Source organism: Papaver somniferum, chromosome 3 (genome assembly GCF_003573695.1).
Source record: "Papaver somniferum cultivar HN1 chromosome 3, ASM357369v1, whole genome shotgun sequence".
Classification (NCBI taxonomy): Eukaryota; Viridiplantae; Streptophyta; class Magnoliopsida; order Ranunculales; family Papaveraceae; genus Papaver; species Papaver somniferum.
The window spans coordinates 124,905,672-124,977,760 of record NC_039360.1 but is presented as its reverse complement, the minus strand read 5'-3'; the positions used below and the strand labels follow the sequence as shown (position 1 = coordinate 124,977,760).

Below are 72,089 nucleotides of genomic sequence, written 5' to 3'. Positions count from 1 at the left end.
ATATGAAAGTAGTGGTAACATGGATAATGTGAACAAATTAATAATTTGATTATATTCAAGTCAGCAACTGCTGAGAAATTTAACGATATATATTGAGATAGATAGAAATTATTAGGTGGAAAGGATATTCTTAATACACGAATATTATGAATATGAACATGATTATCAAAGAATAGAGTTGAAGAGTAGCTTGAATATTTATTTAAACAGATGATTATCTGGATATATATATATATATATATATATATATAATAAAAACAACGTGCAAGTAACATTCATGCTAGCTATAGTTGATACGGATATCTTTTTGAGCCTTAAATTATAGACTGACGAAGCCAACGTTTTTCTTATCTAGTTGAAGAAAATAATTGATCACTGGGCATATGGGTGGTGGTCGGTTGATGTAAATGTATGAGTTATTATGACTATATAAATATGTATACTACATATATATATATTGATAAATCAAGAGGCAACAACTAATAATGGCTTCACAATAACTTGGTATAAGGCTTGCATGATAATGTCTAAATTTGCCTTTCACCTGGCTGGTACAAATGCGCACACACAAAACAGATGTTAATTTTGGAAGTGATTGGGTATAAGGAACTTGATTGCTTGAATCAACTATAATACTATTTTTACACGTTTGTTGTATGTACGTAGCAATGTGCAACACCATTTTCAACCCTTTTTCGTATCATTTATTTTTTCTCGGCCATCTGCTGTCCTGCTTAACTTTAGTAAGTAAGACTTTTTGTTGTACCCTTTGGGATTTATGTTGGTGGTGGTGGATGTTAGGTAAGGAAATTTTTATCAGTTTTGAACCATGTTTTTCTATCGGGGTTTTAAGAAAGTATATAAACCTTTTCTCGTGGAATCATCAGTTAAGGTTTTGATTGCTGCCCAAAACTGAGCTTCCTGATTGTAGTAGGAACTAACGGGGTAATGGCTCCACGGCTAATAATTTTTCGTTTTTTTATTTTTTGTTTCTATTTCTATGGATGGCCAAGGCATGTGTATGGATGGCCAAAACTGAGCTTCCTGATTGGGAAAATGGCCAAGACATGTGTATGGATGTCACATGCGTCTCTCCTTTTACTGACGATGGAGTTCGTGCTTTTATTACAGGCCATGCCATTTCGAAGGAATTTTTACGTAAACGTACGAAATACTTAGACGAATATGTCTCACACGGTTATGGTCTGGGTGTTTTGGCTTTCACTACTTTAGGGGAGCTTAGTGAAGATACTATTTGTTTTTTTCAAGCGTTTGAAGAATTGTTTAGTTAGTAATGATGCTGGTGAAAAAGTGGGGGTATAACAACCACACCCAATATTTCGCTTAGCAATATGTATGGACAAACTCCAATATACTTTCTAGAGAATCAACTAGACAGTCAGGCTTAATCTAGACAAAAAGTATATCAAAGAGTTTATATCTCAATCTCTCGATTTGATATATACTCAAGCAAATAGAAATCTGCGAGTCTTTATCAAATACTAGAGAGATAACTTGGATGGTACCAAAGACCAATATCCAAGTGTCAATCAATTTAAACCAACAACCAAAGGTCGGATATTCTAATTGATTGAACAACACACAACTTGTGATATTTCAATTGTATAACAAAATATAATGCGGAAAAGAAATAACACAGACACCAGAACTTTTTTAACGAGGAAACAACAATTGCAGAAAAACCCCGGGACCTAGTCCAGATTGAACACACACTGTATTAAGCTGCTACAGACACTAGCCTACTCCAAATTAACTTCGGTCTGGACTATAGTTGAACCCCAATTAATCTCACACTGATCCAAGGTACAGTTATGCTCCTACGTCTCTGATCCCAGCAGGATGCTACATACTTGATTCCCTTAGCTGATCTCACCCAAAACTAAGAGTTGCTATGACCCAAAGTCGAAGACTTTAATAAACAAATCTGTATCATACAGAAAAGTCTACAGTAATAGATAAATCCGTCTCCCACGAATATAACTACGATTTTTGTTCCCTCTTTTGATAAATCAAGGTGAACAGGAACCAATTGATAAACCAGACTTATATTCCCGAAGAACAACCTAGTATTATCAATCACCTCACAATAATCTTAATCGACGCAGCGAAAAAAGATATTGCGGAATCACAAACGATGAGACGAACTGTTTGTGATTTCTTTTATATCTTGCATATCGGAGATATCAATCTCAAGCCAATTATTACAATTGTACTCGTACGATAGAAACATCAAGATCAGATCACACAACTACTAGAAAGTAGTATCGGTCTGGCTTCACAATCCCAATGAAGTCTTTAACCTAGTTTAGAAGAAGAATCCAAAGGTTAAAGGAGAATCGACTCTAGCTTAGCACAACTAGTATCACACAGAAGGTGTGGGGATTATATTTCCCAGTTGCTAGAGTTCTCCCTTATATAATCTTTCAAATCAGGGTTTGCAATCAATGTTAGCTTGGTAACAAAGCATTCAACATTCACTGTTAGATGAAAACCTAATTAGATTCAAGCTAATATCTTTCAACCGTTAGATCGAAAACTAGCTTGTTATACACAAATGAAATGCACGTTACTAGGCTTGTGTAGCCGTACCCAAACTTGTATATTTGTTGGTTCAACAATAGTCAACCAAATGGTTAGCCATATGATCACTTTCATATCAACCATATTCTTCTTCACCATAACTAGTTCAAGTGACTCAAATAAACTATTTAGAGAGTTTTTCAATTGCAAGGAAATCTTATGTAACTACATAAGACACAATTGAAGCAAAAACGATTTGATTCACTCGAATCGGTTCATGAACTATATAGCCACGATTTGCAATTTGCATTCCTTAGTTTATATAAAAATAATTTCACAAACATCGTTTTTAGATATAACCTATTCAAGTTCGCGGACTTAAGTTCCCGAACGGAGTTCAAAAACTCCAGCAGAATTTCTCGGGACGAGAACTTCTGCCAGTTCGCGGACTTGGCTCATGCCACTATTCCGGTTCTCTTGATCAACAAAGTTCGCAAACTTCGGTTCAAGGAATAAGGACTTATACATATATGTGTTTCCACAACAATGCTTATATCCTCCAATTGTTATATAATCTAACCTCTCATTTCAATCATTGAAACATTCTTAGAGAACGTTGATATTCTATAGTTGTTATTCACAAACTATTTTTCGTCATAGTAAGCAATTTTCAAAGTGATTGAAACTTGTCATGACTTTCGTCACTAGGTAAAGATGAACTTGGCTAAAACGAAAGCTTACCAACACATATTTCGAGAAATAGATAGGCGAGATAAACTCGACTCGAAATAGCAAATGTGTATAATCTAAGTCTATATAGCAAAAAGACTTTTGTCTCAAGATAGGAGATAAATAGACTATTGAGTGATAGATAAGTTCAAGTCTCCACATACCTTTTAGTCGATGAAGATCCACCGGTTCCTTGAGTAGTCCTTCGTCTTGTATGATGATTTCCATGGAGTTCTTGAGCTCAACTACACTTTCTATCCTAGTCCGAGACCTTAACTATAGTAGACCAGAAATCAAGACTTATAGTTTTGGTCACTAACATTGACAAACATGCTTGAGATAGCAATGCATGCGAGTTCGACCGAGCAATGCTCTAACAATCTCCCCCTTTGTCAATTTTAGTGACAAAACTATCAATACATATGGAATACAAAAATAAATAAATTAACTTTTGTAGCTCCTATTCCACATGTCTAATCTTCAACATTACTTGAAATCTTCGTCACTTCCAAGTACTCCAATGATCCCATAGGTTGTAAGTTCAACATCATCGTTGTTAAAAATCCGTAGCTATAATAACGAGAAAACAAGAGTTATCAATCATTGTTATACAATGTCATAGTATCATTACACGGCGTCAAAGTTCAATTGTATCATAACTTCAACAATAATACTATGGTGATATGTATCACCCCCCCTTAGTCAATACTCCATCTCACATGGAAACCACTCCTCCTTACATAATGATCCGAAAACCATATGTATTTGTAGTGCGGACTACATATTAATTCTCCCTCTTTTTGTCAATAAAATTGGCAAAGGTACAAGAACAGGATCCTAATGAAATTTTCTAAAGAGACATTTCATGACCAAAAGAAAGAAACACATATCATCTTATTTAGATGCAATCATATAGCCGAGGCTAAATGCATTCATCAAGGAGTTTATAAAGATATAAGATAACCCCACAAAGATTTGGCAATTAAGCATAAGTTCAATTAAGAACTCTCCCCCATAAAATGTCATTCCCGAAATAACAACAAGAGCGACCTTAATTTCGAAAGAAAAGAAGGATTTCTTTGGACATAACATATCACATACAAGTATGAATTTGAATCCAAAATACTCAATTAAATTAACCACAAGAGAATCCATGATTAATTTAATCGAAAATGCTCAACATAAGTGAACTTATGGAAACTCAAAAAATATACAATTATATTAATCACAAGAGAACCCATAATTAATCTAATCGAAATACACAACCAAACTAATCACAAAAGTAATCAATTTAATTGGTCATACTCATCATAAGAAAACTTACGAAGCAACAACTAAATAACCAAACAAGATGATTAATTTAGTTGAATATGCTCGACATAAAGTATCTCGCGGAACAACAACTAAGCTAATCATAAAAATAATCAACTTGGTCGTTTAGTGCTCAACATAAGACACTTTACGGAGCCTCACAGTAATACATAAAATATGGATCAGGGAAGATCAATACTGCGGAATACACAAGGATTCATTCTATTTTCCATCACTATTCGCATAACGACATTCAATAGATATAATCCTTGAAAACAAAAGATTTTAACCTATATTTCATCAATAATTGACATAATAGGCTTAATTTTTGTATTTTTCAAAAGTCTATTCATTATTTTATCAATACATGCATATCCATATACGAAAGACTTTACTTTTGACAAGGTATGGGACAATCATAGTTCGCGGGAGCAAACACACATATCCCATAAAAATTTTGCAATATATAAAACCATAAAGATTAATACTGCAAAAATCATCTTCCACACAAATTTAGAATTTAAACCAATAAATCTAAAAACATGAAGATGAAAACGTTGGACATAGCTATGTGTAATCACAATAACGGCTATTCCAAACTCTAGTTATTCTTCTAACAAAAACAAGAAAATAGAAGATTTACTAGGCAATAAGACCTTTGAAGAATTCTTTATCGTCCCCGAACTCCTTGTCGTCAACAACCATTGGGACATAAGGTTCATTAAGGTAGGAGTTTATATCAATAAGCCTTCTTGGATGATGATGTCGAACCAGGCTTTCTGTATCTCATGAGTCTTATACACAAAAGCCTTTATTTGTTGAATCTCCTTTCGCATATCCTTCAACTCTTCAAGAACATCAGAAAACTTCTGAGAGTTTGAAGGAACTGCTCTTGGCTTCCTCACATTCCTTCTCTTTCTTTTCAAGATAGGAGATAACGGAGATTTCTCATTTTCCTTCATGATTGATGGATTAAAAATCATATTAACATATTTTCCATCAGAAGACATCACGCTTGGAGTATCCATATGTATGGGTTTGTGAGAGGAAATCACAAATTGAACTCAACAAGTAGTCTTCAGATAAAAGAGGTTTTGAGGACGGAAAAAGGAATGTAGGTTTTCGAAACCTTTAAAAAGGTTTGTACACGTCCAACTCACAACCCTATAAAGAGTATAATTGTCGATAATAACCCTCCTTTGTTGATAGATAGGGAATAATAAAACTAAGAAAAGAAAAGAAAAAACTTTTCCTAAAGCCTGAGAGGTACAAAATCATTGTCTCTTTTGATCAGGCACATGAGACAAGATTTCCAAAACAACATAATCAAGTTGCATTGTGGTGAACAACAATTTGTCCACCATTTTCCTCTTGAGAGGAATTCATAGACCTCTGTCTATCAAAACGACTCGACCATACTTTCTTATCTAATGGTCTTGGTTTATCCTTGGAAACTAACTTCTTAGACGAAGATAAAATCCTACATATCTCAGCGGTCTTCTGAGCAAGTTTAAGCTTATTTGCTAATTGATTTTCTCTTCGTTGAAGTTTGTTGAGGTGCCTCAATTGGTGTTTGTACTTGTAACACCTTGAAAGTTCATTACCCTTTAGAGAACAATATGAGCACGTCAAATTGAGATAAAAGTCAGGCTTCTGAGATCTGCACGCAGCTAGACACATGGTGGAACCTGAAAAATTACAAACAGAGTTTCCAAGAAATGAATCAATCTTTTCTTCCAGATTAGTTGGGTTTTCTTCTGAAAGAATATCGAGAATGATGTATGTATTGCTACAGTTATCAAAATCAATATTTTCACCAAGAAGTGCAACACTTGATTTCTCGTCTTCATTAGAATCATAATTGTCAGACATTTCATCAAGAGTTGCAGCAAGACCTTTGTTCCCGATGTATTTTCTACGATTTGGGCACTCGTTTGCAAAATGACCAAATCATTTACACTTAAAGCACTGAGGCATATCCTCATCATCAGTTTCATCTGTTTCCCTGTTTTTAGGAGGAATACGATTATGAGATTTAACTGATGTTTTAGGCTTATCTCTGGAAAACCGTTTACTTCTCTTCAACAGAAGATCCCTAAACTGTCTTGTGATCATCGAGACTGACTTGTCAAGATCTTCATCGGATGAATATGTCTCATAGTGATCATCTTCAGAGATATACACTTTTAACTCTTATCAAGTAATTTAGTGTCCCTTTGTGCTTTGAACGCAACATCCTTATTTTTGGATGAATGTTCGTGATCAAAGATCTTAAGCTTCCCAACCAGCGTATTTCCGGAGAGATTATCTAGGATATTTTCCTCAACGATGGCATGCTTCTTAGAGTCGTATCTAGATGGCAGCGATCTGAGAATTTTCATCACAATGTCATTTTTAGGAATAGTCTTACCCAATGCAAAAGATGCATTAACAATTTCAGACACACTATGATTAAACTCATCAAATGTATCTTCATCTGCCATACGAAGGTTTTCCTAATAGGAATTAAGGTTTTGAAGCCTAGCTTCCTTTTCACTGGAGTTACCTTCGAATACGATTTCTAAGATATCCCAGCATCTTTAGACCTCGTGCAGCTTGACACATGGTGCTGAGGATTTGGGGTAATGGCATGTATAATGACATTCAAACCGTCGTAATTTTACTTTGCAGCATTTATCTCGGCAGGGGTGTATTCACCAATATCCTTGGAAACGTATACATCTCCAACTGCCACGACGGGAGTATTATAGCCATTAACAACATATACCCATGATTGAAAATCACGTGCTTGAAGAAAAGCTCACATAACAATTTTCCACCATAAGTAATTAGAGCCATCGAAGACTGGTGGTACGTTAATTGAGATAGCACCTCTGTCCATAGAGTCAGACCGCTACAAACACAGACTTGTAAGGTCTTAAACGTGTTTGCCTGCTCTGATACCAATTGAAAAAGTGGGTGTACAACAACCACACCCAATATTTCGCTTAGCAATCTGTATGGACAAACTCCAATATACTTTCTAGAGAGTCAACTAGATAGTCAGACTCAATCTAGACAAAAAGTATATCAAAGAGTTTATATCTCAATATCTCGATTTGATATATACTCAAGCAAATAGAAATCTGCGAGTTTTTATCAAATACTAGAGAAATAACTTGGATGGTACCAAAGACCAATATCCAAGTGTCAATCAATTTAAATCAACAACCAAAAGGTCGGATATTCTAATTGATTGAACGACGCAAAACCTGTGATATTTCAATTATATAACAAAATATAATGCAGAAAAGAAATAACACAGACATCAGAATTTTGTTAACAAGGAAACCGCAAATGCAGAAAAACCTCGGGACCTAGTCTAGATTGAACACACACTGTATTAAGCAGCTACAGACACTAGCCTACTCCAAATTAACTTTGGTATGGACTGTAGTTGAACCCCAATCAATCTCACACTGATCCAAGGTACAGTTATGCTCCTACGTCTCTGATCCCAGCAGGATGCTACGTACTTGATTCCCTTAGCTGATCTCACCCACAACTAAGAGTTGCTACGACCCAAAGTCGAAGACTTTAATAAAAAAATTTGTATCACATAGAAAAGTCTATGGTAATAGATAAATCCGTCTCCCACGAATATACCTACGATTTTTGTTCCATCTTTTGATAAATCAAGGTGAACAGGAACCAATTGATAAACCGTACTTATATTCCCAAAGAAAAGCCTAGTATTATCAATCACCTCACAATAATCTTAATCGACGCAGCGAAAAAAGATATTGTGGAATCACAAACGATGAGACGAAGTGTTTGTGATTTCTTTACATATTTCCTATCAGAGATATCAATCTCAATCCAATTATTACAATTGTACTCGTACGATAGAAACAACAAGATTAGATCACACAACTACAAGAAAGTAGTATCGGTCTGGCTTCACAATCCCAATGAAGTCCTTAAGTCGTTAACCTGATTTAGAAGAAGAAACCAAAGGTTAAAGGATAATCGACTCTATCTTAGCACAACTAGTATCACACAAAAGGTGTGGGGATTAGATTTACCAGTTTCTAGAGTTCTCCCTTATATAGTCTTTCAAATCAGGGTTTGCAATCAATGTTAGCTTGGTAACAAAGCATTCAATATTCACCGTTATATGAAAACCTGATTAGATTCAAGCTAATATCTTTCAACCGTTAGATCGAAAACTAGCTTGTTACACACAAATGGAATGCATGTTCCTAGGCTTGTGTAACCGTACCCAAACTTGTACATTTGTTGGTTCAACAATAGTCAACCAAATGGTTAGCCATATGATCACTTTCATATCAGCCATATTCTTCTTCACCATAACTAGTTCAAGTGACTCAAATGAACTAGTTAGAGAGTTGTTCAATTGCAAGGAAATCTTATGTAACTACACAAGACCCAATTGAAGCAAAAATGATTTGATTCACTCGAATCGGTTCGCGAACTATATAGCCACGGTTTGCGATTTGCATTCCTTAGTTTATATAAAAATAAGTTCACAAACATCATTTTTAGATATAACCTACTCAAGTTCGCGGACTGGGTTCGCGGACTTAAGTTCCCGGACGGAGTTCACAAACACCAGCAGAATTTCTCGGGACGAGAACTTCCGCCAGTTCGCGGACTTGGCTCATGCCATTATTCCGGTTCTCTTGATCAACAAAGTTCGCAAACTTCGGCCCAAGGAATAAGGCCTTATACATATATGTGTTTCCACAACAATGCTTATATCCTCCAATGGTTATATAATCTAAACTCTCATTTCAATCATTAAAACATTCTTAGAGGACGTTGATATTCTAAAGTTGTTATTCACAAACTATTTTTCGTCAAAGTAAGCAATTTTCAAAGTGATTGAAACTTGTCATGACTTTCATCACTAGGTAAAGATGAACTTGGCTAAAGCGAAATCTTACCAACACATATTTCGAGAAATAGATAGGCGAGATAAACTCGGCTCGAAATAGCAAATGTGTATAATCTAAGTCTATATAGAAAAACGACTTTTGTCTCAAGATATGAGATAAATAGACTTTTGAGTGATAGATAAGTTCAAGTCTCCACATACCTTTTAGTCGATGAAGATCCACCGGTTCCTTGAGTAGTCCTTCGTCTTGTATGATGATTGCCATGGAGTTCTTGAGCTCAACTACACTTTCTATCCTAGTCCGAGACCTTAGCTATAGTAGACTTGAAATCAAGACTTATAGCTTTGATCACTAACATTGACAAACATGCTTGAGATAGCAACGCATGCGAGTTCGGTCGAACAATGCTCTAACAGCTGGTAGCGGTCCAGGTAGTTTTATTTTTCATAGATTGGGTGTTGTTATTCAAAAAGGGGTTGGTGCCCAGCTTGTAGCTCGGTTGCCATCTAAAAGTGTAAAACTTTAATTTCAATTTAACGGTTGGGGTTTCTATTTGATTTTGATTTTTTTTCTTCATATGAAAAAAAAATATATATTAAAAGAGAGATTTTAAAGCGATTCCAAGAAAAAAAATTCTTCATTTTCTTGGTATATAAAAACAAGGAAAACAAACTACTAACTAATAACAACATTCAAGAGAGTAGCAATGTTAGGAGGGATACCAGAGCTGCCATTTAGCTTGAACTTCGTAAGAGAGTGCATAAGTTGCCAGAGATTGTGTCGCGTTGTTAGCCAACATTTGCACAAACTTAAAAGTAAAACTGTTTCGGTTATGTCGGTTCTTATCTTCTAGATTCTCCAGAGGGAAGTTCTTAAGTTTCCGCTCAAGCAGTTGACTACTGCTTGAAAATCTCCTTCAATGATAACAATAGTAAGATTCAAACTGGCTGTTATTTCAATGGTAAGGTGAAATCCGTCTGCTTCAACGTAGGTCACTGTGTCAGAGATCCCAAGTCTGATATGTGCAATAATATTGGTTCCATGACTATCCCTAACAATTGCAGCGCATGTATATAAACCATCCTTCCATGAAACATTGGTATTTATCTTTATGTGACGATCCTGAGGTGGCGTCCATGTTTCAAGAACCATTGTATTGACGAGATTACTCAATTCAACATCATTATCACTCTTCGGATTAGGATTAAAGTAAAGATTAAACCGGTGAAAATCTAAGTTGAGAATACCCGACACATTATTTGTCTTCTTCTCAAACACCTTAGTGGTTCGAACTTTCCAGATGGCTCAACAAATGCCCATGCCTAGGGAGCAAGTATTCGTTATTACGTATTTGGTTTGTGTAATTTCATCTATAAAATCTTGTCTAAAACCTTTGCCAATATATGGAAACCATTTCCCGCTTAACTTTAGTAAGTAAGAATTTTTGTTACATCCTTCGAAATTGATGGATGTTAGGCAAAGAAATATTTATCAATTTTGAGCCATGCTTTTCTTTTGGGTATTAAGGGAAACTCAAGTAGGAGTGCTCTCAAATAATCATATTTGATATGATGGACAAAGTCCGTTTTGGGCAGTGGGGAAATGGTTTAGCGTATTAGAAAGAGCCGACCGTGTTAGCTTGGGACGGTCGTCTTAAACTGCTATGACAATTGACGTCGACAATGGGTGATCGGATATTGTTAAGACCTTGAATCAATTGATTTTATTAACTGCGTTTCTGTAGAATTATGATATTGAGTAGTACTGATTTAGTTCTTGTATGGATTACCCATCCATTAGATTCTGCTCAATTTTGATATGCAGTGATTTCTAACCTTATCGATATCCTGTAGAAATTTAATGAGGATCGGACATTCTTAGGTACCTCAATTGCTATTGAAATGTTGGCTTCCTCTACATATTTTTGCCCTAAGACAAACTTAAAGAAGGCCTGGTATCTCAAGACTCAACCGTTAGAATGCCCTGAATTTTTATATGTTTCACTCGAGGTCCTTGTGAGTTCCCTGTAATTTTTTTGAAACGAACAGGTAAGCGAAACGTCAATTGATGCTAGGTATAGTTAGACAGTACAGTTTGCTTTGCTTGTGTTGCTTTGCTTGTTTCGCTTTGTTATATTCATTCTTGGTATGTGTTGAGTGCTTGGATGTTTCCAGTATATTACGATGGCCGATATCATGGCTACATTCATAATATAATAGAATATGAGTCACATTGGGCAGAGGTTTGATTTTGTTATATGCCAAGATCAGCATTACATGATGTGAATCCAGTGGGCAGTGGTGACGTGTATGTTCTGTTATTTGTCGAGATCAGGGCTACATTATTGTGAGTCTGGTGGGCAGTGGTGACTTGTATGTTTTGTTATTTGTCGAGATCAGGGCCACAACTATATTGAAAATAGCATGTGTGTCGTGGTGGGTTGTGGTGTGATTTTGTTATTTTCCGTGATCAGGGGCCACACCTATGCATTGCAGATATCTTGTGTGTTGCAGTGGGCAGAGGTGACGTGTATGTTCTGTTATTTGTCGAGATCAGGGCTACATTATTTTGGGCAGTGGTGACTTGTATGTTTTGTTATTTGCCGAGATCAGGGCAACAACTATATTGAAAATAGCATATGTGTCGCGGTGGGTTGTGGTGTGATTTTGTTATTTTCCGAGATCAGTGGCCACACCTATGCATTGCAGATAGCTTGTGCATCGCGGTGGGCAGTGGTAGTATGTATGTTTAGCTTGATATTCTTCGAGGTCGGGGATACAATTATTCAATAAATAGCTTGGGTGTATCCGTCGGATGTTCTTATGTTATATGGTTTTAAGGAGTTACATGGTAAAGAATCAAGCTACTTAACTTGATCTTTGAGGAAGGTTACGAACTGGTGAACTTTATTAGCTTATACGATATTGTCTCATGGTAGTGTAATTATTCTTACTTGATACTATGACGCTTTTGTATTCAACGGTTGAACTGATGGATTAAGAGTGAACTTGCAATTTCCAAGATTCTGACCTTGTGTTGGTTTTCAGTTTCAGATAGCAGAGTAAGTAAGTGATTAATCTTGGAGTTTTCTCAAGTTTCCGCTACAGTATCTGGGAAGAAGTGGGACTCCTTCCTCGATGAAGTTTTCATCTGAATTTGTTTTCACTTATTTTAAACAAGATTATCACATTGTTAAATATTATTTTCTTAATAAGTTTCCTTATCAAAACTTTGTTAAAACCTAATTCTTTCATTAATGGAATGTGTTAGTCTATTTCATAACTTATCAAGGTAATAAAATTCTATCTTTTCTATTTTATTTTAAAAAAAATCTGAGCTAGCGTGAGCTATGTGAATCTACGTTCATGTAGTGAAAACCTTGAATTACTGATAATAGGGACGGTCAGGCTATTGTTATTGATTCAGGTTGTCACATAACATAAATTTCGAGTCAAGTTTATCTTGAATATCGTTCTCGAAATATGCTAAGTTTAAGAACATTTGTTCATACTTTATGAATTTGGTGAAGAACAATTTATTGTTCATGACCTAAATTATGATTCAAGATTTAATCATTTGAAAATAGCCTGGAAGAGTAATATGTGCCATTGATGTTATTCAGGAATATTTCGAATCGATTATTAGAGAGATATAAAACTACTGTAAATCTAGATATGGGACAATATGCATACCAGTTCACATACAGGGAGAACTGTTATAGGTCAGGAGCCGCAGTACATGTACCCAGTATACGTACTAGCGTAGCTATAGTTTGGAAGCGACTTTGTGGTACGCATACCCGATACCATACCACGAAAATTCTGTGAACTTGTGAACCAGGAAGGTTCGCATACCTAGTATGCAAACCGGAAAAATCTGTTGGTTTCAAAACCGGAAAGGTACATGATAGACACATTTTTGTGTCCGAAAATTCCTCAGTGTCTCTATTGTTAGTGCTTGATTTTGTACTTATTATAGTGTTTTTATGTTTGTGTAGGCGTTTTTGGAGAAATATACTTTTGTGGAAAAAGTTGCTCGAAAAGTGCTATTTGGACTCCCGGAGAAAAGTACTAAAGGCACCCTTACTTTGGATAAATGCACCCCAGCTGTTAAAGGCGCCCACGTTTTGGTTAAGAGGCACCTTCATCCCCTTCGTTTGAAACTGAATATTGGCGGGAAAATAGTCGCAGCTCCTGGCAGTTTTCTCGATCGGATTTTGGATGGGTTAGAGGTGGACTAAATCGCTGAAACTTCATGGGTGGACGTGATATAGCCTAAAAAGCTTGGTATGGGCCTTTGATTCGATCCAATTTGGCTGGATATTCCGCGAGAAGCAAAACAGGGCAGTACGTGCATGGGAGAGTTATTTCACGGGATTGCATGAGTCTGAACGATTTCTGAGCATGTTTGTTGACTCGAGCAACAGTTTGGAGCGTGTCAGAGATAAATAAGGAGAGTGTGCAACTGTAAGGCGCGTGAAGAGGTAAAAAAAAAGAAAAAAAAATATCATGTATCTTGCATGGAGAATAATCATAAATATTTTGCAATTACTCGAGAGATTTGGAGTTCCTGCGGGTATAAATATGTTTCTGGGGACTCAGAGAAGGGGGGTCGAGAGTCTGGGGGGCTGAGGAGAGTTGAAGAAGAAATTCGAGTTTTTTTTTCCCAAACTCGGTTTTTGCTGCTGCTACTGCTGATGAAAATGAAGAACATGAAGAACGGACCATCCAAGACCGTCGTTTTTCAACAGTAACAACGACTCACATCCGTGGGTCGTACATCAGAGGCAGACTTATTTGCCAGCGTTTGCGACACAGCGCCGTGGGTGTTAGAGCAACATTATCGGTGACACATACTGTGGGTCGTAGTTGTCTGGTTTGTAACAAATATAATTGTTACAAACCCGGTTTTGAATTATTTCTCCATTTTCATCATTTGTAGACACCCTTTGAGCAATAATAATGATTTTTGAGCGTGTTTCCAACATGATGAGCGGCTAACTCTCCCACAACCAAGGCAATGAAGAAGCTATTTACGCATGAATAATTGGTAACTATTTTATTTTCTCTAATATTTAATTATAATTCACTCAATCACTGGTTTTGCAGAGTTTTAAATTGTTTGCGTAATTTTCCTAATTAGTTGTGATTCAATTAGATAGGTTATGCTTTGTTTAGATAATCTATGCTTAAGGGATACAATTGATGTTTGAGAATTTGCTTGATTATTAGTGAGTTAAGATATAAAGGACTTAAAAGATATTTAGAGTTTTGGATTATTTACCATCATTAATTCATGTGTAATAGTGGAATCAGTGTCTTGGATTATTTTCTCATACCTCTCGCCCACTTTGTTAATATTTTTGTATATAATTTTATTAAATCTTTAAATTTAATCTTCACAAGTCCGAGAGTTTGAATCTCATTACTACAACATCATTGAAAATACCATCAATTTTTGGCGCCACCGACGCGGATTTGTGCTTAGGTAGAATTTTTAGTTTTTTAGTTTTTTTTATTTCATTTGTTCTTTTTACATTTCTTTGGGTGTGTCTTTGTATTACAGGTTTGAAGTTGGATACTAAAGACTTGGAATCAAAGCTTAAAGCCAAAAGAGAAGGAAAAAGACAAAGCAAAAAAAAAAAAAAAGTGAAAGAAAAATTTTAAAAAAAAAGAGAGATTTTTTTTTTAGAGACCTTCCATTTTTTTGTAATTATTTTTTTTATTTCTTTTCTTTTGCACTTTATTTGGACTTTAGACTTTAGACTTGGACAATTATTTTTTTTAAACCCTAAGGAATGGTACATTAAATATAAAACTGTTTGCAGGGAAGGACGACGATTACAATATCGTCTCGGCCCCTCGGGTTCGCACATGACATAGGAGTCGTGGCCCGAGTCGACTTCAGCGGTTCTGCGCCCGTCTGGTACGGGAGGTAAGCTTTTGAAACACCCGCGAATCCCCTGTCAGCGGGTTTATTGTATGCCTTAAGGTGAATATATGCTGAGGATTTGAATATGGTTGTTTTAATTTCCTAGTAAAGGGCAAGGCCTGGCCATGCAAGATAAGGGTTCGGATTTCATCACCGTTCTCTTCTTTCCTGCCTTAGGAAAACGAAACCAAACGCGAACCTAAGCCTAAAATTTTGACTAGAACGAGACCGATAGGTTAAAGAGATTAATAGGAAAGTCATTCGAGAAATATTGGTTACTCTTTTAAGCATACTTCGAAGTTCATGATGGTTTATGTGAGTTGAATGCGTGACTGCGCCGCCTTGTCATTCGAGAAATATTGCTTTGACTCGGATTGATTCCAGAGGTGTTTGCTTAAATTGTAACGAATTCCATTTCGAAGGATTAGAAGCTGGTCTAGAAACAATCTAAGAGGAGCCATCATGCTTTTTGTTTGCTAGATAAAATAGGTTTGTTGTGGTCGAGTCAGCCTTCTTTGTGCTTGTTTAGAATTCCCCTGCAGTTAGAATGTCGAACTGGTATTATAATAGCCAATACAATGAGTATCCGACTGATCAGCTTGGACATTATCCTTTTTATGACCATAGTGTGAATAGTGATTGGGAACGCGAAACTTTTGAAGGTTACGGGTCATACCATGGTGAGCCCAATTACTATCCACATGCGCACCGGTCATACGAGCAAGAAGACTGTAGCACTAGTTCCTCGTCTTTGGAGGGTGCAATGAAACTATTGAAAAGTAGTCCTTTTTATGATCCTTCTGATAATTCCTCTTTACTAGAGTCAACACGTAAATTAGCTGAGTCAACACGTAAGTTAGCAGAAATGAATAACTTCGTTTTTGACGAAAGAGAACTTTCTATAGAGGAATCCCTCAAGTTGATGGCTGAGACGAACGAAAGACTTGCTCGAAATAATCTTACTTTCCAATATAGTGTTTCCAATAATACCCTTAAAAATGAGGATAGTCATTTCCATAATCAAGATGACGAGGTTAGAATTGGTAACACTACTTGTTTTGATGAGGTTCGATCATTTTCATGTTATTATAATGATGATTATGATGAGGATAGTATCGATGAAGAACATAAAATATGTAGGCATAGTGATCAGGAATTTGTTACACTGGTTGAGCTTTATAATGATAGTACTGTTTCTAGTACAAATCCAAATAATTTTACTAATTATTCACCTATTCAAAAGGACGAGGATTTGACTAGAGATACCCCTGTTTTAGATGATGTAGTATTTCCTGTCTACGAAGCCGATGATAGTTTTGAGGAACGAGTTTATTCGGAGAATATTGTTTTAGAGTCTAGAAATTTAGAAACATTAGACTTAGAAAAAGAAAATGAACTCGTAGAAATGAGTGAGGATGAACCCGACTTAGAAGAATCAATTGACCATTTTCAGGAATCCGATGACCTAGAAATTAGGGAAGTTGTGACTAGTCTTTCTAGAGACACAGAAAACTCTAAGTTTGGGGGTGATTATCAGTCTCCGTGTGCTTTAACTCTTAGAAAGTTCCCTCGTGTAGGACTTGACATTTGTGCCTCAATCATTTTACAAGATTATCTTCGTACACTTTTTCCTGAACCTAATGATGTCCAGAGAGAAGCTCAGTTGTTAGAAACCCATCCTATGGTTGATGTGGTTAACCCAGGCTATGATACCAAGATTGACTTTGTTTTCCCACCAAATACCTTTCTTCTAATTGCGGGAACATTTGATTTTAAGATGTGTCGGTTATTAAGTTTTGAGACTAAACCTAATTACTTTAGGAGAATAGGGTCGACACATTTGCTTAAGGAAGACCAACTCTTTCATTGTGGTCAGTTTTGTGAGTCAAGTCTAATTGACTTTAAGGATCCGCAGTTGTTCATGTTATTGTTATGTGCTTCTAAGTTCCTACTTGAGTATTTCCAGACTCTACAACCTGATCTTAAGAATCCTTCTTTTGAGGAAGTCTTGCCTATGAAAACATTTTATTTAGACCCTTTTCTAGATCCTGAACTTGAGCCACAACTATAGATAGTTGTCTTAAGCAAAAAGTTAAATAATGGTATGTTCGGTATCTTCTTGGTCTGTTGCAGTTTCCTCTTCTTGTGGTTAGCACTTTTTGATCCAGATGGCCCAAAATTATTCCGGCTACTTCTATATGATTCTATAAGGTGACTAATTCCTTCCGATGTCTGGCTGAAGACTTTAAACTTAGCACTTCTTTGGAGGTAACCCAATCTCATGCAACACGGTAATATCTTTGCTTAACTCTTTTGCTTCAAATGGTAACAGTTTTTCCTTGTTCATATGCTTTTAATTTTATCTTTAGAACATTGAGGACAATGTTAGATTTAAGTTTGGGGGTATGGAAGAACTTTTTAGTTGCACTTTTGAAACTTCTAGCGTCACATGGTATCCGGTTAGCTAAGTTTACATACTGTTTCTCACCGAAAAGACAGAAATTGGAATGCTAGGGATAACAACCTTTTGAGACATTAGAGAAAAAGACATTGAGATCCTTGAAATTCAGGAGAGAACTTGTTCCTTTTAGAGGGTAACCGTGATGGACCTAACCATACATGATGGAAAGGCAAGTAGGTCAGGAAATGCCAGAAAGACAAAGCAACCTCACAATGTAGTCTTAGTTACTGGATTGCGACTCTCTCTCAGTAGAAACTTATCATCATCAACAAGCGGAGCGACATCAAAATCTATGAAGAAAGTTGAAGACGTTTTAGGTTTAGAAGCAACAATATAAAAGAATAATTCAAAAATCAAAGTTGAAGTTATAAGAGAAAATGATATAAGTTTTTAGAATCCATGATACCAAGACGTCACAAGTTGCGAAGATCCAAGTTTTGAAAGTCCTTCTCTCATGGCTATGTAAATTGTTGTCTTGTAATTTTTGTTTCCAACAAAAAAAAAATGAAAAAAATGAAAAAAAAAATCATACGTTACGTTTTGTTCAATAAGGCCAAAGGGAAGTAGAAATTTATAAGTCAAGGAAGAAATCGAAGAGAAGAGTTAATTGTCAAGGTTCTATGAGGTTCGATAGTTTATCATCAACAGTTGAAGACCGAAGAAGACGTTGTTTCTACTGAGCACTATGAGAGAGTCGAAGAAAGATACATTTGGTTGCTTTGTTAGTACTCTTTCAATCTGGCACAAGATCTTTCTAGCACTGGTTTAACTCATCACACGTAATTAGTCCAGCTGTGTAGCAGATGTCCCTCTCATCTTTATCTCTCTCCTAATCTTATCCAGCTATAAAGCAGCGAACGCATCTTACAATGTTTATCTGGCTGTGTAGCGGATATCTCTTTATCTAGCAGTGTTGCGGATGTGTCTCCCATTTTCTTCAGTCAGCTTTAGAGATGACACCTTTAATTTCTCTGGCATTCTAGTTACTTGGAGATAGGTTGAGAATATGTATGTCCTCATAGCTCTTTGGATACTTGTGACCAATTAGAAGTAATGGTTTTGTGGGTACACCTCTGGTAAGCCCTCCCGAGATTAACTCGGTTTTATTTTCTAGATTAATTTTGCTCGAGGACTAGCAAATAATAAGTTTGGGGGTATTTGATAGACACATTTTTGTGTCCGAATTGTCCTCAGTGTCTCTATTGTTAGTGCTTGATTTTGTACTTATTATGGTGTTTTTATGTTTGTGTAGGCGTTTTTGGAGAAACACACTTGTGTGGAAAAAGTTGCTCGAAAAGTGCTATTTGGACTCCCGGAGAAAAGTACTAAAGGCACCCTCACTTTGGATAAGGGCACCCCCAGAACCCCAGCTGTTAAAGGCGCCCACGTTTTGGTTAAGAGGCACCTTCATCCCCTTCGTTTGAAAAACTGAATATTGGCGGGAAAATAGTCGCAGCTCCTGGCAGTTTTCTCGATCGGATTTTGGATGGGTTAGAGGTGGACTAAATCGCTGAAACTTCATGGGTGGACGTGATATAGCCTAAAAAGCTTGGTATGGGCCTTTGGTTCGATCCAATTTGGTTGGATATTCCGCGAGAAGCAAAACAGGGCAGTACGTGCATGGGAGAGTTATTTCACGGGATTGCATGAGTCTGAACGATTTCTGAGCATGTTTGTTGACTCGAGCAACAGTTTGGAGCGTGTCAGAGATAAATAAGGAGAGTGTGCAACTGTAAGGCGCGTGAAGAGGTAAAAAAAAAGAAAAAAAATATCCCGTATCTTGCATGGAGAATAATCATAAATATTTTGCAATTACTCGAGATATTTGGAGTTCCTGCGGGTATAAATATGTTTCTGGGGACTCAGAGAAGGGGGGTCGAGAGTCTGGGGGGCTGAGGAGAGCCAGAGAAGAGGAAATTCGAGTTTTTTTCCCAAACTCGGTTTTTGCTGCTGCTACTGCTGATGAACATGAAGAACATGAAGAACGGACCGTCCAAGACCGTCGTTTTTCAACAGTAACAACGACTCACATCCGTGGGTCGTACATCAGAGGCAGACTTATTTGCCAGCGTTTGCGACACAGCGCCGTGGGTTTTAGAGCAACATTATCGGTGACACATACTGTGGGTCGTAGTTGTCTGGTTTGTAACAAATATAATTGTTACAAACCCGGTTTTGAATTATTTATCCATTTTCATCATTTGTAGACACCCTTTGAGCAATAATAATGATTTTTGAGCGTGTTTCCAACATGATGAGCGGCTAACTCTCCCACAACCAAGGCAATGAAGAAGCTATTTACGCATGAATAATTGGTAACTATTTTATTTTCTCTAATATTTAATTATAATTCACTCAATCACTGTTTTTGCAGAGTTTTAAAATTGTTTGCGTAATTTTCCTAATCAGTTGTGATTCAATTAGATAGGTTATGCTTTGTTTAGATAATCTATGCTTAAGGGATAAAATTGATGTTTGAGAATTTTCTTGATTATTAGTGAGTTAAGATATAAAGGACTTAAAAGATATTTAGAGTTTTGGATTATTTACCATCATTAATTCATGTGTAATAGTGGAATCAGTGTCTTGGTTATTTTCTCATACCTCTCACCCACTTTGTTAATATTTTTGTATATAATTTTATTGAATCTTTAAATTTAATCTTCACAAGTCTGAGAGTTTGAACCTCATTACTACAACATCATTCAAAAATATTAATCAGTACACATACCATAAAAGATATGTGAGTTCCTGAATTTTTTTTTGTCTTAAGGGTACACATACCCGGTACACGTACTATGAAAAAGATATTCAAGAACAGGTACGGTACACGTACTTACTCTGTCGAATATTTTCGGATGCATCAGAATTATTTCTATGAGATAATCAACACTTGAATAACTCTTTAAGAACATATATAAACATGATTGATCATATTTGTGAATCAAGGAAAGTCTTAAAGTATTATATGAAAATTGATACACTTATTGTTCATTTGGCTAGTTTCGGCTAACTTTTATGAACCAAGCATTATACACGGTTCAGTTACGGTTCATCCTAACCAGAGTTTATGTTTTGTCATGTCAATCTCAAGTCAAATTTTTCATCTAACGATGATTATTGATTGCTTGAATCCAAATATACCTTAGCTTAAATCCAAAGCAACCTTGATATTGAAAGTATGTGGAAGGAGAACCTCAAACAACTGGGATCTTTGAATCCATGACACTATCCTTGCATGTCCTAGTTGTAAACTACAGTCGTCCTCTCCTTCAAGTTCTTCTAGGGTTTAGCGACTAAAAAGACTTCACCTAGGGATTCGTGAAGCCAAGTCCAACTATCTTTATCTTGATATTTCGTGTATCCTGATCTTGTTTTGATTGTCGAGCCTTGCTCCAACAAACAAGTTAGATAGAAATCACAAAGTTTCTTCGTCTCAGACTTTGTGATTCCGCAAGTTTATACTTGTGAGGTGAATTATAATCTAGACTGCTCTTCGGGAGTCAAACGACTGGATTTTGAGGTTTGCTATACTTTGTCTATTACAATCGATTTCCTACCTCACCTTGATCTTTGATCAGAACAAAAATCACATATAGGATTATCTGTGGGAGACATATTGGTTTAAAGTCTTTAATTAAGTTGAAGTAGCTCTTAGGTTGTAAAGGATGTCAGCTAAGGGAATCAATTGTACGACTGGGATTTAAGAGGCGTAAGGAGCGCGACTGTAACTGAATTGTCGTGACTATTCAATTAGGTCTCAACTACATTCCAGTCCGAAGTTCTGATAGTAGGCTAGTGTCTATAGCGACATAATACATTTTGGTGTTCAAATCTGGCCTAGGTCCCGGGGTTTTTCTGCATTTGCGGTTTCCTCCTTAACAAAATTTCTGGTGTCTGCGTTATTTCTTTTTCGCATTATATTGTTTATCTTTATAATTAAAATATCACAGGTTGTACGTTAAAATCAATTCAAGTAGATAAGTTGATCGCAATTGTTGGATACGACTTGATTGATTCTTGGATATTGATCTTTGGAATCGTCCAAGTATTCTCATGGTATAATCAGGTTCACGGACTAGTCTCTGTGACATTCTGATGGTGAGAGAAAGAGATATAAGCTCTTTATATCTTTCCTGATTGACATCCATTAAGTTGAGCTCTCGGAATTATATTAGAGTTTAGTCCATACAGGTTGCCTAAGAAAAAGTTGGTGGTGTATTTTGGTACCCCCACATTTTCAGTTTCTAGTGGAGTCGTCTATCGGTAGAAGAAACTACCCTAATTAGGGGAAATATCTTACGACCGCTAGTTTAAAGACTTATGTGGGATCAAGAAGCACTACGAATACCGATGGTGCGAAACTAGATAATTGCATTGTTATTTTAGTTTTTGATTATTGATTTGATTGACTAACGCTTGTTGAAACTTTAATTGCACCTAGTTTGATTATTCTTGACAACCTTCTCTTCTGACATACGGGTTACTCAAACTAGTTCAAAGATGTGTCTAGACCATTAGAAAAAAGTTTTCGGTCTGAACAGTCTGGGAAACAGAGAACTAGGAATTCCATTTAAGAAAGGTATAGTGGAAAGATCATTGTTCACCCTAACACAACGTAATTGTGTTGGTTAAGTGTCTTGTCTCACGTGCCTAGTTCAAAAGAGAAAAGAGTTGGCACTTCACATGCTTTAAAAGAAAAAGAAAAAAAATTCTTTTGTTTTCGATTTGTTTTCACTGTTTTTGGATTCTTCCATCTTTTCTTATCTAATTGATTTTGAAAGGATTTTTCTTTGTTATATCAATAAAAGAGGGTTATTATAGACAATTCTGCCTTCTTTAGGGTATGAAGCATACGTGAATGCTTTTAGTGTATAAAGGTTTCATAACCCCACATCCTTTTTTCCTTCTAAGAAACTCTTTTATCACAAGTTTGCTTGTTGAGATTGTTCTGTGAATCCCCTTCACGAATCCATATTGTTATGGAGACTCCAAGCATCATGACTTCTGATGGAAAAGATGTTAATATGATTGTTAAGCCATCAATCATGAAGAAAAAGATAATTCTCCTTTTCGCTCAAATCTGAAAAGGAAAAGGAGGAATGTGAGAAAACCAAGGGTTGTCCCTTCAAATCTTCAGAAATTTTCTGGTGTTCTTGAAGAATTGAAGGAATTAAGAAAGTGAGTGCAGCAAATAAAAGCTTTTGTGTTTAGGACTCTTGAAATTCAGAAGGCCCTGGTTCGGCATCAGTCAAGAAGGTTAGTTGATATTAACTCCTATTTTCATGAACCTTATGTTCCAATGGCTGTTGACGATAAGGAGTTCGGGGATGATAAAGAATTTACCAAAGGTCTTAATGTCTAGTAAACTTCTTATGAGAATTTATTCTTGTGCTTTAAGAAGGATAACTAGGTTTTGGAATAGCAATTATTATGAGTACACATAGCGTACCCATTTGCATACTTATGTAGGTTACTTTCTAAAATCGTTTTGTTCATGAACTAAAACATTTATATAATAAGGAATGCAATCTTTTGCAAACCGTGGCTATGATGTTCATGAATTGATTCGAGTGAATCAAAAACGATTTTGCTTCAATTGTGTCTTGTATACTTCTATGAGATCTAAGCAATTGAACAACTCTCTAACAAGTTTCATTTGAGTCATTTAAACTAGTTATGGTAAAGATGAATAAGGTTGATATGAAAGTGCATATATGTTTAACCATTGGTTAACTATTGTTGAACCGACTTGTACACGTTTAGGTATGGTTACCCAAACCTAAATGAAGGTACATTTCATTTGTGTATAACAAGCTAAGTTCGATCTAACGGTTGAAAGATATTAGCTTGAATCTAATCAGGTTTTCATCTAACGGTGAATATTGAATGCTTTGTTACCAAGGTAACTTAGATTGCAAACCTTGATTTGAAATCTATATAAAGGAGAACTCTAGCAACTGGGAAACCTAATCCCCACACATCATGTGTGATACTAGTTGCGACTAGAGTCGATTCTCCTTTAACCTTAGGTTTTTCACGAAACCCTGTAGGTTAACAACTTAAAGACTTCATTGGGATTGTGAATCCAGACCCAACTATTTTCTCTGTAGTTATGTTTTCTGATCTTGTTGTTTTCTATTGTGATTGAGTACTATCTTCTTTAAGATTTGCTCGAGATTTTATCTCCGATAGGCAAGATTGAAAAGTAGTCACAAACACCTTCATTTCATCATTTGTGTATTCTGATCTTGCTGTTTTCTATTGTGATTGGGTACTATCTTCTTTAAGATTTACTCAAGATTTTATCTCCGATAGGCAAGATTGAAAAGTAGTCACAAACACCTTCGTCTCATCGTTTGTGATTCCATAATATCTTGTTTCGTTAATCGATTAAGATTATTGTGTGGTGATTTATAATACTAGGCTGTTCTTCGCAAATATAAGTGCGGTTTATCAATTGGTTCTTGTTCACCTTGATTTATCAAAAGACGGAACAAAAATCGTAGGTATTTCTGTGGGAGACAGATTTATCTATTCAATAGACTTTTCTGTGTGATACAGATTGTTTATCAAGTCTTCGACTTTGGATCGTAGCAACTCTTAGTTGTGGGTGAGATCAGCTAAGGGAATCAAGTAAGCAGTATCCCGCGTGGTTCTTTAGGCGTAAGGAACGCAATTGTACCTTGATCAGTGTGAGATTGATTAGGGCTAGTGTGAGATTGATTCCAGTCCGAAGTTAACTTGTAGCGGCTTAATACAGTGTGGTGCTCAAATCTGGACTAGGTCCCGGGGTTTTTTCTGCATTTGCAGTTTCCTCGTTAACAAAACTTCTAGCGTCTTTGTTATTTCTTTTCTGCATAATATTTTGTTATATAATTGAAATATCACAGGTTGTGTGTTGAATCGATCAATTGGTAAATACAACCTTTGGTTGTTGATTGAAATTGATTGATCCTCGAACATTGGTCTTTGGTATCGCTCAAGTTATTTCTCTTATATTCAATCAGGCTCGCAAATTGCTATTTGTTTGATTACGGATTGAATTGAGAAATTGAGATATAACTCTTTGATATACTTTTTCTTAAGATTGAGTCTGACTATCTAGTTGATTCTCTTGAAAGTATATTGGAGTTAGTCCATACAGATTGCTAAGCGAAATATTGGGTGAGGTTGTCAGACCCCCGCTTTTTCAATTGGTATCAGAGCTGGCAAATACGTTTAAGACCTCATAAGTCTGTGTTTGTAGCGATCTGACTCAATGGACAGAAGTGTTATCTCAATAAACGTACCACCAGTCTTCGATGGGTCGAATTACTTATGGTGGAAAATTACGATGCGTGCCTTTCTTTAATCGCGTGATTTTCAATCATGGGTTTATATTGTTAATGGCTATATTCCTCCGGTTGTTACAATAGGCACTGTAACTGTTCCAAAGGATATTGTTGATTATGATCGATGCTACCGAGATTCTTACTGCAAAGAAAAATTTTGACGAGTTGAATGCAATCATCCATGCCATTACCCCAGATCTTCAGCACCATGTGACTACGTGCACTCGGTCTAAAGATGCTTGGGATATCTTAGAAACCGTATTTGAAGGGAATACCTGTGAAAAGAAGCTAGGCTTCAAAACCTAAATTCTGATTGGGAAAACCTTCGTATGGCAGATGAAGATTCATTTGATGAGTTTAATCACAAAGTGTCTGAAATTGTTAATGCATCCTTTGCATTAGGTAAAACTATTCCTGAAAAGGACATTGTGATGAAAATTTTTAGATCACTGCCATCCAGTTACGATTCTAAGAAACACGTCATCGTTGAAGGAAATAACCTTGAAGTTAAAGATCTTTGATCATGAGCATATATCCAAAACTGGAAAGGATATTGCTTTCAAAGTACTAAAGAACACTAAATTACTTGATAAAAGTAAAAGTGTTGGCATCCCTGAAGATGATCTTTCTGAGACTGATTCTTCAGATGAAGACCTTGACAAGTCAGTCTCATTGATCAGAAGATATTTTAGAGATCTTCTTTTGAAGAGAAGTAAACGGTTCACTAGAGATACACCTAAGTCATCAATTAAACCTCATAGTCATGTTCCTCCCAGAAACAGGGATACTGACGATACTGATGACGAGGATATTCCACAGTGCTTCAAGTGTAAAGGTTTTGGTCATTTTGCAAATGAGTGTCCAAATCGTAGAAAGTACACTGGAAACAAAGGTCTTGCTGCAACTCTTGATGAAATGTCTAACCATTATGATTCCAATGAAGACGAAAAATCAAATGTTGCACTCTTCTGTTAAAATGTTGATTTTGATAATTGTAGCAATACGTTCATCAATATCGATATTCTTCCAGAAGAAACTTCAACCACCTTGGAGGATAAAATGGATTTCTCTTTGCACATTGGAAATTCGTTTTCTGCTTTTGCAGGTTCCACCATGTGCTAGCAGCCTACACAGCTGTGATGTATGAGCCTTCCTCCAGTTTGACATGTTCTTATTGAACTCTCAAAGGTCATGAGTTATCAAAATGTTTCAAGTACAAACATAAGATAAGATATGTCAACAAACTTCAACGAAGAGAAAATCGATTAGCTAACAAGATCAAACTTATTCTGAAATCGACTGAGGTATGTAATCGTATCCCCTCTCCAAAGAAGTTAATTTCCAAAGATGAGTCTAGGCCATTAGAAAAAAGTTTTTGGTCTGAACAGTCTGGGAAACAGAGAACTAGGAATTTCATTCAAGAAAGGTATGGTGGACAGATCATTGTTCACCCCAGCACAACGTAATTGTGTTGGTTAGGGGTCTTGTCTCACGTGCCTGGTTCAAAAGAGACAAGAGTTGGCACTTCACAGGCTTTAAATTTTTTATTTTTTTTCGATTTGTTTTCACTGTTTTGGAATTCTTCCCTCTTTTCTTATCTAATTGATTTTGAAAGGATTTTACTCTGTTATATCAATAAAAGAGGTTTATTATAGACAATTCTTCCTTCTTTAGGGTATGAGTTGTGCATATGTTAATCCTTTTAGTGTATAAAGGTTTCGTAACCCTACATTCCTTTTTCCTTATAAGAAACTCTTTTATCACAAGTTTGCTTGTTGAGCTTGTTCTGTGAATCCCCTTCACGAATCCATATTGTTATGGAGACTCCAAGCATCATGACTTCTGATGAAAAATATGTTAATATGATTGTTAAGCCATCAATCATGAAGGAAAAAAGACTATTCTCCTCTTCGCTCAAATCTGAAAAGGAAAAGGAGGAATGTGAGAAAACCAAGGGTTGTCCCTTCAAATCTTCAGAAATTTTCTGGTGTTCTTGAAGAATTGAAGGAATTAAGAAATGAAGTGCAGCAAACAAAGGCTTTTGTGTTTAGGACTCTTGAAATTCAGAAGGCCCTGGTTCGGCATCAGTCAATAAGGTCTGTTGATATTAACTCCTATCTTCATGAACCTTATATTCCAATGGTTGTTGACGACAAGAAGCTCGGGGATGATAGAGAATTTTTCAAAGGTCTTAATGGCTAGGAAACTTATTATGAGAATTTATTCTTGTGTTTTAAGAAGGATAACTAGGTTTTGGAATAGCAATTATTATGAGTACACATAGCTATTTCCAACGATTTTCATCTTGCAATGTTTTAGATTTATTTATTTAAACTCTAAAGTTTATTTGGAAGATGATTTTGCAGTATTAATCTTTATGGTTATATATATTGAAACTTGTTATGGGATATCTGTGTTTGCTCCTGTAAACTATGATTGTCCCATACATCATCAAAAATTAAGTCTTTCATATGTCTTTATGCAAATATTGATACAAACAAAGTTAAGCCTATTATGTCTTTATGCAAATAATGATGGAAGATAGGATGAACTTTTGTTTACAAAGATTAAGTCTACTATATGTCTTTATGCAAATATTAATGAGAAATAAAATGAATTTTGAATATTCCGCAGTATTGGTCTTTCCCTGATCCACATCTTTGTGTAAATATTGTGCGGCTCCGTAAGTTTTCTTATGTGAGCATTTCCGATTAAATTAATCATGGGTTCTTTTGTGGTTAATTTAGTTGAGTATTTTGGATACAAAATTCATGTTTCATGAGATTTTTTAATGTGGTTGCAGGAAATCCTACACTACACCCCTCACAAGATTTCATTAACATTCAACTCATTTTAGATGAACAATCTTAATTTTATTGATGAATCTTTGAACAATCTTACAAGAAAAGTTAAAGAAATCAAGAATAACCACTGCTCTAGATTTTCTCTCTCCTATTTACTTGCTTCTCCATCAGAAAAGATCCCCCCCCCCCTTTACAACTGAACGACTATTTATAGGGAATTACATAGTGGATGACAACTAATCTGTCCTTTATTTTCGGATATGGCTTGCGACATTCTCGCAACCTTACAAATGTTAATCTCGCAAACTCTCTAACTTTCGCAGGACTATCACATCTTTCTCATGATTTTAGTTGACGTAGTTTATTATATCATTTCTGAAATTGCTCTGCGACGCTGTTGTGTTGTGTTGCTGATAATTTCGCTGAGACATTATTGCTGCGAGATTATGATCCTACATCTTGCCTCTTCTCATATCTTCTCTGCGAAGTAGAGAATGATGTGAGAAATGTCGCGGTTGTCCATCATTTCATATTCTGCATTTATCACACGTATCGTTTTTCCCATCCGTATCTTGACACGTCTCTTGTAACTGCTGCTTTTTAACCGCTTATATCTTTCCGCATTAATCGTGTTTATCTTCTCGATAAAAAATTTCCTCTATATATACTCTTTCTCACTCTCTTTACTTTCTCTGCAACTCCATCGTTCTTCTGCAAATTCCATTATTGCAACTTTTCTTCTTTCTTCTTCTTTTAATCTTTTTAAGTTCTTCTTCATCTCCATATTGTTCCCTCTGTAGATCTTCATCATTTGTAATCTTCCTGCTAGTGTTTTCCATGGATTCATCAAGGTTAGTTTTCTTTTTTCTTCCTTATGGGTTTTGGTGAAATTAATCTTGCTTACTGCCTTGTTTGATGTTGTTTATGTGATTCTCATACTGTTGTTATTTCAGCAAAAGCGCCTCTAATACTAAATTTACGGTTCAGAACCCTAATAGTCCCAAACCGCAGCATAAGATTGTTGTACACAAAAAAAAGTCTGCGAATCAGAAGGTAGTAAGAAACATTATTCTTCTCTAATAACAATATTGTTGCCTCTGTTTCTTATCTGGATTGTAATTCGCAGGGTGATAAGGATGTAAAACCTCTCAAGAAATCTCGCCACCTTAAAACTGTTGAAACCTCTGTTTCACATTCACTTATTCCTTCTAAATCCTGCGACATCTTCGCAAGTTAAACCATTATCTCCAATTCGCGAAAAAGCTGCTCAGACTTCATTTCTTCAACTGACCTTTCAATGATTGAAACCCCCATTATTGATCCTTCTGTGAATGAAACTTCTTCTTCCCTATTGATAATGTTTCTCAACCTTCTATCATTACCAGTTCTCTACCTGAGCCTCTTCCCTTTTCGAAAGAAACTGTGGAAGGAATAGATATTGCTTTCAAAGTTTTGTCTGAAGTCCTGGATGATGGAAAAAGTCTCCATTGATCCTGTCAAGTCTGGTATTTGCGAAATTCTGAGTAAGTATTTCGGTTCTGATAGAGCTGCTTCGCAAACAGCTTTGGAAAAAGAGTGTAATGCTCTTCGTCTCGAAAATCAAAAGCTTCAGAATGTTTTGGATCGTGACAATCTTCGCAAGAAGAATGATGAATTGAGAGGTATGATTTCTTATCTGTATCTTCAATTTGCCTTTCTAATGATTTTATCCTTCCCATATTTAATTATCCTTGAAATCCCTCTTTCGCATGTTAAGCCTTAAACCAGAAACGAATAATGGAGAGATATCAATTTGAATCTGCTGTTGAAGAAGCCCGTGTTGATAAAGAAATTTTGATGGATCAATATAACCAATTAGATAACCTCTATTCATATTCTTGATCATATAAATAATCTTACCAATGAAAATACCCAATTAGTTAGATTTATTAAGTAATGAAATATCTCGCCTTTCTTATTCTTTAACTAAAGCTAATTTAGGGATGGAAACTTTATCAGATGAGAATAAAACCTTATCTCAAGAGAAGCGAACTTGTTTAAACAAGATGGCGATATCTTCGCAACAACTTAGCATTCTTCAGAAAGTATGTGATGACCAAGAACAATCTCTTCGCTCTTTGAGAAATGAACTTAAAGAAGTAACAGAGTCATCTATCGCTGAAAGAGATACACTCATTCAAGGTAGAATAGCTTTAAGTGTAAAGGCGAATCAACTTAAAAACAATATTCCAAATTAGAAGAATCATTCTTCTCTTGCGAAGAAAAATGCCTTTCTTATTTCTAAAGAGAAAAATCTTCAGTCTCGACTTAAAGGTTTAGTTGGAGATAAATTTGATGACGCAATGGACCGTTGGGAGAATAGTTGTCTGACCTTGATTCAACACCTTATTTCGCAAAAGGAAGGTAGTCATAATATTTGACTGCCTTACTATTTTCTTTGTCATATCTTTTTGAGTTCTTCATCTTATTGAAATTTTGTATTCTACCTTTCGCAGAGTCTGAGAAAATCTTCATTCCTCCATTTCTGTTTTGGAGGCTAAATATGCCAAAATTCGCAAAGAAAATGCATTACTGTCTGTCCTTACTGGTTCTCGCGACCGAGCAGAAAGAAGACTTGATTATCTTGCTTATTTTAAGGATATTCAAGATAGGAATCATCAGAGAGCACTTCTTCGTCAAGTTCATCTCCAGGCTGAAGTCCTTGTAAATGATATTTATTGTCTAAATCTCTTCCTCCTACATCAATCGAACCTTTGGAAGTAGATGATGATGAAGTTCCTCGTCCTGCTGACAGTGATTATGATTATGAAAGTGGTGCAGAGGATAGTTTTTGGAAGATGAGAAGAAATTCCTTCTAAGGAATCTGCTGGTGTTAATGAAAATGAAAAAGAAATCTCTTCTGAAGAAGTAATTGCTGGCGATAATCAAGGTGCTAATCAAGGCGAAGATCAGAATCGAAATGAAGGAGAGGCTTGCGATAATGAGAACATTGGCGAAGAACGTCTATTATCTCCTTCTACTGGAATTAATACTGAAGCATGAGCTTCTTATCTAGTTCTATCTTCTTGAATTGTCTCATTTATTACTTTTTGCGAATAATATTCTTCAACCAACTTTGGAATCAATTTTCCCTTTTAGTATTTTGCTGGTGAGAAAGATAATGCCTCTTGTTTATTGATTCCCATACTTGCCTCTCATTATCTTTCTTGCGAAAAATAATCTGTTATGAATACTTATAAATATGTGGTCTTATTTTGCCTTCCTAATTAAAGGTCTTATTATGCCACCTCTTGTCATTGCGACAAAATCGCAGGACGTCTTGCACTTTCATGCAAAACCCATTGATCTTGCCTTAACTTTTTCTTTTGTATTATGGCCTCTTCAGGAATGTTGCGACAATATGACAGGCCTAAATATTCTTGCGAAAATAAAGCCCCATGACATTGCCGTCTTGCGACGAAATCGCAGGACGTCTTCGCACTTTCATGCGAAAACCCATTGATCTCGTCTTATCTTTTTCTTTTGTATTATTGCCTCTTCAGGATTGTTGCACAAATATGACAAGCCTTAATACCCTTGCGAGAAAAAAGCCTCATGACATTTGCGTCTTAAGACACTTATCAGCTCCCTAATGGAGGGTGCCGCCCTTATCTTCCCCCTGGTTGCCCCTTCAAGGAGGCGTACTTCTACCATACAAGGTTAGCTCCTCCCATCCAGTCTTAACAACAACCAGTTGTTTTCGCAGCCTCTTATCCCTTTTACCTATAGGGCTTATGGTTACGAGACTGCACCCTAAGTGGGGTTTTCTTCGGGCCGAGTGCAGTATAAGCCAAGACTTGTCAAGAATGGCAAGGTACGCTTCAAACGCCCCTGGCACTCTTGACTCAACCGTGTACCTCGGCGCCTTGATCAGATTCTGCACTCCTTGGGAGAGTCCTTATTACCTTAGTCGCCCAACCTAAGTCATATGCTTAAGCTGAGAATCCAAGGTGCCTCTCCCGGATGGGCTTTATTGACCCCAAATCTCCATGACTCAGGTTGGTGGCGGTGTAGCCTTTCCCTGAGCCATGCAACAGGTACCCCCTTATATGACGTACTTTAGGTCTTACATTTGCCTCTTGCGAAATTTTATTCGCGAACTAGGGTGTACGCCATAAAGGTTCGCCCCTTTCTTTTATGTCATTGTTCTATGATTATCTCTGCGAAAGTTTCGCACATCATGATCTTGTTTTGATATGAATAATCTTGCAATTATTCTTTCAGAATCCATAACTTCTCAAAGCTTCTTACGGATAATATCTTTTTAAGTACAACCTGTTCCATGGTCTGTCAAGTCTATGACCAACATCTCTACCTTCTGGATCCATTAATTATAAGCTCTGTTCCAACTATCTCCTTAATGATGTAAGGTCCATCCCATTTTTTCGCTAATTTTCCACCATTTTCTCGCTGATATATTGGTGTCTCTCGCAGAACTAAATCTCCTGGTTGGAATTCGCGTACTTTGACACGTTTATTATATTCTCGGGCTAATCTTCGCTGATAATTCTCCATATGTTGTAAAGCTCTCTCTTCCTAATTCATCAAGTTTGTTTAAGATCAAACCCGCACTAAGATTTTTCTCCCAAGCTTCTCTCTTTGTTGTCGGAATAACAACTTCTGTTGGTAACACCGCTTCAACTCCGTATGTTAAACAAAAAGGTGACATTCCAGTAGCTTCTCTTCTAGTTGTATTATAAGCCCATACTGCATTATGTACTTGTTCGCACCATGCTCTGATGATCCTTCCAATTTCTTCTTTAATATATCTGCAATTGTTTTGTTTGTTGCTTCTACCTGCCCATTAGCTTGTGGATACAAAGGAGTAGACTTTCCACATTTTATCTTAAATGCATTAAGTAACATTTCTATGTTCTGTCCTTCAAACTGTTTCCCATTATCAGATACCAACTGCGCAGGAATTCCGAATCTGCAAATGATATTTTCGAATATGAATGTAAAGATATCTTTGTCGCGAATATGTTGTACTGCCTTCACTTCTGTCCATTTTGTGAAATAATCTGTTGCGACTATTAAGTATCTTCTTTGTCCAAACCTGGTAAAAATGGCCCCACAATATCTAACCCCCCATTTCCAAAAGGCCACACACTGGTTGAAGATGACAATGGTGCTCCAGGTGCATGTATTTTCTTTCCATGCCGTGACAATCTTCGCAACGTCTTGATATTTGTTTTGCATCTTCGTGCATGTATGGCCAGTAATAGCCTTGCATTTTTGCTCTATGTGCCAAAGATCTTCCCCGCTATGATTGCCAGCATCCCCACTATGTAACATTTTTAGCACTTTTTCTCCTTCCTCTCGTGTCAAACATCTGAGTGATGGTCCATTAAAGGATTTTCGGTATAGCAGCCCATCTCTTAATTCATAATTCGTTGCGCGGCTTTTTAACTTGTGTGTTTCCAATCTATTTCTTGGTGTTTCTCCTTTCGCCAAATATGCAAGTTCTGTTCTCCAATCTGCGATATTGTTCGTTTGTTCTTCTTCTTCACCGTCTATTATCATCACGTCCACTTCTCTTCTTCTTTATTGATTGATGGTGACAGAAGTGTTTGTATTTTTGCATCTCGCAGTTGGATCTGTCATCATGCTTGAGATGAAAGCAAAAGCGTCTGCGAGTCTGTTATCCTTCCTTGAAATGTGTCTCCATTTTATTTTTGGGATTTTCACTGACAATTCTTCAACGAGCTTCTTATATTTCTTCAAGGATGGTTCATTTGTAGTATACTCTCCCTTTATTTGGCGCATAACTAGCTGCGAATCACTAGTGATCCTGGCATTTTCTAGTTTCATTTGTATTGCGAATTTATGGCATGTATCACAGCTTCATATTCCGTTTCATTATTAATGGATGCGAATTCCAATCTGAATGAAAAATCCATCTTCACTCCTTCTGGCGAAATTAAAACAATTCCAACTCCATTGCCTTCTCCATTTGATGATCCATCTACCAATATCTCCCATCTATTTGGTTCTGTTAATAAATCTTTTGGATCTCCGTGTTCTTCTTCTATATCCATCATTTCTTCTACCGCTTCATCTTCTTCTAAAGGAAATTCTGCCAAGAAATCTGCAACAACTTGTGATTTTGGTGAAGACAAAATTTCATATTTAATATCAAAGTGGCCTACTTGTGCATTCCATCTCTCACTCTTCCTGATCTTTTAGAATTCTTCATCACTGATTCAATTGGTACTTTTGTTAATACCTTTATCTTGTGCGCTTGAAAATATATGCGGAGCTTAAATGATGCATAAACTAATGCTAAGATTAACTTCTCAATCTTTGAGTAATTCTTCTCGGCAGTATTAAAAGTTTTGCTAATGTAATATAGATGGGTTTCTCCACTCCTGCGTCTATTCGCAATAACACACACTTAATGCATGCGACGTCGTCGCAAGATAGATCAATAATTCTTCTCCTGATTCTCTTGATTCTGCTTTTGTAAAATAGTTGTATTCATAAGATGTTCTTTGATCCCTTGAAAAGCTTTTTCGCATTCATCAGTCCATTTGAATTTCGCCCCTTCTTGAGTATATCGAAAAAATATTTGCATTTGTCTGATGATCGCGAAATGAATCTCCCCAGCGAAGCTAAAAGTCCATTCAACTTCTGTACATCTTTTATTGTTGCTGGTGTTGGCATGTCACGAACTGCTTGCACTTTTTCTGGATCAACCTGTATTCCTTCCTTTGATACAATGTAGCCTAAAAATTTTCCCGATGCAACTCCAATAGTACACTTCTCAGGATTCAGTTTAATGTTATACTGCCGCATTTGTTCAAAAATCTCCCTCAGGTCCTGTACATGGTCTTTGGCTTCTTTACTCTTTACTAACATGTCATCCACGTATACTTCAAATGTTTTGTGTATCCATTTCGCGAATAACTTCTCTACCATTCTTTGATATGTCGCTCCTGCATTTCACAAACCAAATGGCATTTTCGTGTAACAATATAAACCTCTAGGGGCGAAGAAAGCAGTATGTTCTTGATCTTCTTCAGCGAGAGGGATTTGGATATATCCTTTGTACCCATCTAAAGACGATACCTTATCATTTCCCGCTGCGGATTCCACCATTTGAGGAATATCTGGTAATTGGAAAACTATCTTTAGGACAAGCTTTGTTTAAATCAGTGAAATCTATGCAAATCCTTATTCCTTTGTTTTTCTTTGGGACAATGACCATATTCGTTATCCATTCTGGGTATTTAGCTTCTCTTATGATTCCTGCATCAATCATTTTCTATAGTTCTTCTTCTATTTGGGAATGGTAAGCTGTTGCGATTTTTCTTATTCTTTGTTTGAATGGTCTCACATTCTTGTTAATCTCCAACTTGTGACATGCAATTGATGGATGTATTCCCGGTATCTCATCCATGCTCCCTGCGAAAACGTCTTTATATTCTCGCAAAAGGTTAACAGTTCTTTCTTTTTCTTCTACATCCATCTTGGTTCCAATTACCAATATTAGAGGTTCTTTTATAGTCCCAACGTTTACTTCTTTTGTTGGTTCTGCGGCAGTGTAAATGGACTTGGATTCTCCCATTGGTGTTGGATCTTTTATTGTTTTCACAGGTCCTTCTCCATCTTCCGAAATTTCGCTGGGTATTCCCCTGCCTTCTTTTGCCCTTATCATGTATACTCTAAATTCTTCTTCTCTCTTTGCCTCCTTTGCCAACTTTCTGCGAAATTTCTTCCTTTTTGCTTGTCCTTCGTAATGCTTTACTTCAATTTGATGACATAATTTCGCATTGTCAACATCTCCTCTGATTTCACCTATTCCATTTGGTGTGGGGAATTTAATACATTGATGCAACATTGATACTACAGCTTTTATCGCATGTATCCATGGTCTTCCTAACAACATATTATATGGTGATTCCATATCCACCACGCATAGTGTCACATGTGTTTCGATTTCTCCTAGTGGAATTCGTACTACTATTTCTCCTTTAGGTTTTGTTGCGGATTTTCCAAAGCCATGAACAAGATATTTTGAATTGGACATTTCTTCATCTTTAAATCCCATTCCCCTGAACGCATGATAGAATGTTATATCCACTGAACTTCCTGTATCGACTAAAGTTCTGTTTAATATCCATTCTTCCGTGGATTTTGTTGTTGTCCCCTTCTCTTTTCGCGTAATAGTCATTGTAATAACCAATGGAGATGTGTGGTTCAAATTTTCTTTTGGTATTTCTGCCGCCATGAATGTGATTTTTTGCTTTTCCCAATCTTTCAAGGGTGATGTCTTATCTACTGCCATAACCTTCCTTCCTTCAAAATTTCGTTTATGTATTCTTCATTTGATGTTTTCATGGAATTCATTAATTATTGTTTTTGTTATCATATTACACTCCAATATTTTGTCATCTTCATTGACTCTAATCATTTTTCTTTTAACTGGTTCACTGATTTATTTAATCACTTTCTTGATTTGAACAATTTCAACAACAATCTTCAACTTTCGATCTTGATCCCTGTTTCTAGCGCCATTATTTGGTTGCAGGAAATCCTATACTACACCCCTCACAATATTTCATTAACATTCAACTCATTTTAGATGAACAATCTTAATTTTATTGATGAATCTTTGAACAATCTTACAAGAAAAGATAAATGAATCAAGAATAACCACTGCTCTAGATTTTCTCTCTCCTATTTACTTGCTTATCCATCAGAAAATATCTCCCCCTCCTTTACAACTGAACGACTATTTATAGGGAATTACATAGTGGATGACAGCTAATCTGTCCTTTATTTTCGGATATGGCTTGCGACATTATCGCAACCTTACAAATGTTAATCTCGCAAACTCTCTAACTTTCGCAGGACTATCACATCTTTCTCATGATTTTAGTTGACATCGTTTATTATATCATTTCTGAAATTGTTCTACGACACTGTTGTGTTGTGTAGCTGATAATTTCGCTGAGATATTATTGCTGCGAGATTATGATCCTACAGTTAATGTCCAAAGAAATCCTTCTTTTCGTGTAAAAGCAAGGCCGCTCTTGTTGTTCCTTTTGGAATGACATTTTACGGGGGAGAGTTCTTAATTGAACTTGTTCTTAATTGCCAAATATTTTTGGGGAGTGCGACTGTGGAATATTATAGGGGTTATCTTGTATCTTTATAAACTCCTTGATGAATGCATTTAGTTTCGACTATATGATTGCATCTAAACAAGTTGATATGTGCTTCTCTTTTGGTCATGAAGTGTCTCTATGGAAATTTTATTAGGATCCCACTAATTTTCGTCCCTTTATCAATTTTTGTTGACAAAAGTGGGAGAATTATAGTGTAGTTCATACTGCAAATACATATGGTTTACGGATCATTATGTAAGGGGGGTGGTTTTCATGTGAGATGAAGTATTGACTAATGGGGAGAGATACATATCACCATAGTATTGTTGTCAAAGTTGTGATACAATTGAACTTTGATGTTGTGTAATAATATTATGACACTGTATAACAATGATTGAGAGCTACTGTTTTCTCATTGTTATAGCTACGGATCTTCAACAACGATGATGCTGAGTTGAAAATATTTTGAATCATTGGAGTACTTGGAAGTGACGAAGATTTCGAGTAATGTTGAAGAACCAAGGAGATCAAGCATTTGGATGAGAAGCTACAAAGTTTATTTATTTTGTATTCCATATGTATTGATAGTTTTGTCACTAAAATTGACAAAGGGGGAGATTGTTAGAGCACTGCTCGGTCGAACTCGCAAGCGTTTCTATTTCAAGCTTGTTTGTCAAGTTTAGTTGCCAAAACTATAAGTTTTGATTCCTAGTCTACTTATAGCTAAGTCTCGGATTAGGATAGTACGTGTAGTTGAGCTTTAAAATCCACGACGTTCATCGAATGAAGACGAAGAACTAATCAAGGGAACTTGTGTAACTTCATCAACAAAAGGTATGTGGAGACTTGAACTTATCTATCACTCAAACGTCTATCTATTTTATCTCCTATTTTGAGACAAAAGTCGTATTGTTATATAGACTTCAATTATACATATTTGCTATTTTGAGCTGAGTTTAACTCACTTATCAATTTCTCGAAATATGTGTTGGTAAGCTTTCGCTTTAACCAAGTTCATCTTTACTCTTGACAAAAGTCATATTGATTATTTCAATAAGTTGAAAATCGCTTTGATGCTAATAGTTTGTGGATAACAACTGTTGTCATCCTCTAGGAAAGTTTCAATGATTGAAATGAGAGTTTAGAACAAGTAACCATGTTTGGATATAAACGTAGTGTGTATTCACATTTGTGTAAAATCCAAAACCGGGAACCTAAGTATGCGTACCCGTACGCGTACTGGTTGGTTGTTGGAAGTCCGGAACCTAAGTATGCGTACCATATGCGTACTGGCGGAAGTTTGGGTTCCGTGAATTTCTGCTGGAGTTTGGAAGTGTAAATTGGTATGCATTACCCGTACGCATACTGGCATAACCAAACTCGGTCCAGCTACTTAGGTATGCGTACCCGTTTGCATACTTAAGTAGGTTACTTTCTAAAATTGGTTTGTTCATGAACTAAAACATTCATATAATAAGGAATGCAATCTTTTGAAAACTGTGGCTATGATATTCATGAATTGATTGGAGTGAATCAAAATAGATTTTGCTTCAATTGTGTCATGTATACTTCTATGAGATCTAAGCAATTGAAAAACTCTCTAACTAGTTTCATTTGAGTCATTTGAACTAGTTATGGTAAAGATGAATAAGGTTGATATGAAGTGCTCATATGGCTAACCATTGGTTAACTATTGTTGAACCGACTAAGTGTACACATTTAGGTACGGTTACTCAAACCTAAATGAATGTACATTTCATTTGTGTATAACAAGCTAAGTTCGATCCAACGGTTGAAAGATATTATCTTGAATCTAATCATGTTTTCATCTAACGGTGAATATTGAATGCTTTGTTACCAAGGTAACTTAGATTGCAAACCCTGATTTGAAATCTATATACAGGAAAACTCTAACAACTGGGAAACCTAATCCCCACACCTCCTGTGTGATATTAGTTGCGATTAGAGTCGATTCTCCTTTAACCTTAGGTTTTTCACGAAATCCTGTAGGTTAATGACTTAAAGATTTCATTGGGATTGTGAAGCCAGGCCCAACTATTTTCTCTGTAGTTGCATGTTCTGATCTATCTGTTTTCTATTGTGATTGAGTACTATCTTCTTTAAGATTTGCTCGAGATTTTATCTCCGATAGGCAAGATTGAAAGTAGTCACAAACACCTTCATCTCATCGTTTGTGATTCCACAATATCTTGTTTCGTTAATCGATTAAGATTATTGTGAGGTGATTGATAATACTAGGTTGTTCTTTGGAATATAAGTCGATTTATCAATTGGTTCATGTTATCAAAAGACAGAACAAAACTCGTAGGTATTTCTGTGGGAGACAGATTTATATATTCAATAGACTTTTCTGTGTGATACAGATTTGTTTATCAAGTCTTCGACTTTGGGTCATATCAACTCTTAGTTTTGGGTGAGATCAGCTAAGGGAATCAAGTGCGCAGAATCCGGCGTGTTTCTTGAGGCGTAAGGAACGCAACTGTACCTTCATCAGTGTGAGATTGATTAAGGCTCAACTACATTCCAGTCTGAAGTTAAATTGGAGTAGGATAATGTTTGTAGCGGCTTAATACAGTGTGGTGTTCAAATCTGGACTAGGTCCCGGGGTTTTTCTGCATTTGCGGTTTCCTCGTTAACAAAACTTCTGATGTCTGTGTTATTTCTTTTCTGCATTATATTTTGTTATATAATTGAAATATCACAGGTTGTGCGTTGAATCGATCAATTGGTAAATCCAACCTTTGGTTGTTGATTGAAATTGCTTGATCCTTGAACATTGGTCTTTGGTACCATTCAAGTTATTTCTCTTATATTCATTCAGGCTTGCAAATTACTATTTGTTTGATTGTGGATTGAATTGAGAAATTGAGATATAACTCTTTGATATACTTTTTCTGAAGATTGAGTCAGACTGTCTAGTTGATTCTGTCGAGTTAGTCCATACAGATTGCTAAGCGAAATTGTTGATGATGGTTTTTAGTTCAGGGCTAAAATTTTAAAACCAGTTGTTGATGGTGGTTTTCGATTTAGGGCTACAATTGTAAAATCCCGTATTGAATGTGTTGTCATCCTATAAAGGAGTAAAGGCCTTTTAGAAAGTAATGAGTGTTCAAACCTCTTTACTTATATATGTATTGAGCAATTCGACATATTTATGAAATTTATCAGAATGGTGCATCAATCCCAGATATCCTATAAATTTCAACCTATTGCATTAATTATTAATGCATGATTCGCCTGGTATATTCCCGTGCTATGTTCCCAGCCAAACTCTTATTATTGACATGACATGACGATGAGGTGTTCACTCTCAGCAGAGTAACACGAATCTCCCAAAGTGCCAGTATTGAGATCTGCATGAAAATACCCACACATCTGCATCACTCTCTGACAAAGAGAATCTCGTATCGGCGCAATTTTAAGTTGGCTCGATCACGCTTGAATTCCTTAAGGAAAATCTAGACTGTTAATATCAGACTCAGAAACAATCACGACCACACAATTTGGCCGCATGTTTTAGCAAACCCAGACCATTCCTGGCAGAACTAGGTAATCACCGCATCGACCGCCGGTGGGCCTACTAGTGTCCCAACCAATCATACTTTATTTAAACACATTCCAGCGTTGTCAAACGCCAACCCCAAACATGGTGGTCACGCTGTTAAAAGAAGCTCGAACGAGCTAGACTGTCCAAAACAGTCTCAGAAGCATCACGAACGTCCAACTTTGCCATCCTGGTTGGACGGCTTGGATCCTCCTACGAACGGTTAAGGAAGTGCTAACATGATCATTGGCGAGCCCACTAGTGCCCTAGTCGATCGACTTGCATGCGGCAAACCTATAGAGTGCTCAATCGCTTACCCAAACATGGGCGTTCACGCTGCGTAAAATAGCTCAAACAAATTGAGACCGGCAAAGACGGTCTCAAAACGCATCACGCCCGTCCAACTTAGCCGGCTTAGTTGGACGGCTTAGATTGCATCTTGAGCGATCATATAAGCCCGGGCGTGTCCACCGGCGACCCGGCTACACCCATTGTTGATGACTTGCTCACGGCAAGCCGAGAACATATAGAATCGTTCACCCAAAGTAGGGTGAACGCGCTGCTTTAGAAACCCTAAAATTACGTTTACGGCAACACACTACTGCCGTAAATCAATCACAACCATCCAACTTCGCCAGCCAAATTGAGTGGCTTAGATTTAATTTTAGGTGACCTAGAGGATGTCAGTCTGCTCGCTGGCAACCTACCTTTATACATAGTCGATCGACCTACTCAAACCCAAACGCAACACTTCGAATCGCTCGCTCAAAAGAGAGTTGGTTGATCGACCTCCAAACCTTAAAAAAAAAATCGCGTCAACGACATCGACCAACTGCCGCAAATCAATCACGACCATCCAACTTCGCCAGCCAAGTTGGATGGTGTAGATTTATTTTCAGAAAATTAACAAAGTGGCGTTATGACCGTCGGTCATCACTCCTCCACAAGAAGTGATCGACCAGGTAGTAATCGCACATATGGCACTCGAACGATCACCCCAAAATGATCGATCGCGCTACCCTTTTAAGACGCTTATTCGCGGCTTATTCAATCAGGATTTAAAACAATGATGCTTCATACACATCGATTAAATTGAGCTGCTTAAATGCGATGCTTCACATGCATCAAATACATGTGATATTTCATGTCGGCCTCATAAACAACTTAGTTGTTTAACTTAATAGCACCATATGTTATTGTTTGCGGCAAGTCCCACGACTTGACTCACTTACTCGAGACATCAAACATGTCACAAACTGGGGGATACTTATTGGGGTATTGGTCTGGCGGTTTACAGCATGCGACGTACAACGCGCCCATTACGAGAATGTGTCAGGAATGGACGAACAGTTAACAACGATGAGATTAGTGGGTGAAGGCGTGATCACGTGATGATCACCACCTCTTGCACAACCCCACTACTCCACTACTTAATCTTCTCCACTTCCTACGAGATCAGGGTTTCGCTCAAATGACTTGTATAAATAGGTTTTCAACTTATTTCGACAAGAAAAAGAATACAAGTGTTATCAACACTAGTATTCAGAAAACACCAAGAACTGATAGCTTATGTTCTGCAAGCCAGTTCCACATTCTGATACAAGTCATAAAACAACCACACCTTCATAATACAACATTCAGATCTCAAACACCTTCTTTGCTTCCCTCTCTAAGATCAACCCTTCTCCTTCACTTTGTGACCGAAGCAAGTCTGGAACGACCATTTCTTGGTTTAGGCCAGAATTGTACAGATTGATTTCTCGAATCTAAAGTACTCCCGTGCAGTGCATTTGTTTAGGGTTTGAATTCGTTTCTCATCAACACACCCAAATTTACCAAAAACAGCAGAACCAGTTTTTACCCTCAAACGGAAATATTGGGTGAGGTTGTTAGACCCCCGCTTTTTCAGAATTTCACAACTACAAGTACACATACGGGTATGCATGTTATAGTTCCGGTCATGGATCACATACATGCAAGAATACAAACTAGGTTCATAATCCAATAGTTCTAAACTCTATTTAAATCATTGAAACTTTCTTAGAGGATGACAATAGCCGTTTTCGCACACTATTAGCATCAAAGTAATTTTCAAGTTATTGAAATAATCATAACGAAATATTCCAAGTCTACACCAAATGATTGTATCACACAAACCATATAAGATGTTACTCGACGATTTTCACATGATCATCTTTTGACTTTCGTTAAGAATATAAGATGAACTTGGTTGAAGCGGGAGCTTACCAACATATATTTCGAGAAATATGTAAGCGAGTTAATCTCAGCTCGAAATCTCAAATGTGCATAAACGAAAACCATAATAATACGACTTATGTCTCAATATAGGATATAGAGTAGAAATAGACTTTCCAACTGATTGATGAGTTTCAGTCTCCGCATACCTTTTGTTGATGAAGTTCCACAAGATCGCCTTAGTAGTTATTCGTCTTCAATTGATGAACGCCGTGAAGTCTAATGCTCAACTACACAATCTATCTGAAAAGACGAGGGTACCCAAATATACCTCAATCTAAAACTTTTCCACCTATAAGTCCTTTCTCCGAAATTGATTGTCTATGGACTGAGTCGAGACAATACAACTAATCGGTTCACACTTCGTGTGATCGTCTATGGATACGACTGAGTCGAGACAATACAACTAATCGGTTCACACTTCGTGTGATCGTCTATGGATACGAGATCGAGACAATACGACAACAAGATAACTTGCTTGATTGACTATGGATACAAGATCGAGACAATACAACAACGAAGTATGTTTACTTGATAAAAGGTTCGGACTTAACCAAACACAATAGGATTGCTATCAAGTAAATAGGAATTAACGTTTGTGTATTTTACTTCTAATTATAATAAAACAATTATAATTGCAGAAATAGAAAAGTAAAAGACAACAAGATTTTGTTAACGAGGAAACCGCAAATGCAGAAAAACCCCGGGACCTTGTCCAGAATTGAATACTCTCATGATTAACCCGCTATACAAAATCTAAACCAACTTCGTATAGTTGAGACCAAGCAACTAAACCTATAGCAACTAGTTCCGTCTGTATCCCTGCGCCTCCAACTTGTTAATAAGTCACGCATTTGGAAAAATTCCTTTGGTTCGTATTCCAAACGGTAAAGGAACAACAAATCTGTTTGGTAGCAACTCTTTTCAACCAAGTGATATGAGTTCAAAAAAAGGCTCTTCCGTTTATCCCAATAAACTCCTTTGTCAGGTCCTTAGATCTATCCAATAACAATTACCAAAGTAATTGTCAAGATTTTGTAATCAATACTTTTAACCATAAAAATTGTATTGATGCCGATCTACACAACTAATCAATCAAATCTATCACAAAGATAAATAAATTATAGTTGGATCCTTTTCCAGCCGAAACAAGTATTGTGCACACCAAAGATTATGAACCCAAATCAGAAATCTTCTGCGTCTTCAAATCTTCCTAGAACTTCAATAAACACCTGCACACAATCAACTTGAATCTCTTGTGATTAATCACACACAAAATGGAGTCTATTAACAATGGATTATCACAAGACGTCTTTAGAAATACAAACAGTCTGAAGATCCCCGTCAAAACTTCAATCTAGTTTGAGTGAATCTTATATCAGGAGACAAGATTCTCAAGCATAAACAAACTAGGTGCAATCAAAGTTCAACAACCGTTAGTCAATCAAATCAATCGAAAACTAATAATAAACCGTAATTATATAGTTTCCCACCAACGGTACTAATAGAGCTTCTCAATCCCAAATAAGTCTTTAAACTGAGCGGTCGTAAGAGATTTCGCCTAATTAGGTTACTTTCCTCTCCGAATAGGCGGCTCCACCAGTAACAACACAACTATGTAGTTTTGCTGGATCTGAGGATTAGTTTGCTTGAAATGCAAACTTCAATATTTATATACCAAGGAAGTTTGGACACCAAGAAATTTCCAAAACGGAAAATATTCTCAAGATATACAATATATTTCCAAATTCGGTTTCCATAATTCCTGGAAATGCTTTGTCCAAATATTGACCGAAAATCTATTAGAAAATCTCAAACTAGTAAATGCACATTACTAATTTTTATTTTCTAAAGTTATGCAAAACTAAAAACCTTAATTAAAAGATTCTTAATTTATTTCGATCCGGGATTCTCCTTTAGCTATTAAGGAATATCTTTGAACAATAAAAAATAAGCGCTACTGCACATGTTCAAAGTATGTCGACATCTTTACTTTGTAAGTCCTTTTTCATACTTATAATCTTAGAACCGATTTTCCACACTTCCAAACAATTTTATAATTGGTTCATCTGACTTCCAAGAACTATGTGATTGATTATCCTATCCAATCACCAAACATGGGTTTCACGGTTCTACCAAAACAAGTTTCGGTTCTACCCCATGTGGGTACTAGAATTTGTCACGCTAGTTACCAAAACTTGGTTGACTAGGTACTAGGATCGGCTCCCACATATATATGGTATCTAACTTGTATTTGCTGCACATGTCCATAGAATCGGTTCCCAATAACTAAAAACGTGTTGCACATGTTCATAGGATCAATTCCCAATAACTAGAAACTTGCTACACCTCTTACAAGGATCGATTCTCCTTTTGTGATCGATTGCACCTCTTACTAGGATCGGTCCCCCAATGTCTAGAGTTGGACATACCAATTACAACAAATCGATCATACCATCTCAGGTGATTACTTAAGATCGGTTTCACTAATAAAAAGTCATACCAATACAAAAGTCAGGCCTTGTGAATAGTTTTACCAAGAACATAAACAAGTCATGAGCGGTTATACTAAACACACATAATGGTAATTCAAAAGATATGCAATGAATAACAATACCAATAAGCCTAGCGATTTCCCTTTCGATTCACAAAACAAGTTTATGAATGTACTTCCTTTAAAAGAATGTAAAACATTGTTTCCTAGAACGAAATCTTCACCTCATACCCATACATAATCACAATAGCATTCAAACGATTATGTCGATGTCTCATATACGAAGTTCAAAAGATAAGCGTTATACTTCGTATTGTATTCCTTAATACTACGTCTAACTAGAGTATAATCATTCATAGCTTCGCAGTTATGTTTTCAATATGCACGACTTGAAAGATATGTTAGGGAATGAAACAGTTCAAGTCAAATATTACTAACCTCAATTGGAAGGATGATGTCGTCGTTGTAGCTCCTTACTTCTTCACATTCTTTAAGTTTCCACGTAATACTTGTAATGTCTCATATCCTAATACTTTCAAGCTAACCCATACGAAGTTGACTCTAGCATATAATCAAGCGACTCTTTAAATGAGTTTTGATTCACTAAAATATGACAACCAAACTTGACATACCAATGCTTGGTAGGTTCAATCGAGCTATGCTCTAACACTATCCCAGTCTGAGACATCTCTATAACTAGACTAGAAATCAAGACTTATACTTTTGATCACTAACATTGACAAACAAGCTTGAGATAGCAACGCTTGCGAGTTCGACCGAGCAGTGCTCTAACAGTATGGCAACCTGGTGTAGACGCATTAGAAGAAGGAGAAGAACTACAGTGTGATCCTTCTGCTTATGATTGTCTTCATGCTTTTCATGCTGGATGGCCATGCCTGAGCTTTGATATGTTAAGGGATACACTTGGTATGGTCAGAACTGAGTTTCCACATACATTATATTGCGTCTCAGGGACTTAGGCAGAAAAAGCTTCTTGGAACTCTATTGGGATATTAAAGTTATCAAATATATCCGGTAAAAACCGCGACTTACTGCAGAGTAAAGCTGGTGGAGGTGATGGGTCTGATATGGAGGACAGTGATGATAGTAGCAGTAGTGATGAAGAGGAGCAGAATGAAGAAAATAGTGAGAGTCGGTAGACTCCTCGGGATAAATCTCTCAGTTGGTCTATCACTCCCCCTTTTCATAACCTTCACCCTAGTGTTGGAGATGAAAAGTTGGTAGAAAAAGTCTTAAATCATATATGTCATATCAATTTAAGACCTTGACCCATAGCATTGAAGATTCTCTAACACGATTTCAATGTCGGATATTTTTGCTTCCAGCCTTAATGTTTGTAACCTCAAAAGTTATGTCGGGACCGTCGGATGGAATTTTCTTCTTCTATTTGCATGAATCCAATCACTTCTCTTTTAAACTATGGTTGTAATGTCGCTATATTTTTTCTTTTTTGTTTTCCGAAAAAGGGAGTCATTCTCTCATTAAAAAAATTGTATTGATACTTATTGAAAATTTTCTTTCGACCCCATTAGTATCAAGTATTTTTATCCTTTAAATGTAGTTTTTTGACCCTTGAATATAAGTTTAGCCCATTAATAAGTTGATATTTGGCGGAGCTAATATGAATTCTTTATAAGTAAAAAAAGAAACGACATTTTTTCAATATAATTGTATCATATATTTTTTTCGTAAAATATAATTCTTATTTTATGATCACTTCTTGTTATTGATTTTATTCGTTTTGATCTTTAATTGTCTTTCTATTTAATATTTTATTTGTAGATCAGAACTAGTCACTAACTACGATATCCCTTACAGAAAATTTGTGTCGGCCCCTTTGTAAATTAATGACAGTTCAGCCCTATCCAAGGAGGGATCTTGGGTCCGTCCTTGTTTTCAACCGAACCTGATAAACTAATTTTAATATGAACCGAACCTGTATTAAACTTCTTTTAATTAAAGACTTGATATTATGAATAACCCATGGGTCGGACCTTAGCCTAATTTTCCCATTAGACTACTATATTCCCGGCCATTAGACTACTATATTCCCGGTGGGTTATACTGTATCCGGTTTATTATGAACGGTGAATCTGAAAAAGAAATGAGTGCTATAAAACCCTTCGAGAACTTGAAACCCTAGCTTTCTATCAAGAAAATAAAAAACGCCACGAGGATTAAAAAACCCTTAAAAGGCCAAGAGAAACCAAGAAGTAGGCAAACGGTGATTCTTAACAGCACCATCCATGCCTGCAGAAGTATGGCAACCCGGTGTAGATACATTAGAAGAAGGAGAAGAGCTACAGTGTGATCTTTCTGCTTATGATTGTCTTCATGCTTTTCATGTTGGATGGCCATGTCTAAGCTTTGACATCTTAAGGGATACACTTGGTATGGTCAGAACCGAGTTTCCACATACAATATATTGCGTCTCAGGGACTCGGGCAGAAAAAGCTTCTTGGAACTCTATTGGGATATTTAAGTTATCAAATATATCCGGTAAAAAACGCGATGTGTCTGACATGGACGACAGTGATAGTAGTAGTAGCAGTGATGAAGAGGAGCAGAATGAAGAAAATGGTGCCCCGGTATTGCAGATACGTAAGATAGCACACCAAGGATGTGTAAATCGCATACGTGCAATGCGGCAGAGCCCTCATATTTGTGCGTCGTGGGGAGATACCGGAATTGTACAGATCTGGGATTTCAGCAGTCATCTTAATTTTTTACCTGGATCAGAAACAGGTACTGTTAGCAGCACAGGAGCATCGAACTTAGTTTCTCAGGCCCCATTAACGAAGTTTGTTGGCCATAAAACTGAAGGTTTTGCGATAGATTGGAGTCCTCTTGTGCCTGGAAGACTATTGTCTGGAGACTTCGATGGAAGTATCCACTTATGGGAGCCTTCATCTAATGCGACGTGGAATGTTGGAGACACTCCATTTGACGGACATGATTTAAGTGTGGAAGATCTCCAATGGAGTGCTACAGATTGCCTCTTGTTCCGGTGATGGAACTGTTGCTGTATGGGATATTCGTAGCGGGAAGAAACCAGGTATGTCTATAAATGCACATAAAGCTGATGTGAATGTTATCTCATGGAATGGGAAGGCTGGTTGGGTGATAGCATCTGCAAGCGATGATGGCGCGTTCTCTGTTCACAATCTTTGAATGCTCAAGCCTGGAGAATCAGGTGATACGGTAGTGGCACACTTTGAATATCATAAACGCCCTATCACCTCCATCGAATGGAGTCCAGATCATGATTCCATGTTGGCAATTACATCCGAAGACAATCAACTAACGATGTGGGATTTCTCCCTAGAAAGAGATGAGGAAGAAGAAGCTGAGTTCAGAGCAAGGATGCAAGAGCAAGTGAACGTCCTAGAAGATTTGCCACCGCAGCTTCTCTTTGTTCATCAGGGTCAAAAAGATATGAAGGAACTGCATTGGCATGCTCACATCCCTGGAATGATAGTGTCTACAGCTTCGGATGGTTTTAACGTTTTTAAGCCATCTAATATGGAAACTACTGTTGCAGAAACTACTATCCCATAAGCAAACTGTTATAAACTGCGGTTTATTATATAGGGTCACACTTTAGCGTAACCCTATTACTTGGGAACTAAGTATGTAAACTCTATAAATAGAGTCCTAAACCTTTGTATCTTGTACACATGAATAAAAATCTCTCTATTTTCTTCTCCCTATTTTCGGTCTCCTTCTCCGTTTACAAGACGTTATCATGCACGTTGGTTTAGAAAGAAAGGCGAGGGAAACATCAAACCAAGTTGCTACGATAAAGATTCGACTATCGTGTTTCAAACAATTTCTACTGTTTATTTTCGTTGATTCTTTCACTTATTTTTCTTTCTTATGTTAGTTACCATATGGCTATACTATGTACTAACCACCGTTTACTTGTATGTAGATATGTCTCGCGTTTCATGGTTCATATATACCATGGATCAAAAGCCTAACACGTTTCCCTAAGTGAGTAACTCTCTGTTTTGATGCAATCATGTACGATTTCTTTTCTTATTCTTTTATTTAAATAAGTTAAGTGAAAGATTATACTTATCCATGGTGATAATAGTGGACGATCGATATTCAAGGAGCCTGCGTACAGGCAGCTGCATGGCAGTAATAGAGAATTGTTATGGGCTATTTGATAAAATACCCTACTTTTAACTTTACACTATAAAAATGTTCCCATTTTTTTAAAACTTTCTAAAATGCCTTTGGTTTGACTGTTTTATACAATAAACGGTAAAAAACGGTAAACGGCAGTTAACAACCGTTATTGCTTAGGTGGCAGCGCAATAAAAGTCGAAAAAGCCCTTTGAACTAAATAGAGTTTAATCTACTTGAATCGCCGTGTTGAAACGCCGATTCAACTCGAGTCAATAAGAAACACGTGGCATCCATCTAACCATCCATGTAAAAGAAAAATCAACGACCCACAATAAGATCTAATCTCCCAACGGTCTTATTGCCAATTCCATCTTCTTCAACCTGTATATATATATATACATATGATCTTCCATATGTTTCTGCAACTCAAAAAAATCACTATAAGCTAAGAAAACTCAGAAACAATGAATGGTGGAGGTGCAAAAGACTCTCCAGGTAGTAGTAGTAGCAGCAACAACAACAACCATAAGGTGAGAATGAAAAAAGTCATCAGTCATTGTGCTATGTGTGAACAAGGTAATCATGGCACAAAAGTGTGTCCTTGGCTATATTCTAGGTGCAAGCATGTTCCCTGTAATGGTGTAAGAGCATTGCTTCAATCTACAACAAATGAAACTATGGGAAAATGTTCTTAAAGTGCACAATACCTACCTGTAATTATTTTGAATGGTTTGAAGATGCTTCTAACCATTGTAAATCCAAGTTGGTGTTGTTACCTTCAGATAAAAGCTGCCAAGCTTGTGGAGTAGATGATCACTGCTTTGAAAGTTGTCCACTGCACCATCAACTTTGCTTCTCTTCATCCTGCAATTCCAGAATGTACCTGAAGATATGCAACAATCAACACAACAAGGGAATAGCTTACCTTACCTGCCAAAAATGTGATGCATTTAGATGGGCTACAGATGTTATCTTCCTTGCTGCAAAGGAGAGAGTTAGAGATTCAACACAACAAATGATTGATTTAGTTACAAAATTAGGAAAAGGTCTTAACATGTAAACCTGCTTCATTTCATATGTAATACATGATTTAAAAAGTACTATTTCATACATAAAGTTGTTCCAAAATAACATTGTTGTCCAAAATAAAGATGGCCCAAAATAACATTGTTCTACAAAGTCATAACCCTAACTAAACCACGTACTGCCATTCACTTCTTTGTCTGACTCATGTTCTTCTTCTTTGAAGTTGTAGAAGCTTTAGCAGAAGCTTTCTTAGCTTTAGAAGAAGATGCAGCTGCTGTTTTTCTAATCCCAGATGGTTGAGATGATTGCTTCTTCTGAGGAACAGGTCTGTCAAAAGATGTGAAGATAACACCATTTACTTGGGTTCTCTGCCTCTTAGCTTTTGGATTCTTGCCAACATCACCACCTTGACATGTAGTTTTGTTATGACCAGTTGATTTACATCTTGAACATGAATATACCTTTGTAGGTACTTTTGGCTCATCCCATGCTCTCCTCTTCTTAACTCTAGGCCTTCCTGATTTCCTGATCTTGATAGCAGATTCCAATTCAAACTTTTCATGTTCTTCCAACTACAAAAATAACAATGAGTTACAAAATGGAATTACATTTAAGAAGGTCTAAGGGAGCCCAAGGTCTAAATAACATGCATTTGAGTTACAAAATGGAGCTACAAAATGACTGAAAGTACCTCAGGCCAATCTTCTTGAGGAGGAAATGGAAAGACAACTTGAGCATATGTGGCTCTGTATGCAGCAACTGAGTAATAATGAGAGCAATACCTGCAAAAAACAAATTCTGATAAAGTATATACTTACTTTGTCCAATCAGGTCTGAATGGCTTCAAACAACAAACAGCATGTTGACAAACAAACCCTCTGAGTTGCCATTGTAGACAACTGCACTGCTTTTCTTCCAAGTTCACAATAAAAACTTCCTTGCTACCCTCATTTGTAACTTCATACAATTTACCACTCACACATGGGTCTACTTTAAAAGCACCAACCAACTTACACAATTTACCAATCAGTTTCATAGCATTAGGAACCAATCCATTTGGATTCCATTTTGCACTTTCTTTTCTTCTTTTGTGAAACAAACTCATAACCAACTGATTATAAAGAATTCCTAGTCTACATATTGGTTTGTCCCTAAGGTTTTTTCCCATGGAATTAAATGACTCACTAAAGTTGTTATTTAGGTGTTCACACTTACTAGTGTCATAAAAAAAGGCCCTAGACCATGACTCAAAACCATCCTTTTCAAGGTACACCACAGCAACAGGATTCTCCTTCTTCATATCTTCCATATGTTTCTGCATACAACAAACAGAAACCATAAACAAATTAGCAGGTTATAACACATATACAAACCATAAACATATCAACAGTAAGAAATATTTCTGAGATATTACATAGAAATGTTTCTTCTTGTAGCATTTGGCTGCATTCCACAGTAAGCTATACAACTTTTGTCCCTTAAAGTGCTTCTTGAAATTGTTATACAAGTGCCTGAAACAACAAAAACTTATAGTTAGATAGCACACTCTAAGTAACACAACAAACACTTAATGATCAAAGCAAATAAAGTTAAGAGAAGCTCACCTCCAACAATATATGTGATATGAGTCTAGGAACACAGCAGGAACAGCTTCAAGAAGCCCTTTTTGCCTATCTGAAATGAATGTCAATGGCTTTTCATGGCTTAAGAGTAGTGGCTTCAAGTCAGTGAGGAACATAGTCCAATTCTCAATTTTTTCAGCAGGAAAAACACCAATTCCTAATGTGACTAAACCATTTTGACCATCTAACCCAGTTGCAGCCATCAACACACCACCACACTTACCATTTAGATGAGAAGCATCTAACCCAACAGCTGATCTACACCCTTCCTTCCATCCTTTGATAGCTCCAGCAAAGCTTATTGTCGTTGACTCAAAAGCCATGTCAGTATTACAATATGAAAAAGTTCCAACTGAATCCTTGTTGGAGTCACACACCATCTTACAAAACTGAGGAACTAGTTTGTAACTCTCTTCATAACTCCCATACTTAGTTTCCATCACTAAGTTCCTATCCTTCCATGTTGTATGATAAGTAATATCAATGAGATGAGAAGCCTTGAAATCCTCTTGAATTTGTCTTGGTCTTGGAATTACTTTTCCAGAGCCATTCTTCAACTGCTCTTGTATAACTTCAACTACTAATAGAGGGTCTGCAGATCTATTGAGAATCTTGTCTTCTACAATCCTTCCCTTGCAAGTATGGGTTAAGTTCACAGACCTAACCTTAAATGTAGACTTCTTTGGTAGTATTGAAGCAAACACAAACCACTCACACTCAACCTTTCCTTTATGGTCAAACCTATTTTCACACCAAACCCTAAGTCTTTTCTTGTCACTCTTTCGATCCTTCACATTCATTTCTAACACAAAATAACTTAAGATGTCTTTTGAATGCATCTTTATCAGGAAAGGTAGTACCTACTATCATTTGTGAAGTATCTAGTGGTTTAACAAAATCTGAGTCATCAAAAATCTCACCAGGTTCATCCTCAAACTCAGGGTTATCATCTTGGAAATCCTTGTAATATTGTGGGTCTTATTCACCCTCTTTACCTAAACAAGTACAAACAAAAAGCTCTAGTTAGTTCTACACCTTCATCACTCATATAAACAAGCCATAACAAAACAAAAACAATAATGGGAGCCCAAAAATAATATGCTACAACCATAAAAGCAAGAACATTAAAGTGCCATGTCAGTCTTCTACCTTGGTCATTACTTCTGCACCATCATCACTTGCATCATCATTATCTACATAAGAATAACTTGAATCAGTTAGTACAACAATAATTAATGCATCAGTAAATATTAAATGCACAAAAGTACAAAACAGTAATTCAAGTGTTTAGGTTATAAGCACCTTCAACTGCATTTTCACTTTCAGCATCTCTTGAATCTTCATTGTCTTCATCGCTACTATAAGCAGCTGCAGCTTCAGGATCTTCTACAGGATGGCACTCATCCAGTTCTTTGTTCTCAAGTTGAATTACAGCCTCATCTAGTTGTTTTTCTTTCATTTTCTTTAACCAATATTCATCATCAAAAAAGTCATCATCAACTAAAAGTGGTTCCTCATCTACTTGAATTTGTGTACTACTTGATCCTTCACTCAAATTATCACCAACAACACCTGCTTGAGTAGGTTGTGAACTTCCCTACCCAAACAACTTCCTAGCAGTGCCACCACCATCACTTTTGTTCTTATCACCTCCAAGTTTTGGGCTTCTTCTCACTTGAGGTGACTTTGATACTAATTTCTTAGGTGTGACATCTCATTCTTGATTTTTAATCTTGACTACCAACTGAATGAAACCATTTCCATTTACCACAGTATTGTCCCAAAACCAAAAAAAAAACACTGATCATTCTTTAGAGTCCATGGATGTCCATTGTCTGATATCCACATTAAAATAACTTCATCTGTATCTTCCAAACACAACTTCCTGTGAAGAATTTGCTGAAACATCCTCAGATTCATCTTATCTCTTTGTAACTTTTTGAAAGAAAACTGAATCTTATTGTCAGTACAATAACAACTTATGTCTCTAAATTTGCTTTTTCCCTTATCAATGTTGCCACTGAAATATACAGAAATACAAAACAACATTATAAGGCATTCATACAAATATAAACCAAATACAGACTCAATCCACATACAAATACAAACCCAATACACATACAAATACAGACATAAATTCTAACAAAATTAAACAATTAAAAAAAATTAAATAAAAGACTTTCATCAGATTCAACCACATATTCTTCACATCATCATTTATTTTCAATTTTAAGTGACACACAAAAACAAAAGGAAGATTCCCTTTGTTTTTCACAGACAAAACAAAAGAAACAAATATAAAATGACGAAAAAGTGAGGGTTTCAAAAAAAAAAAAAGTTATGGGTTTCACTTTATATTGATAGAAAAAGCTTCCAAATCATTTTATTTAATCATGCAAGTACAGATCTAACAAAATCAAAACTTAGGGTTTCAAAATATCTTACCTGGGCATCACCTTTTCCTTTCCAGTCGTCGCCATCGATGAAACCATTCAATTTAATCTTCAATAGACCGATGAATCAAACCAAAAACATCTATCGATTTAACTAATCGATTCAATTGAATCGCCAAACTATTTTTTTTCTTCTCTGAGACGAAGAAAGAGAGACAGAAGAGAGGAAGAAAGAGAGGGTCGAGTGAAGATATTTCTCACCCTTTTAGATAAGTGATGGGTTTTTAGTAATTTGACCCAGTTTTTGACTAGGTAAACACGCATTGACTCCATTATGCGGTCCCAAGTGGTGAAAGTAAACGGTGAGGGCATTTTAGAAAGTTTGAAAAAAACGGGGCATTAATTTTATGGGTTTAAAAAAACGGGGATACTTTATAAAAATTCCCAATTGTTATTTTCATCCACCGATACTAAAAGGATATGGCCTATACTTATTGGGTCTATATGGGTGGTGGTTTACAATTTTTATTTCTTTAACCATCAAAAAGGGGTATTGGTGACAATTTTTACATTGAAAGATAAGATGGTTTACAGTTTTTGTCTTCTAATAAAACTGTACTACCAAAAGTATTGGTGTCATCGCAAATTAATTACCTTTATGGTATCTAATTACATTCATGGTTGAAAAACCTCCAACCAATTAAGTTTGGTATCTTCGTCCATTTGTTGAAGATCATGTGATTTTTATAATCGGTTTCTATTTTTTCTACAAGAAACCATCTGCCAACCACGAAGTGGATTTTCCCTATGCGATGACTAAGTCGACATTTCTTTTTCTTTTTGTCGATGCAATTTTGGTGCCTCGTATATACCAACCGGTATTGGTTTTCTCCATCAATTCTGCGGAAGATGTTAAAATTGGCATTCTAAGAAATTTTAGCCAATATCTTTTTTTTCCGTAGTTTGACGATGATCGTCTAAACAAACCTTTACCAATCATGGTTTTAATTTTCTACTAATAAACCATTGGTTTCCATTTCTTACGGGAAACCATGGATTCCTTAAACAACGAAAATGATTTCTTTATTTTCTCAAAAAGAATCATATTTGGTTTTTCCCTATCGATCCTAGAGGGATATATAAATTATCGTTATTATGATATTAACAATTACAAACACCAGGAGGAATTGCTAAGAGATATTGAGCATTTTTTTATTTTCCTCATGGTAAATCTCCAAATTTTAAAATAGTTCCACTTATAGTTGGAATTGGACACTAAAGATCAAAGAGTGCGCACCCGGCTTGTTAGCCTATATTATTAGTCCTTGCAGTGACTATATTGATTTTTGTTTTTCTTTTGATAAGAAAGTGTCCATAACTTCAACTAATTTTTTATCTCGTTGGCCATTGAGGTCGCGAAGTTATTGGAGATTTGTTTGCATATTTTTAATGCTTTAAGTTTTTAGCATACATGTTTTTATTTATTTATTTTGTTTTGTTTTTCTTTTGTTGCAAAAGATAAAATAATCCATGGTTGATGCTAAATATGTATGTCTATTAATACTACAAATTTTTTTTATGTCGAAAGACATTTCATAATGAGTATATGTCTCGAATTAATCGGATAATACTTTACGAAACTTGAAGTTTTCGTATATGAGATGAAAATATTTCCGCCATAATCAGGGGGAGATTATACACTACTAGAAGTTTGCGTTCATTAACTTGAAAAGTTATATTTTTCTCCCGTCATGATCAAATCGAAAAAGGCTGCCATCTCAAATAAGGTGCAAAAGTATTTCATCGTGATTTTAATAAGCTTATGCCTCTTGATGGGAAAATCCAATCACATATAGCAAAAAGTAGCATTTTAGAATAAGCTACAAATAGTACTTCAATAGAGTCTATCAAAACAAGATCCACATCCTCATAGTTCATATCTCCCCACTGGAAGATGGGGTGATTATAATGCCTGAGGGCGCTGGTACAGTAATTTTGTGAATTCTTCATGATATGCATACACTTGAGAATTGTGTGGGATCATGGTAAGCTAATTTTGTTGTCGAATGTTACAGTAGCTACTAAAATAATAAAGATAGTGGTTCTTAACCCCTCCGCAGAGGAATATCGGCATATGTGATTGGATGTCATACAATCCAAACTAAGTTGGATTAGTCTCTCAATTAACGCAATTTTTGGATCCAAAACACTTTAAAAATGCCAAGCCTATTAATTACAGGCTAGTGTAGTCATAATGTGTTATACGAGAAGTTTTCGTTGTAAAAACGATTTAAAGGTTTCATTTTTGCTCAGAACTTAGGATTGATTCATTAATATTTCTCTTTACACAATGCACTTGGTGTGGTAGTCTTTGAAGGACTCATATTGCATTGACACAAGAAATGTGGTCGAAGAACATATTGTATTTGTAATATTCTGAGGATTCAAATTTTATTCAGTTAGCCACCTTATTTTCTTACATAAGGTTTCAACGTCATAGGTCTCTTGAGGAGTTCTTCAAAACACTAAAATCCACGCTTTGGCAGCATAAATTCTATTATTTTTCTTTCTTAAATCTGCAGTTAGAATTATGCTAGCTTAAACTCGTCTTTGAGGTAGACTAGAGTTATGATTTTGATGCTCGTTTTTTTGTAATACTCATATAGTTGGGTTAGCATCCGTATTTACGTCAAAAGTTGTACTTTTTTCCCTTTGTTTCAGGTTTTATCCCATGTGATTTTCCTTACGAGGTTTTAACGAGGCAACATCTCGTTGATGTTTGATTTTCTTTCAAAAATGTTGATATTTGTGCTCTTTTTCCTTCGTCCAAAATTTTTCCCATTGGGTTTTATTGGAAAGGTTTTAGTGAGGCAATTTATTCAACATGGTGGTCATCCAAGGAGGAGTTGTATAATTTTGGTTATTTGGTGGATTCCCACCATTAACTAGGTCATTATGTTTTGTTAGACCACATCAATATAAGAACCCTTAGGAATTTGGATATCATTCTGATACATATATGGTATGATCACAAACTTTACTCACCTATGATACTATAACTGCATATTGGCATTTTGTTGAAGAAACTACATCAACTACTTTTGCAAATCATCTCCGAGAAGCTAGGAATCCAAGAAGCAAGTCCTCAATGTACTTAAAAAAGCGTGAAGACTCACGAACACTACCATTAGAAGACTAACACAAAAGAAGACTTCTTCAACTTGGAAATTTCTCACGAAAGCATTGTTATATCCAGCATTCAAGAAATTCGTTTACCGAAATTGGCTCGACTCGAAGATTTGCAAGCCAAGATTTAACTAAAGTACTTATCATGGGGAGTATCAGATTGGAAGGTATTTTACTGGACTATCACGTTGTACTCTTTTTCCTTCATCAAGGTTTTTCCCATTTGGTTTTTCTTGTCAAGGTTTTAATGAGCCAACATATGCATGTCCAACTCTGTTTTAAGTTCTTCATAATTGTACTCGTTTTCCTTCGATTAGGTTTTGTCCCTTCGGATTTTCCTGGCAAGGTTTTAACGAAGAAATTAGCTTAGATACAGTGGTCATTTAGCGGGAGTGTTATAAACGATAGTTTATTATATAGATGCACACTTTAGTGTAACTCTATTACTTGGGAACCAAGTATGTAAACTCTATAAATAGAGTCCTAAACCCTTGTATCTTGTACACATGAATAAGAAATCTCTCTATTTTCTTCTCCCTATTTTCGATCTCCTTCTCCGTTTACAAGAAAACCAACTTATTTATTAGCTTTTCTTGCGTTCCATTTTGTTAGAGATAGGTGTAAATGGATATAACTTAAATGTGTCATATGTGTTGCCTTAAGTTATATGTGCAGTTGCTTTTAATTTATCAAATATGTCTGAAACTAAGAAATTTTCTGCGTAGCAAGTTGTGCACTTTTTCCCTCTTGGGTCTGCGTTTGAAGAACTTGACTAGAATTAGATTTATAAGTTAAATTCATGATGAGTAAGGAGAATAAATCCATCACTTGGGTACATTATTGAATGGTGGTATGATTCAATTATAATGCAAATTAAGCTATTTAACATGCATGAGAGAAAGAGAGCAAAAAACAAAAACAGTTTACACCACACTAGCTGGTACATCAATTGCAGCAGCATGATACTTGTGAAACTCGTAAATTTTTACTTGATCGATTTCTTTCCACTTGTGACACCATATTGGGAATTCAGGGATAACCACCAACAAATGCCTCTGGAAACACGACTAGCTAGTCGTGCACCATATGCAGCAGCACCTGCAATTAGCCTCTGCCTTGCCGGTTTCAACAAAACTGTATGAAAACTTGCAGCACATTTTTTAGACAATCCAGTTTCATCCTCACACCTTTTAATTCCACTACTGCAAATGCATAAGTCGTATGATGCAATATTTAACGGTTATGTATTAGCAAGAGTCTGACAGTAAACAATTTGTATTGGCAAAACATGTTAATGCCATTCTCAACTACAGGCAGATTAAAATATAGTTTCAGGGAAACATATTTAGTCAAAAAACTATGCTAAGTCATGTTAGGACAAAAAAACTAGTCTTGTGCGTTGTTAACTAATGATTAGTTGAGTGCACAAAATAAAACAAAACAAACCACGTATGCCACAGAGACGTCTCTTTTGTGCTGAAATTGAAACTACTGATTGCATTATTCTTCACTGCACTTTTGATGTGAAGTAATGGTCTCTTTTTACTGAAAAAATCAAGTGGTTCTTTACTGTGACTTATGACATGAATTCGATGTTTGCCTCATCCTCACAAGAATCAAATCTTATCTTCCAACGCCTACAAGGCCGGCACCTGCAAAGAGATAGTAAAAACTATGTTAGATTTAGAAGAACTTTGAATAAAAATAAATAAACAGAAAAAGAAAATAACATTATTATCACAAGACGGTCAACGACGCTGAAAGAAATAAAACAAGACGGTCAACGAACGACGGTTAAAGTAATAAAGAGAAAACTTTGAAGTTTGAACTATAAGTTAGTCATTTCCACATGCAACTAGGTTTATTGATTGTCGAAACGGTCAATAACGGTTTCGTGACCCAAATTTTTAATTAAAAATAATTCATGACTCAAAACTATCACTTTTTTATGATCTAAAGTCAAGATAACCCTTAATAATTTTGTGAGTTCACAAATATTTTAATATATGAAGTTTTTGTATATTTAAAAGGGTTGAATACCAAATCAATTTCATCATACATAATTTTAATTTTTCGAAATAAAAAATAAAAAATAAAACATATAAAGCTTTTCTGTGTTGACTTCCTCAAACAACAGAGTAACCAACATAGTTTGCCTTCTCTGTGAAAATTAAAAAAGAAAACAAATATATATAGCTTTTTCATGTTGACTTGGTCAAATGAGGGAGAAAGCAATAGTATTTGGATAGGAGATTGGTCAGAACTTTTTCTATAAGGAGGAAAACTAAATCTTATGGGGTGAAAGATTTTCGGTAACAAGCACGAAAATTGATATTTTATGCATTTTGATATGTCATATAAAGATGTGGTTAGAAGTTGGATTAGTTAAGTTTGGTATAAAATATGTATAAATCTAAATTTATCAGAAATTAAACCAAATAATCTAAAAAAAATTCCTCCCATAGGGACTTTCTTTCCTGTTGTAAAAAAAAGTCGTTTTTTTGGCGGTTACGAATACAAGTTTTATTATCAGAGTGATAAGTCATATTTTTCCACAACTCTTTCGAATACCACAACAACGATTCATTTCTTCTAACTTCTCACGCTCTTATTGTACACCAGAGGTGGGCCTATGAAGGGGCTAACCCGGGCTATTGTCCATCCCTGAATTTGGCTCAAAAAAAAATTTGTACAGGAAATTTGGTTGATTTTTGTTCTTAGCCCAGTGCTTGTACTGACTAGCTCATTTGATTCTACTGAGAAATCCTAATTCCACTACCAGCCTATTTCAGATATGTTACTGAACCAGAATTTTAAGTTTGTCACCAATCTCCCTGCCAAGTTATTGATTGAAAATTTGACGACACTGATTGATACTATGAAAACTGTGAAAGTTTTACAACATTATCCAAACATCTTTATGCCATTTTTGAATTTGTAGTTATAGGTTAGATAACGTTTTAATCTAATTTTTTACCATCCAAAAATTTTCGGCGGCCTTCGACCGGCCGCATTATCCCGAGTGTAGGAAATTATCCCTACCCTTGGGTCCGTCCCTGTTGTACCATATCCGCAGAAAGGTTATCTTATGTCAGTTTCTATGTGAACTATCAAAAGTTTTCATTTGGCATGCCAAACTTCCCGCGCCACTATGGGGAAGTATGTAGCAACAGACTTTCAATCGAGCATACAAGTGGTTACTGCCAACAATAAAGCCAATATCGCTAACTTATAGAGTAAATCGTTCGATAACGACTTTATCATCAACGGACCTTTCTCTTCCATCTATAAAAATAGGTCAAAAACAGTTTGAAGTAATACTTAAAGTTGTTGTTAACAAGATTTATGATAGTTATAAGGAAATGGGTAAAAAACGAAGAAGTCTTCAAGTTTTAGATATTAACCAAGTAAAACCATTTATAGCTAAAAGGCAAAGAAGAGTTTAAGGCAAGAAAAATCAAAGCAGAGACAACGAAAATTTGAAAACTAATCATACTAGTCACAAGAAGTTTATATCTTGTAAAATAACATAGTATTGTTAATTAATTCAAAGGTTATATCTCATAAAATGGTACAATTATTTAGACTTATATTTTTAATTCATCGTTACTTAGACTTGCATTAAAAAAAATTAGGACTTATATTTAGAGTAAAGTTCAGAAAAAAATCAATTAAAATCTTTAGTTAAAACAACAATAAAAAAATTATAATATCTGGGAAACACTTTAATAATTTAATATTAGAAACCTTTTCTGCTTTAATGTATCCAATCCTAATTAGTTCATGTTATTTACGAAAGCAAATACATTAAAGGTCACACATAAATTTTGAAATTTGGAATACATAACATTCGTTACCATCTCAATATCGTTTTCGAATTTCCTTCGGCTTGGATTGGCCTGCATTACCGCAGCAACATACAAACTTACTTGGTGATTGATTTGAATGAAGGGACCAGTCAATATATTTGCATCACTATTGCTGAGGTTCATTGTTTCTTCTTGGAATTTATGAGATATATAAGTTTACCCACAGTATTTTGTCTTGCTGTTGTGCACCATCGATAAAATCTCGAGTAAAGAAAAAAACATAATTCCGGCAGATGCATTCATCTCCTGCAATAGTAAATTTTGCACTCCGCTTTCTTCTTAGATTGTCTAGGTTAATAAATCTTTGATTTTCGACTGCATACTGTATGGTTAATAAACTCAACCATATTAAAACCAGAATTTTTATTATGAAAAAGTGAAAGAATTTTGAAAGGCATTGATACACTAATTGAAAATGGAATTACTAGAACAATGGAAGAAGTGTGAGTTGAAATGAGCATGAAATTGAGTATTTATATGGGATTGGTTTTGTGGTCATTAGATGATGAACCAAGTGGTAACGAACACAGTATCGAGCGAAAATATCATAATCATTCGCGTTGAAAGCCCACTAAGCGGTACAATTACCATCGAGCGACAAAGTCTCTCGGTGGAGACTATATCGCACCTGGCTAGATGATATCTTTTCCACTTAGTCGGTTATGTTTGTCAAAAAAAATTATTTATTTCTCATCCACACTTTTCCTGAATCCCATCCCAACTATCCAAATAAATTTTATATCTCTTTTAGGTTGGGTAAACAAAACACACTCTTTCATATTTTATAGGTAATATTCATCTTTACTAAGTCATCGTCTTCCTTCTTCATCTCTCAAATCCTGACCTAACTTTATCATTACTGCAACCTGTTTGACTCAATAGCCTCACATTGCCGCTTATATACTACCATCGGTATCCAATAGTGTTCCATAAACATGGTTTAATAAAGGTTTGGTACCCAATACAAAAAACCTGAAAGCTACAATTTTATCACAGAATGGGTTATTTAATTTTGTTTCAATTAGGATTTCGCTGGATATTTAGATTTAATTAACCCCAAATCTAATAATTCTATATTGATTAAAAGAATTAAATTTTTGTCTACACTACTATACTACACACCACGTAAGTGAATATAAGTAAGTGATTAGGATTGATTGATTTGATTTTCAAATCTGATTAATATTGATTTGCAAATTAATTTTCAAAACAAATTACTTTGGCGGCTGTGGTGGTAAGAATTTTGGTTAATTATAGAGATTAGGAAATATTTGAGCGAGTTTTGTTTACTCTATCTAAAATAAGTTATACAAAAATTTATTTGGAATGTAATTTAGTGAAAGTGGAGACAGGAAATAGGTAAAACCATTTACTTTATCTATACTTATAGCGAGTGCAAAAGCGCAAGTCTTCTTTTTCGTTGTAGCCTTAAGAACCGGCTTTATTTGGCAACCCTGCCTGATTTGCTTGGTTTGGATCTTTCCTTTATCAGCTTAGCCACCTTAATTTTATCTTATTTACGATTTTCCCTAATCTTATTTGACCCTATTTACTTCTTTGTAATGTTCTCATCTAAATTCCAACATCGATTCTTTATGTCGATCTAAAATTATTAATTGATTTCTTTTTAATCGAAGTTTGTTGTATCGTGTATCACTGTAATTTGTGTTGACGTGGTGATGTTTCTTTGGCAACCTTGTTTATTATATCATATTATGTTTGTAAATTCAATTAAATGTTTGTTGCACCTTGTATCACCGTATCTTGTGTTTGACATGGTTATGTATCTTATTCTCGTGTTAATGTTCCTTGTATCACTGCGACTTGTGGTTCACATGGTGATGTTTGTTATTATCGTGTTGCAGCTTTGTAGGCAACCTGTTTGTTAGTTTATCTCTTTGAAGGGGTATTCTTAATATCCTTGATTTTGGTGTAGTTCAACAGTGGTTGGTTATTTGCCCAACATTTGTGTCAACCCCGTTTTGATCCTTTTCTTTTGACATGATATATGTGTGCTCTAATTTTCCAGTCAAGTTTTCTCTTAGCATCTAATGATTATGGTCTTCAATCTAGCCTCTAAGTATTTGCAATTAGTTATCATTTAAGATTATCACATCTCTTATGTGGCTTTCTGACCTTTTATTATATTTAAACCAAGCATCCAAGCATTTACCTAGCTTTTTTTCATTTATCTTTATCTTCGTCTCGTATGTCCAATGGCAGCAGTCTCTTATACCCATATGCTATATTTATGTTTTCGTCATATCCAGCTAACTACTTGATTCTAGTGGCTCCTAAAGGTTTATTGTGCAGGTCTGGTAAATATCTCTAATCATTTCTCTTCTCCAGCTGCACACCTCTCAACTTCCTTTCTGTTGTCATAGTTCAGTAGAAATTTACTTCAAGTGTTGTTGTAGTTCAATTTGCTAAGTATTGACAGAAATTTACTTCAAGTCATGTTATTGATAGAAATCTAATTCAAGTTGCTCTAGTCTCATGTAAATTTAGTCCAACCAACATCCTAAAACCTCTCATTTGTTATAACATTATATCTGCACCCACCTTCACCAACTACTACCCAACTTCATTCTACAATTCTCATACCATTCCAACCCACGGAATATGACTACTCTCGCTTGGAAGTATCAGGGTTTAAACCAACCAACAACAATTCAACACCTTCGTGGACTTATCTTGATGTGTAAACCAACCATTTTATTCCTTTCAGAAATATTGGCCAATGATTTTAAAATACTATGCGTCGCGCAATCACTACAATTTCAGAACCACTACTTTGTTCCTAAAGTAGGTAGAAGGGGGGCTTATGCCTATTCTGGAAAAATGAGGCAAATATCCAAATCATCTTGAAGTCCCAAAACTACATTCATGCGCTCGTCACACCCCTAGCTCCGACCCAACCTTGGCTTTGCACTGGTACGTATGCCCCTCCACACCCAGACCCAAGGAAAATCTTTTAGGAAGACTTCCCAACAATCTTTCCCAGCACCTCAACACCTTGGCTACTCTTGGGAGACTTCAAAGAAGTGATGAACCAATCAGAGAAAAAAGGTCGCAGGCCAGTCACCTACGCACAAACACAACCTCTTATGAATTTAATGGACCATACGGGATATATGGATCTCGGCTTCAGAGGGGATCCATTCACTTGGACAAACAACCAACAAGGACAAGACAATATCCAAGAAAGACTCGATCGAGCAATATCAAACCAACAATGGAGAACATCCAACCCTCACGCTGGAATCACTCATCTTGAATAGCGTCAGATCATGCTCCTATCCTACTACAAACGAAAGCTTTAGACTGGCAAGGGAGCATGAATTACAAATTTGAGCACCTATGGTTATCTCATCCTCAGCTTCATCAAGTGGTTAACTCTGCATAGGATAAGCTACATGACTCAGACCCACCCTTAAACCTCCATCTCAAACTCATATCAACCAGCGAAACCCTAACGGAATGGAACAAGATAAACTTCGGCCACCTACCCACATTGATTAAAAAATCAACCGCAAAAATCAAAGTCGCCCAACATTAATGCGCGACGCAGACTGGCACTGAACTGGAAAATTGGATTCAACAAGAAAAGCAACTCTGAATTGAACACCAAAATCTACTGGCAGCAGAGATCTAGAATACAATGGCTTCAGTCCGGAGACCGCAACACAACGTTCTTCCATACCAAGGCTACAATTCATAGAAGCTGTAATAACATACAACAACTCGTGATTGAGCACTTCGCAGATCAGTATACCGCACCAAATACAGTAATTGATGAAAGCAAGTTTGAAGCAATAAAATCAAGGTTAACCCCTCAACAATGTAATAAGTTAATAGCCGAGGTGACCCCCGAGGAGATCAAAGAAGCGCTCTTCTCCATAGGATCAGCACGTGCCCCAGGACTGGATGGATATATACCAGTAAGTTTTTTAAAGTTTTCTAGGAAACAACCAAACCGCAACTGAGTCGAGCAACAAATTGCGTCCCAACACCAGTGATTTTCATATTTATGTAATTAAAGGGATGATCAAGAATAATTAGGTTTATATTGTTTCCCCACATAAGACTTAAACCACTTGCTACCTCTCTAGGAGGTATAAGCCAAAAGTTAGGAAACTTCATTTATTCATGGCGTCATTCATTCTTTGTTTTGTTGCTTAGTTTTGGATGGAAACAACGTATCATGATTATCTTTATTTAGGATATTTTTAAGGTTATTCTTTGTTGGTATATTTTCCAGTCCTTAACAATTCCAAGCTATAACCTTAATAAACAGTCAAAAGTAGGGACAAATCTTATCATGCAACGCAAAATGTTCAAACACAATGATGAAGTTATGATAAGATTCAATGGAATCCCTAGTTGACTGATAGTTACTTCTGGGGTTATTGACCAAATGCTAAGGGTTCACAAGTTTTAGGCATACTTTATTGTTGCTATTAACTTCAGTCATTTTAGCATGTCCACCGTCATAGCTTTTTCCAGATCAAAGTTGTTGTGGTCTTTTTCTTCAAATATTTTCCTTCGATGTTTTCGTTTCTTCGGGTTATCGAAAGAGGATAAAAGATAGTTGTGGCCAGATCAATTAAAAACTAAACAGTAAACAGCTAAAAGGGAAAAAGTGCAAAGAAAGGTTAATATGGGGGGGAAGACATGAATCATAAGTTAGATCTAGAACGAAAAATGATGAATCTGGTGAATAACAAAACGACCAATAAATTAAGAAAATGGAACATTATTTAAATACCCCTCAAAATCCTCCCCTTATACTCTTATTCAATTTTTAAAAATACCCCTACCTTCTGAAAAGTGGAAGCAACTATCACAAGTTGCTTTCAAAAGTGGAGGCAACTAGCATAAGTTGCTTCCAGAAGTGGAAGCAACTTTCTCAAGTTGACTCCAAAAAAATTATATTTTATCCCTCGGGGGTATTTGTGCAAGGTCAACAAAGATGGAAGGCATCTATAACATTTCCACTTAAGAAAAATGACTGCAAATTAAAGAAACAAAAAAGACAGAAAAAGAATAGAGCGCAAATTAAACGAGGCCGCATAACCAAAATCAGAGAATAAGCTTTTAAAATTAAAGAACCGAATCAAACTTTCAAATAAATTGTAAAGGAGATAACTTAATTGAATGCCAACAACATTTAAAAAAAAGAAAAGGAATATCGATAAAAAACAAAAAGATAATGCCGAATTGGTTGTAGAAAATTGATGCACTTAGATTGAAGATAGCAGGACTATGAATCATTGTAGAAGATGAAAGAAACGAATCTTTGAGTCTTAAAAAGGTCTTTGGAAGCTGATAATAGTATCTTTATAACCGACTAAATTAGTCAAACCTGAGTCTTCGAATGAATCAGGATATTAATCTTAGAGTCTTTGTAATTTTATAACTTGGTGTCTTAAGAACTTGAAGATCTCAGAATATTATTTTAAATAATTTGCGGTAATAGATCTGATAGAGAGTTGGATCAGAATACTTTTGAAAGAATTAGTGGTCGTTTTCCACGATCATCACCGCCGCCATGGTGGTTTCTGGCTAGATTTAGGTATTTATTGACTATGAAAGCGGTGTTTGCCGGTTATGTTTCGGTGTTTCAGTGGTGGCGAAAAATCGCCCAGAGAGGGCAAGGGTAACTTTAGTCTTTATCATTTATGTATCACATACTAGGACATCGCTTATCCCACTACCTAGATGGGAATAACCCGGCAGCCCCATTAGAAAAATTATCACCTATATGCCTCTTCCATTGTTTAGCTCCTTTCAGTTCGTGAACCCTAAACTGTCTTGATGAAACCCTAACTTCTTTTCAAGTTTCAATGAAGTATCCGGAGATGGATAAAACTTTGCTTTCTATTCTTCTAGAGATGTTTCTTGCCGGGAGAAGCTGAGCTTCTTGATTCAGTAGGAACTCACAAGAGACTATCCATGATTAACAGGCCAAACAACATTGCGGTTCTTTGTGCACTCACCTTCTGCAGGTATGGCGATTGAATTTCATATTATCAAACAGTAAACACGACTGCCTTAAGTTTTTTAGTTGTTTCAAATCCAATGTTGTTTATGTTTATCAAACTACATCATTGCATCACACAACTCAGTATAACCAGTACTAATAGAATGCAATCAAAATGAATGAAAATTACTCTTGTTGTTGTTTACATATTCTAGAAATAGAAAAGATACACTAATACAAACAAAATTTAGCCAAAAACTGTATATCCATTGTGGTTTTGTTCTTCTTCGTTTACGCATTTATGGATGCTTGAATTTCTTCTAGGGTTCTTCCTTTGGTTTCTGGCACCATCTTAGCCACAAATAGAACAGTCATTGCACATACTCCAGAATACAGGAAGAATGTACCTGAAAACCATAAAAAAGTAAAATTCTATTGGTAAACAAGAACGAACCTGCGTAGTAGACATTTTGAATTATTTAGGAAAGTATAAGTTATCTTTTACCTGAGGCACTCCAGCTAATTAGAAAATTGAAAGTGTAAGAAACAGCCCAAGCACCAAACCAGTTCACAAGAGTTACTAAGCTTCCTGCCACACCCTTTACATTTATTGGGAAAATCTGTGATAGAAAATGATGTTCAGATTTGATATCTTTAGTTAGTGTGTGTATATTATGTGTCAATGGTTAGTCGAGAATGTATTGCATTTGAGCTCATTACTATAAACTGAAGTTACCTCAGACATAATAACCCAAGGCACTGGTCCGGTTCCAATTGAGAAGGCCGCTATGTATATCTGTACCCATTGAGAAGGTATAAATGAGAAAAGCTATGTATCTGCTATGTATATCTGTACTCCAAATCAGATTTATTTAAGAGTCTAGTCTTACCAATACTCCAGCAAGTGCTAGTAGGGGAACCCAGTTCAATAACATCTGATGGGTCTGTTTCACAAATTACATACTACTGTTATATTACAAGAACAAATTCAGTGGGATAGAAAAGGATTCCCGAAATATTTATTGGCAGTGTACCTTAAGATAGAAAGAGAGTCCAGCAAGTGAGCATCCAAGGAAGGTTCCCGTCGCAGACACCTGAAAAGCAACCCCATTTTTCACCAAGATTTCTCTTTATACTTGTAGGCTAACATGAACTGTCAGTCCACTTACCATCATAAGAGGCCTTCTTCCTGATTTATCCATTAAGATTGCACCCAATATTGTAATTGGTACCTGTTAATCAGTTTGTTATTTAGACTTTAGCTTAGTTTTCTCAAATTCTGAGTATTGTGATACGCTGTTTACGTCTTGTACAACATATTCAATGCTTTTTTTTGGGGAAAAAAACTAGAAGGAGGAGAAGTGACATAGTTGGAAACCTGGATCGAGGCCCAGGCTACTGTCCCGACTTTGCCTGAAAGTCCTGTAATCCCGAAATGGAAGTACAATCAAGAAATTGTCTAAGAGCCAGAGGAACCTATACGAATTATTACAAAGAATTATATGTTGTTTCTGTTACCAGCTAATGCAAAAGTTTCGCTGGCGTAGAACCCAATCCCATTAATCCCTCCAAATTGCTGACATACCATAAGCCCAACTCCAATCTGAACATGAGTTCCAAAATTTCAGTTTGCAAGCTTATAGAGATATTCAACTATTTTTAAAAATAAGTTACTAAAAGGGCTCACAATGAGTGGACGAATATATTTTCTCTGAAACAAGTCCGCCATCTTAGCTTTAGGTAGGTGTTTAATGTCTTCAATGTAGTCCTGTTTATAAAAGTGACTATAAGTTCGAATAACCGACACACTTCATCAAGCTTGATTTGGGTTACAGTTTTGCATTTCACAAAATACAGACCTGAATTTCTGCAGATTCATGAGAAATATCTGCATCCCTTCCTCGAAGCCTCTGTAGTGCCACTTCAAACTCTTTTTGTCGGCCTACCTTTGCCTGGAAAATTGGCAAGGTTAATATACTGAGTGTCCGTCTTCTATCGTTCTCCTTTTTCAAAAAATCACAGGTATCTAGTTATTAATATTCTGTTGCTCACCAGCCATCTTGGAGACTCTGGAATGAATGTTAGACCCGCGAGCAGGATAACACAGGGAAGTAGTCCTTCAAGCAAACTACAATTATCAATTCCTTGTCTCTAGATTTTCATTAAAATCTGAACAGATTATTATTTCTGGAAAACTTATTAAACTAGTTACTTTAGCACTTACCTGTAAGAGCAAGCATTCTCCATGTTACAACTGTACCCATTAGGAAGGCAGTTGATGCTCCAATAACGATCATGAGCTGCAGATGATATATACTATTTTCATTACTGGTCTTACACTTCTTAATTGTTCTTTACTTGTCATTATTTTTTGGTGATAAAGCCTTAGTCACAAATCAATGTTTGTTTGAATTGCAGCTCCAAATGCTACTTTACCTGATTAGCTGTCGTTAGTCCTCCACGAAGATTCTTTGGTGCTATTTCAGCTATGAACACAGGTATCTGTTACAGAAATTAGTTTTAGTATGAAAAGATCGCCTAAACTGTGTTAAGGTTGTATAATAACATCAAATGTTTGAATCCTACCACGTAGGAGAAAACTCCAATTCCATATCCTGTAAAGACCCTTCCGACGTCAAGCAAGAAAACTCCCTTGACAGACATGAAAACTTTCATCAACATAAATGACTTGAACAAATTAGATATAGTGTCTAAGAAAACAAGCAAACCTTAGCGATATAGATAGAAAGCCATCCTATAATGCAGAATGCAGCTGACATTCTCATCGCCTGTTTCATTGACAGTGAAGTAATAAACGAAACAAGAATTATTATAAGATTAAGAATTCTAGGCTTGTGTGGATGGGCATTAAACATTTTCATCTTAACATACCCCTTTTCGCCCAATAAAGTCGGCAATGCGACCACTTGTGATTGCACCAATCATTGCCCCGATTGTTAGTATGGAACCGAACATGGAATACTGCAAAACGACAAAAAGATGAGGAATTTTGGGATGCAGATGTGCTCATTTTGTGTGTGTATTACAGGTGAACATACAATAAGGGAAGTCCAAACTCAAACATAAACCCAGTCCTGTACTTGGCAATGTTTCTATACGTTTCTTTTCTGTGTTGCAAGTTTGCACTATTTTGAATTGTACAGAAGATCTCGATCTTCTTAAACTTTGAGAAAATAATCCAGGAGGTACAGGACTGTAAGATGATTGGTTTGACAATTGCTGTCACTTCAATGCTGTTTACACATGTCAAATGAGTGGGGCTTGGGGTTGATATAGATGAGTATAATCCAATAACATTTCCCAACCAAGATGGTATTGGCCATTCTTGGCATATTAGATTCAGGCCTAGGAAAACATGCAGGATTAGATAGGTTTGACTTCCATTTTATTCGTTGTCTAGGAATTTGCCAACGGGAACTTTTTTCCTTGTGTGAGATCCAGTTCAGACCACTGGTGTTCCCGTTTGCAACCATGTCAGTGTGACACAACCCAAGGTTGGAGAAAGAATACATGCATAGTATCTAACAACCGAAACATGTAAACTTGGATCAAAGATCCAATATGCTGTTAAAAACTGAAAATGTGATGTAACTTATGGGCCATGAGTCATTTAACTTTTACCCGAACCCAACACTTTAATTACACATTTGAATGACTAGGTAAGTTTTTCCAACAAACCTGAGACAAAGAGAGCCCAAGATCTCCCCTGATTCCAGATTGGGTTGGTGCTGAAAATCCCACCTACAGAACCAAACAGATTTACTAAAGAAAACAACATATTTACCGTTAAGTACCAGTTCAGGATTCTAAGTAAGCTAGACATAAAGTAGTAGTCTAACAGTAATTTCTTAGTAAATCCAGTGTTAGTAGCTACTGAACTCATTTGAATTTACGTACATTTAGTATTTTCTATCTAAATGCAGTTTCTATTTGGTTTTGGTGAACAGGTAGGTGAAGAAGGGAGTAGCTAGAAGTAGTGATGGCAACTTAAACCTGGTTCCAGTTCCCCCGTTCAGAAAAAAGGAAAAAGAATGGAGTGGCTGTGCTCAAAATGTTACTTACACATGATCCAAACTCAAAAGAGCCACACACTGCGACAAATGTACTAAGCAAAACCATCCCGAGTGATCCTCCATTGTCGCTTCCATCAAGCTTATCGTCTTGTCCAGAAGCAACCGTCTTTCCTTGCTTTAGTAATGGTGCATTCATCTCATCAATCCCTCTATTTTCACCATCTTCGATATCCCCAGCTTTACTCATAGTTTATCTGTCAAGGTATAAGAGTAAAGAAGAAGGTGCAAAGATGAAGTCCCAGTACTTGATGCTGAACAAGAAGGGAGATAAATAAGAAGTGTATCACA

General features: G+C 36.2%; 3 protein-coding genes, 1 long non-coding RNA gene and 1 pseudogene across 5 annotated transcripts in view; 2 read left to right on the top strand and 3 right to left on the bottom strand.

The window, feature by feature from the left end:
- LOC113357282 overlaps nt 1-140 on the bottom strand; it is a 2,296-nt gene extending 2,156 nt beyond the window's left edge. The window contains exon 1 of the mRNA XM_026600640.1: nt 1-140. This exon is cut by the window's left edge and continues 162 nt beyond it. The gene's annotated coding sequence lies outside the window, so the exon portion shown is untranslated.
- Nucleotides 141-46,561: 46,421 nt separating this feature from the next.
- Nucleotides 46,562-49,052, top strand: LOC113359931 (annotated as a pseudogene).
- A 1,787-nt stretch (nt 49,053-50,839) lies between these two features.
- LOC113359930 lies at nt 50,840-53,076 on the bottom strand. Its single transcript, XM_026603490.1, has 5 exons — nt 52,259-53,076; nt 52,069-52,165; nt 51,530-51,969; nt 51,346-51,436; nt 50,840-51,226 (listed from the first exon to the last, which is right to left on the bottom strand). The coding sequence occupies exons 1-5, from the start codon at nt 53,074-53,076 to the stop codon at nt 50,840-50,842; spliced, it is 1,833 nt and encodes a 610-aa protein (XP_026459275.1).
- Nucleotides 53,077-67,476: 14,400 nt separating this feature from the next.
- On the top strand, nt 67,477-71,844 carry LOC113357281. Its single transcript, XR_003363554.1, has 3 exons — nt 67,477-67,732; nt 70,126-70,205; nt 71,676-71,844. It is a non-coding gene; the product is annotated as an uncharacterized LOC113357281 (long non-coding RNA).
- Nucleotides 67,745-71,995, bottom strand: LOC113357279 (sugar transporter ERD6-like 16). 2 transcript variants are annotated; one of them, XM_026600639.1, is made up of 18 exons: nt 71,791-71,995; nt 71,407-71,469; nt 70,600-70,689; nt 70,437-70,496; nt 70,297-70,359; nt 70,144-70,209; nt 69,932-70,007; nt 69,760-69,824; nt 69,567-69,659; nt 69,395-69,475; nt 69,226-69,310; nt 69,086-69,129; nt 68,877-68,939; nt 68,742-68,801; nt 68,598-68,651; nt 68,444-68,503; nt 68,213-68,327; nt 67,745-68,114 (listed from the first exon to the last, which is right to left on the bottom strand). In XM_026600639.1, exons 1-18 carry the CDS (start codon nt 71,986-71,988, stop codon nt 67,999-68,001), a joined length of 1,452 nt encoding a protein of 483 aa, XP_026456424.1. In that variant the 5' UTR covers nt 71,989-71,995; the 3' UTR covers nt 67,745-67,998. The 2 variants fall into 2 exon arrangements, with proteins under 2 accessions (XP_026456424.1, XP_026456423.1); XM_026600638.1 differs by having other exon boundaries at nt 67,747-68,114; nt 70,294-70,359.
- Nucleotides 71,996-72,089: the final 94 nt, after the last annotated feature.

What these genes read in the sequence shown, in the direction of transcription:
- LOC113359930 (XM_026603490.1), bottom strand. Translation starts at nt 53,076, where the DNA reads ATGAATGTGAAGGATCGAAAGAGTGACAAGAAAAGACTTAGGGTTTGG. An exon ending in ACAAGAAGAAACATTTCTAT is followed by an intron (nt 51,970 to 52,068) that starts GTAATATCTCAG and finishes TGTTGTATGCAG; the next exon opens with AAACATATGGAAGATATGAA. An exon ending in CTACAATGGCAACTCAGAGG is followed by an intron (nt 51,437 to 51,529) that starts GTTTGTTTGTCA and finishes TGTTTTTTGCAG; the next exon opens with GTATTGCTCTCATTATTACT.
- LOC113357279 (XM_026600638.1), bottom strand. Translation starts at nt 71,988, where the DNA reads ATGAGTAAAGCTGGGGATATCGAAGATGGTGAAAATAGAGGGATTGAT. An exon ending in TAGCCTGGGCCTCGATCCAG is followed by an intron (nt 68,940 to 69,085) that starts GTTTCCAACTAT and finishes ACTGATTAACAG; the next exon opens with GTACCAATTACAATATTGGG. An exon ending in GACTCTCTTTCTATCTTAAG is followed by an intron (nt 68,652 to 68,741) that starts GTACACTGCCAA and finishes TTTGTGAAACAG; the next exon opens with ACCCATCAGATGTTATTGAA.